The 72,089-nt window shown below is 41.7% G+C and overlaps 1 protein-coding gene and 1 non-coding gene across 2 annotated transcripts; both read left to right on the top strand.

Annotated features, from left to right (window-relative positions):
- The first annotated feature begins 24,779 nt into the window (after positions 1-24,779).
- Positions 24,780-66,761, top strand: LOC131258331 (uncharacterized). Its single transcript, XM_058259582.1, has 15 exons — positions 24,780-25,510; positions 26,371-26,547; positions 26,718-26,842; positions 26,936-27,074; positions 34,228-34,377; positions 34,476-34,529; positions 42,859-42,954; positions 43,037-43,096; positions 43,242-43,316; positions 43,404-43,457; positions 60,772-60,873; positions 60,971-61,576; positions 63,130-63,264; positions 63,653-63,760; positions 66,479-66,761. Exons 1-15 carry the CDS (start codon positions 25,094-25,096, stop codon positions 66,626-66,628), a joined length of 2,448 nt encoding a protein of 815 aa, XP_058115565.1. The 5' UTR covers positions 24,780-25,093; the 3' UTR covers positions 66,629-66,761.
- LOC131217760 (small nucleolar RNA R71) lies at positions 56,140-56,246 on the top strand. The gene has a single exon (XR_009157351.1). It is a non-coding gene; the product is annotated as a small nucleolar RNA R71 (small nucleolar RNA).
- Positions 66,762-72,089: the final 5,328 nt, after the last annotated feature.

Below are 72,089 nucleotides of genomic sequence, written 5' to 3'. Positions count from 1 at the left end.
TAAAGAAATATGTTCAATATCTACCACAGGAATCAGGTGCACAACACATTATCTTATTCACTCATTCACATAAGAAGTTAAGTAATAAAAATCAAGTAACTTGGAGGATACTAAATGGAAAGGATTAAGGCATCGTCTATAGTTAATGAATTTAAGTGGAAAGCTCAAAGGGTGAGTCCTCACCTTGGTCAATTCAAGACGACATCAACTTGAACCCCTTCAACATGCACGAACTCAATTCATCACCCACACCAACCCGCCTTGGACTTAAGTCGGCTCAAGCAAGGAGGATCTATGCATATGATATTTGATCCGTTACCAATTTAGGAACTAATACATAGTTAGACATGATTTGACATGAAATTTAAATGAAATTGACTCACCTAGCTGAGCTTGACCTGATTTAACTTGATTCAACCCCTAACGATCCCAACGACAACGATCGTGATGAAGCTTGTCGAGTTGACTCGGTAGCGACCTAGGCAACACTTCCACTCTCTCTTTCTCCCTTATCCGTCTTTTATTCCTCTTCTTTCCTACTCAACTAACAACTGGCCAACTCAACCCAAACTGGGTCAACTCAACTCCTCACCAATAAATTTGCCGAGTCGACCCGACAGTTCAATCGAGTTGACTCAATAGGAGCACAACCACACAATCTCTCTCTCCTTCCTTTCTCCTTTCCCTTTTCTTCTCCTTTTCTTTCTTTTCTTCTTTCTTTCACTCCTAGCTAGATCTGGACCAGGCCCATGCCTGACTCAACCCAGTCAGGCTCGGTCTTGACCGGACCGCAGCCTCCTCTCTCTCTTTTCTTCCCCTTTCCCTTCTTCCTTCCTTTCTCCCTTTCTTTTCTTCTGATTCTCCTCTTTTCTTCTTGCTAAAAACATCCAATAGTGGGTCTGGGCAACCCAACCCAAACCCAGCGAGTCGACTTTGCCTGACTCGACAACGGCAACCTCCTCACGATCTTCTTTCTCTCCTCTTTCTGTTTCTTCCTTCCCTTTTTTTTGTGTACCGACTAGCAAACCTGGATCCAAAATCAGCTCGAGTTGAGCTGGTGCAGCAGCAGCAGCAGCGGTGCTGTTAACGGCAGCGACAGTAGCAGCGTACCTCAACTTGCGTCTAACCAGGAGTGCGGTAGCACTCTTCCCTCCTCTCGTTTCTCTTTCTCTCCCCTGCCTTCCTCTCTTTTCTCTCTTCTTTCTCTCTCTCCCTTTCCTTGGAAGAGCACGAACCGAGTTGGGACTCAGCCCCACCGCTGTGGTACGGCAGGAAGAGAGCGACACTCTCGGCTCTATCTCCCTCTCGCGTTTTCTCTCTCTCTTTTTTTTTTTCTTTTTTTTTTCGGATAGTTGCCCTAAAATGGTGGGCTTTTATAAGCCGCTCTAATCCCCCATTTAGAGGTTCGAATGCTAATCATCGGATTAGCAATGGATTGCATTTTCACTTGAGTTAAATGCCTCAAGAAATGCTGACCATGTGGAATTCTTTGTGCCTGGCTATAAGGCGTTTATACGGATGGCTTTCTGGTACAACGGTCCACCTAATGGACATCTTAGATCAGCCAATGGGGCCCACTGAAAGCTGGTGAGTTTTTCGGTTGATTGAGGAAGGTGACGGCCATGATCATGGCGAAATTGGATCGGGCGGCTGATCTATAGATCTTATGCATTTGGATGGCCTAGATGGCTATATTGGAGCTTGTGGGGCCCACAATATGGATGGTGATTAACGTTCTTAGGTGTTTAGCTTTCAACAGCGGCGGTGGGAGGGAGCCTCAAGCAAAAGTGGAGGAAGCCCTACTTTAAAGAGATTGGACGATTGGGATAAGCTCATTCCAACGGCTAGGATGAAGGGAGAGTCCTTCACACGGATTCGTCCAGCTGGAAAAGCAAGAAAATGGATTTCTTCCCATTTTTAGAAATAAGTGTGTTTGTTAGCCTGATTTGTGGCTGAATTTGTATGCGCATGCGTGCAATCCAACGGGTGGAGGTTTGGGCGATTCGGTTAGAACTTCCCCCTCTTCAAGATGGACAGTTCAGATCATGAGACTGATCCATGATGGTGGGCCATGTTCGGAACAGAGGGACGGTCCTTCGTCCAATTCAAAAATGCGCCTAGCGCGGGAAAGGAGAGAGAAATCTCCCTTTTGGAAAAGGGTCGGGTCAACAAGGTTTGACTAGTTCTCCTGAACCAGTGCACGGCGAGTGCAAGCACCCTGCGTGAACATGCATCAAAGGTGGGGCCCATAGGGGTATTTGTGATCTGATCCGCACCGTTCATCTGTTTTGTCGGCCCGTGTTATGGCCCAGTCTAAGGAATAAAACAGATCCATGACTTAGGTGGGCCATATCATCTGAATTATGGCTAGTAAGTGCTAGTTACCATTGATTCGAGGTGGAATATGGTCCACACTCGATGATCAGAACTGCTTACCTAACTAGTGTGCCACCCAGGGCCACTATCTATTTTAGATTATATAATAAAATATATTTACATATTTATTTAGTATAATACATTAGTAATTATAGATAAGTATTTATTTAAAATCATGAATATTTATAATGTATTTTTTTTTGTGATTATATATGCACATATAGTATAACAAAACTACTATTAAGTGATATATATATTATATATAGTATAATACGATAAAAATTATAAAATGTAAGTGCTAATTAATATACATCAATTATATAATAATGTGTTGGTATACAATTTATTTTATATATACTTTAAATAATATAAAATAAATAATATACGTAATTTGAATAATTTAAGTAACATATGTATTATTACAAATAATTATAAAATTATTTTGTATTATAATATATATATATATACACACACACACACAATCATATTATATTTAAAATGAATTATTTGGTCTTCCTGGTAACACCTGAGTACTGAAAAGTATGGGGTGTTCTAATCTACCCCCCTTAAAGAAACTTTTGCCCCCAAAATTCAATATTTCTACCTTAGATGGGAGCAACAATGTCTCTATGCATTTACTAGTTTTCTACTACTTGTTTTTATCTGCGCAAGTGTTCACGATCAACTGTTAGGACTGGGGTTGTTACAGCCCCACCTCCACACGTGCAGCACTTGTGGAGTGGGTCCCACATGGATGGTTGGGATATAATACATACCTCATGTCAAACCACAAATCTTGCTGACATCAAAACGGCAGCATTTGCTGCGTGGGATACTCCTGCCAATTTGCTTCCATCCCACCATCCACAGATGAATGGTGAGGATAAAATACTTATATCAGGGTGGGTCCACATCAGTGTGGCCCACCAGAGTTTTGGATTAAATGATATTTTCTTTGTTTGCTACTGTTACTGGTGCAACCCTCCAACAGCAAATCCACATCGATGCAGATGGATGATAAGGTGCAATACATCCATTCAGGTGGGGTCCACATTAGTGTGGCCCACCAACCTTTTGAATCAAGGCTGATATTTTTGTTATCCCTTCATCAAGACTGTCCAAAAACAGACAGCCAATGAGGCAGCTGGACGGTTAGCCAGGTGGGTTTATTAATGGACAGCGGTGTGGTCCCACTTAAGTGGACAGTGTAGATAAAATTCATGCATCATGGTGGGCCGCAAAACAGGGGAGAGAGAGAGAGAGAGAGAGAGAGAGAGAGAGAGAGATGAGCGGTGATGAAGGGAGCTCCACCACTATGAGCTCCCTTCTATAATACAATGTATACATCAAGATGGGTTCCAAATCATGTGGGCCCTGAATAAAAAAATCAAGATCTAATGATATAAACACCCACCATTGGATCTTCTTCTTTAGCTCCTTAGAATCCTTGGCTCCTAAGCTCTCTCTTTGAAGGTGGATGATGAGAATTGAAGGGTTAGATGGTGAGATCTTGGGGTAGGAAGTGGGCCACACTTGGCTCTTCTCATGGAAAGCTTTGATGTTTCCTCTCCTTGAGTTGCTTAGGACTGAGGAGAGAAATGAGAGAAGAGAGGGTGTTGTAAGAGGAGGTGACATGAAGGGTATGGGTTGCCTTGACTTTTTGGTAAGAAAGGGATGGGATAAGTATGAGTGTTGTTGACTTTTGGGTGAGAGAGGGATGGGTTAGTACTTGACTTGTGATTGATTGATTGATGTGATGGGTTGTAGAGATTCTTTTCGGATTCGCAACGCGCTGTATTTTTCTCGAAATAAATATGGGCCCACAACTCCTGGCCTGGGTATTGTATCGGCACGCAAGACACGACATTAGAACCGCGACGACGGTGCGGTCGCAAGGGTACAAGTATCGGGTCGAGTCGACTTAGATATACAGGATGCGACTTAGGGTCGCGTGCAAATGCTGATTACAGGTCGCGGGTTGCCAAAATTCTACGGGGAGGATTGCAGGTGTCCAAGGAACGGTATGGGCTAGGATACAGGCTTTGCAGAGAGAGATTTCTATTTGAGATGGATACGTTGGGTGGTTCTTGGCTAACTAGAGGACGGACGCCGATCTCCATTTGAGAGAGAGAGAGACGTGAGACGAGATTGAAGAAAAGGAAGAGCAAAAGCCCTAATAACATGGAAGCGTGTACACTCCCTAGGTTATGAAAACATGATTTATGCCTACACTTAAGAACAGTTTAGAACTGTGTGCAATCAGGAATAGCTTAAAATTGTTCCTGAACCAAAACACTAGCCATTCTAAATAAAAAAAATTTGGTGTAGTGAAATTCCTTATATTCCAAGTTCCTAAAAGATTTATGCACTACCAAAAGGCGGCAAAAAATTCAAAAAAAAATCTTTTTGACAAAAAAAGTAAGTGCCATCCTCAAGCAAGATGTGCCACAAAAATACAAGGATGCTGGTATCCCAACCATCACTTGTGTGATTGGGAACCACCGGATTGAACATGCACTCCTTGACTTGGGGGCAAGTGTTAATTTGATCCCATACTCGGTCTAGAAACAGTTAGGTCTAGGTGAATTAAAACCCACCCGGACCATACTACAAATTGCTGATCGTTCGATTCGTCTACCGAGAGGAATGATTGAGGACGTGTTGGTCCAAGTCGAAAAATTCTACTATCCAATGGATTTTATTGTTTTAAATACTTAGCCTATCATAGATGTGAGCACTCATATTCCCATCATTCTTGGTCGCCCATTTCTAGCTACATCAAATGTCATCATCAATTGTAGGAATGAAGTAATGAATTTATCTTTTGAGAACATGACATTAGAGCTCAATATTTTTTTCAATATGACCAAACAATCAGAGGATATTGATGATACCTACGACATTAACATGATCAATTCTTTTGTGGAATATAAAGCACGCTTGACTCTATACTCTGACTATTTGGAGATGTGTTTGGCCCACTCCCCTAATTTAAATGATGACATGATTAGGGAGATGGATGCCTATAAAAGATGGCTACTCGTAAATACCTAATGTCATTAACCTATACCCCTGAATTCTAGATCACATAGTTTTCAAGATCCGTTTCATGTGAAATTTTATATCATGCTTATTTATCATAAATTAATTAAACACGTCGAATTTTGGCCTTTAGATCATTGTAAAAGTGGCTCAATTGACAAATCGGCCCCTTAACCATTGATTTTGATGTCCATCGAGTGAAGAAAGGTCATGGTTAGTCGTCGTAAGATATTTCCCTTTGTATGAATGACTTGGATTTTCCATTATATAGACCAAGTATGAAATATGAGAATCCCACCTTTGTAGGCTTTTACTTAGCCGCGAAGTTATCCGTTTTAGGCTTACCAACTCTTCCTAAATCTAGAATTTTCGATTGACCCACATTACACCGCAATCGTAACTTAAATTTAGACTACACTTTGGCTTTATATGACTATGATATCATATAAAATTTAGACTCTGATCAATGATCCCACACCGTTGAACAATGACTGCCTCGACTCCAATTCCTTCATTTTGGTGTAAAAGGTGAAATTTCATATTTAGGCTCTTTCCACCATTGATCAACCACCAAATTTACTCTAACTGTTTGCCTATCTTGACTACATATTTCTCCCAAATTTGGGCCCTTATCATTAAGTATGGACCGTTAATTGAGATTAAGTTCATTTTGGCACCCGTTAGGAGAATTTTCAAGATAGGTCAATTTAAATTTCATATCACCAAGAAAATCATATACCCTGGCTCTATTCGATAACCCCGACACACTGGACTAATTAGATTTAAAGAAGGATCACCATAAAAGGTCAAATTGGAGAAACCCAATCTAAGTGGGATGCAAAGCTGTCACCCCGATTCCGATATCTGACACCTGGGTGTATCCGATCCCGATATCTGACACCTGGGTGTATCCGACCCTGATAAAAGAAAATCTCTTTAAGCACCTCCATGAGATCCTGATCCTGAAATTTTAAAATCTCAACAGGGTAAGCTGCAAAGCCTAGTGAGTAATCTCAACATAGGTTTCAAAAATAACAATATATAATCTGAATAAAACATACTAAAAGATACAATACCTATTTAGGTAAAGCAACAAATGAGGAGATTAATGAACAAGATTTTTAATATAAATTCAAAGAAAAATGAATTAATGAAATCAACATATGTTAAAATCCACAATAATAAGTGCAGTTTATTCTTTTTAATACTAGGGTCAATTTACACCAGTTGGCCAATACTCTTGCCAATATAACACCTAGCCTGATAATGGGAACCTCTTGCATAACATGCTCACCCATCCAAATGACACTTGGTGAGGGACCCATTTGTACATTAGCTGGTCAAACTACTACCCTACCGAACCTGACAGTGGGAACCTTTTGCAATCCTGACATGCTCACTCACTCAAAGGGTACAATAGAGGTTCCAAGAGGTACCAGTTGAGATTCTAGGACTTTCAACCCAAGGGTCTTGATCGCCCCACCTATTTATGCTTTAGGGATTTTCAACCCAGAGGACTTGATCGCCCCACCTACTTTCTGGTGTTTCATAACTATTTTAATGATGCATGATTTTAATATTTCATTAATCAAATATTTCTAAAAATCTTCAATGACCACTATTCTTCGATCAATCCATAATACTTGATGTACATAATTTATCGAACTAAAAATAAAATTTTCAATCAATACAAATTGTCCATACATGATTAAAGTTCTACGAAAAATAAACATGTAACGTAATATAATAGATCTTGATTAAAGTTCTACATTTAAAAAAAAAAAAAAACATACAGCGTGCTTTATTACATCTAAGAATTTAGAAATTTATATATAAACTCAAGATTTTTGCAATAATTTTAACAACAAAGTCAAAATGTAAAAATAAAATTTTAATGTAGGATTAACAATAAGACAATATAAAACTCAAATTAAGGCATATTAAAATAATGACAACCGATGTAATAAAAAATTTTAAATAACATTTTTAGGAAGCATGGTAAGTAATTACATCAGATAAAAAAAAAATCTAAGATGGTAAAGATTAATTATAAGCACAAATGAACAGATAAATATATGTATATGTATGTATGTCTATATATATATATATATATATATATATATATATCAAGTGAGAGATACTCACCTTTATAAAAAAAACTTCTTTTTTTTTCTTTTTCTCTCTCCTCCTTTTCTTTCTTCCTTTTTCTCTGTTCTCTCTCTCTCTCACTTTCCAGCATGAATGACCAGCAAGCAACCTCTCTCTTTTATTTATTTTTTATTTTTTAATCTCTCTTTCTCTCTTTTCTCTCTCTTCTCTCTCTCTCTCCTCACTTCCTCACCTCACAACACATTCCACTTCCACGTTTCACAATTTCACAATGCATGATCTCCCTCATGCCTCCCTTTTTATAAGCTCCTTTGACACATGTGGCATGTGTGAAAGAGAGCCTTTAATCTCTTAACGTTTTTTTAAGTTTTGCTTTTGTTTTGTCATTCAAAGCACATGTTCCACATTGCTTTTATTCAATGCACATGTCATGCACTACACGTGTGCCATATGTATGCCACATGTGTGCACGTGATGCATGTGATGTATTTGATGCATGTGTGTGGTTGTGATGTATTTGATGCATGCATGCCACATGTGTGAAAGGTATGTGTGCATGATGTATGTGTGATAAGTGTGCATGAATGAAATGGTTGTACACGGTGTCTAGTATTTGATGCATGAATTAATCTATGGTTGTGATGTATTCAATGGTACATAAATGGATGATGTAGATGGATGGATGGATCAATGTATAATGGACGGATGGATGTATGGATAGATGGATGGACAAATGTACGGTTGGATGAGTTCATGTGTGATCGGGGAAGGGACTTCGTGATGTACCTGTGGATTAGTGGTGAGATGGACGGTCAGTTTAGATGGATGGACAAGTATTCCGATGATTTCAGCATATGGACGGTTTGATGGTTGTATCGTTGGATGGATTTATTAGTAAATGAATAGTTGGATTGGATATGTTCAAATCAATGGTTGAGATTGAACCAGTTGATCTTATAGATCGACGGTCATATCGGACTAATTGGGTACATTGATCAATGGTTAAAATTAGACAGTCAAGATTTATTTGGGTTATTACAGAAGCACACCCCCTCTCACCTGCCCACTCCTTTATAAAAAGTGTGTGCGTCACCCAATTTTCCAACCCCAAGGAAGAGAGAGAAATAGAAAGAGAAAGAGAAAGAGAAGATGGAGATGGAGAGAGAGACAGAGAGAGAGAGAGAGAGAGAGAGAAAGAGAAAGCTTAGACGTCATCATCCTCTTCTTTCTCCACACGGATGGTGTCTCCCTCTTGCTCAAGCGATGCCATGGTTCATGTAAAAGCTTTCCTACATTGAGATTTAAGGTTTAGATCTAAGGTTAAGGTGAGGGATTCCATTAAAGCTTACACTAATTTGAGTTGATATGATTTATCTTGTTTTTGCATACTTTCATATTACTGTGATTTTTCATGTAATTGATTGATTTACTATTATCAATTATTTATCCTTTTGAAAATTATGGTTAAGGTATGATTTTAATTATGCGTGATTTTTATGAATTCATGTGGGGTGATGGATAGAAGCCTTGCCCTTTGTCAATTTTGAGAGCGACGCATGCTTCCACTCTATATTGAGTTGGCCTTTTTGCTCATCTCCCCTTATTTTATTGAGTTAGAATATTTTCTACTCCTCTTTTATTGAGTTAGCCTATTTGCTACTCTTCTCTTTTATTGAGTTAGCTTATTACTACTCTTATCCTTTGTTAGGTTTGCTTTATGCTACCTCACTTTATGGCTTGGGCACGTGTATTGGAATTCTAAAGCTCTCATGGTTCGATTTACTTTCCATATTGATGCAAGTGATGTGTTAGAGGTATCACATCTAGTTATTCATGTTATGGGGAAATCCAACCCGGACAAGTTAGGGCGATTAGCGAAGGCTCGGAGCTCGGAAGGAAAACATCACTCCGGGTAGACCCTTAAGTTACAGAGGTTTGGCTGAACCGAGCTCTCCCTTAATGAGTCTGACTCCAAGCGGGAATCCTAAATTCGAAGACCCACACCTATGAATCAGCAGAGGAGAACTTACCTCCAACCCAGAGGCCGAGGACTGAGGCTAGGGATAAGCACATCCGACAAACTTCGATCCCGATGCCCCGACTACGAACTTCGACTACGGAAGCCTAGTTGCAGACTCGGATAGGATGAGCCCGAGTCTGGATGATAGCGTTCCGATTGTGGGCTCCGAGTACCGAGCTGGGAAACCAGCCCAACTATGGACGTGGCCGAAGATCATGCCCGAGGATACGCTCCATTAAGGCATGATGCGATACACGATCCAAAGATTGTGGAGAGCATCTCCATGATTGCCACATCCGCCTAATTGAGTAAATTATGCCGAGATTGACGGACACGATCCTTTCAACCCCTGGGTATAAATACCAAGGAACCCCATTGCAGCAGGTACGCAAGATCTCACACCCTCTCTCTACATTACTCAACTTAGACCTAGATTCCCTAGCCTGACTTAGGCATTGGAGGGTCCCCTATTTAAGTCAGGGTCTCCCTTGCTCACCTTTTTGTGCAGGACCAGGGTTCGTTCTGAGTTCTCAGCATTGAGTGAAGGGTGGTTCAGATTTTGACCTCAACATTTTTTGGCGCCATCTATGGGAATTCAAACAAAAAGTTAGAAAGCTTTACCAGAAATGATGAGAGGTAAGAAGAAGGTGACGATGGTGGAGCCCAAGCCAAGTAGACAACATCAATCACCTTCACTGTTGCATACTAAATCGGCTCCGATAGGACCGTCCTAACGGACTCGAAGCCGAGGAGAGAAATACAAAGCACTGCAAAATGAAATTCAGATGTTAAAGGATGAGATCGATCGATAAAAGGCGCAACAAAGTCAGTAGCCGCCTCTCAACCTGGTGGAGGCGACCCCAACACCTGAGGAACCACCGCAGCAAGTAAATTCTCGGGTCAGGGCGTCCTAAGATCAGTCTGCCCGAGCTCCTAACCCTACGTAGAACGCTGCATCTCAGAATCATTCTGCCCGAGTCCCTGATCCCACTTGGGACGCGGAACCATCCAACGTGTCCGTGACATCAGCTCTGGCCCCAACTGACCTCCGCCATCGGCTGGAGAGAAGAAGATATGATAGAATGCCCGAGGTGGCAGAGGCTCCCCAGGAAGCAGTGGCGGAGAACCAGAACCCTTGGGAAGCTCAACTTATAGAGCTCCGTAACTAGATCCAGATTCTACAACGGAACCAAACGGCCCCTACTCCGACCGCGGTATAAGCGATAACGGAAGAGACCGAGCCTCCCTTCACCTCGAAAATCATGAACGAGGTGATGCCCCAGAGGTTCAGGATTCCTCCAGTCATCCAGTATTCGGGATTTGGGGACCCATCAGACATATAGAATCATACCGCTCTTGGATGGAGATCGAGTCAACCACGTACACGATGATGTTCGGAGTTGGTATCGGTAACTCAAGCCAAAGTCGATCGGCTCCTTTGCAGAGCTCAGTAGATCATTCCTGACCTAGTTCATCTCTAGTAAGAAAAGTCGGAAGTTGACGACCCATCTATTCACCCTCAAGCAGGGGAACAAGGAGCCGCTGAAGGACTTCATCGCCCGCTTCAATGAAGAGGTGCTATTGGTGAACGACTACAACGACAAGATGATACTCTCAACCATGTTTAGCGGACTCAGAGAAGGGAAATTCGTCTTCTCAATTGGGAAGAATCCATCGACTACCTTGGCCGAGCTCATCAGTCGAGCCCAGAAATACACTAATGCCGAGGAATTCTTCAACTGTCGTAAAAATATCTAGGCCATCGAGCAATCATCCAAGGAGAAGAGGCTGAAGAATGAAGAGCCTCAGTCATCAAGTAAGAGGCCAGATGATAGGTCTTCTCGTGATCGCCGGCCAAGCAGGAGACCCGAGAGCAAGTTCAACTCCTACACTCCTCTCAACACATCTCCAGAGTAGATCTTGCTAGATATAAGGGACCAGAAACTCCTGCAATGGCCGGTTTGCATGAAGGCCGATGCAGATCAGCGAGATAAGCACAAGTAATGCCGCATCCATTGGGACCGCGGTCACAATACCAGCGACTGCGTGGATCTCAAAGATGAAATCGAGACCCTCATCCTTAAGGGCCATCTACGGTGATACACTAAGGAAGAGAAGTCAGCTCGAAGGGAAGACCGAAGGAAAGACCAGCCGAGTAAGACCATAGAAGAACCTGTAGAGATTTGCATGATATATGACGGTTCGTCTAGGGGGGCTACTTGAATAGGGCTCGCAAAGCCTATTCTCGGAGCTCGGACCCCGAGCATTACGTCCACTTGGCTGAACGGCCGAGGAAAGAACTCCGAGTGAGCCTCTGCAGCTTGACCTTCACAGATGATGATGCGCGCAGGATCCAGCATTCGCATGATGATGCCCTGGTGGTAGCTATGACTATAACTAACCACAAAGTTTACCGCATCTTGGTCGACACTGGGAGCTCGGCCGATATCATCTGCTCCGAGGCATTCGAGAGAATGAGGATCGACAGGTCACGTCTCCGACCTGTGAAGACCCCCTTACACGGCTTTACCGGAGATAAAGTGATCTCCGAGGGAGCCATCTCCCTCCCTGTACAGTAGGGGAGGGGTATCATCAGGTTACAATTCTGGTTGACTTCCTCGTCATGAACGTGTTGTCAGTGCACAATGTCATATGGGTCGGCCTTCCCTTAACACGATGAGGGCGGTCGTCTCCACTGATCATCTTATGATGAAATTCCCTGCAGAGGGAGGAGTCGGGTACGTCCGAAGAGATCAGCATGAATCCCAGACGTGTTTTTCTATGGCAATCAGAAAAGGCTCGATGGAGCAGGCCCTCACTGTGAATGTACTCGACCCCAGAGCCCCTACAGAAGACTCCTCCAAGGAGGACTTAGTGATCGTCCCTCTCGTGGAAGCTGACCCGAGAAAAACTGTTCAACTAAGATTGTCGCTGGATTCCGAGCACCGATCTCAGATGCTGGCTTTCTTGTAGCAGCATAAGGATGTCTTTGCATGGTCGTATGAAGATATGCCGGGCATCTCCCCCGATGTTATAGTCCACAGGCTAAATGTGGACCCAGATCAAAAACCGATAAAGCAGAAGAGGAGAGCGTTTGACCCCGAAAGGTACTCATCTATAGCAGATGAGGTGTTGAAGCTCCTCACTGTCAGATTCATCGAAGAAGTACACTACTCGGACTAGATCACAAACGTGGTCCTCGTGAAGAAAGCAAACTGGAAGTGGCGAGTCTACATAGACTACTTGGACCTGAACAAGGCTTACCCCAAGGATAGCTTCCCCTTACCTCAGATTGACTAGCTGGTGACGGTATGGCCGGACATGAACGGTTGTCCTTCCTAGTCGCCTATTCCGAGTACAATCAGATCGCGATGCACCTCCCAGATAGGCAGAAGACGACCTTCCTCACGGACAAAGGTCTCTACTGTTACCGGGTCATGCCTTTTGTCCTGAAGAATGCTGGGGTGACATATTAGATATTGGTGAACCAGATGTTCGCCAAGCAGATTGGTCGGACCATGGAGGTCTATGTTGCTAATATGCTCGTGAAAAGTGTTAAAGTGTCCGACCACATCGCGGACCTCAAAGAGACCTTCTCGATCCTTCGGGAATACCGTATGAAGCTGAATCCTACTAAATGTGCCTTCAGAGTAGGCTCAGGCAAATTCATCAGGTTTTAGGTCAGCCAGAGATGCATCGAAGCAAACCCCAAAAAAATCAAGGCACTGCTCGACATGAGCTCGCCTCGGACGACGAAGGAAATTTAATGCCTCACCGAACAGGTAGCAGTACTTGGTCGATTTATATCTCGAGCCACTAATAAATGCCTTCCCTTCTTCCAACAGCTGAAGGGACACGAGAAAGCCGAATGGACCTTAGACTGCAAGCAGGCCTTCCAACAGTTGAAGCAATACTTAGGCTCACCACCCCTGCTATCCAAGCCTGAAGAGGGCGAGCCCCTGTTCCTGTATCTGGCGGTCTCAGCCTCAGCCATCAGTTACGCACTTATCAGAGAGGTAGGGGGCAGACAACGTCCCATCTACTACGTGAGCAAAGTGATGGTACCCGCTGAGACCAGATATCCGAGTATGAAGAAGTTAGCACTTTTCCTGGTTGTCTTAGCTCGGAGGTTGCGTCCATACTTCCAGGCACATTCTATTGTTGTCCTGACTGCCTCTCCCCTCAGACAAGTCCTTTAGAAGCCCGAGGTGTTGGGTCGACTGACCAAGTGGGAGATAGAACTCGGAGAGTTCGACATCCAATATCGTCCGAGGACTGCAATCAAGGGTTAGGCAGTGGCCGACTTTATAACAGAGTTCACCTGTCCGATCACCGAGGTTGTGGATGCTGGCACGGAGGCTGTCTCCATGACCCCGCCAGCTCTCCTGCTTCTCAAGGACGCAGAGTCGGATAAAGAGAACAGACAGACTCTTTTTATGGACGTATCGTCCAATTCTAAGCGCACCGGGGTGGGGATCCTCCTAGTTACACCTGATTCAACCACTATCTAATACGCCATCAGACTCAGCTTTAAGACTTCCAACAATGAGGCAGAGTATGAGGCTCTGCTGGCTGGACTCTGACTGGTTGCTAGTCTGGGGGTTTAACTTCTCGAGGTGCGATGCGATTCTCAACTCGTTGTGAACCACATCTCCACCGAGTACGAAGCCAAGGAAACAAGGATGGTGGCTTATTTGGTAGAGGCCAGGAAGTTGATAGAGAAGTTTGGGAGTTGCACCATAAATCAAATTTCAAGGACGGAGAACTCTTGGGCTAACGCCCTCATAAAGCTAGCCTCGACCACGGAGGGGAAGATCCCCAGGATGGTTCCTGTGGAATTTCTGGATAGCCCAAGTATCGACCGAGCCGATCAGGAAATGGTCAATCCAGTAGAAACAACTCCGAGTTGGATGGACCTGATCTACAAGTATCTCACATCTGAGTCCCCTAAGACAGGCTAGAGGCCCAATGCCAGAAAATCAGAGCTGCAAGATACATAGTCCTGGACGGAACCCTATACAACAAGGGGCACTCATAGCCTCAGATGTCTCCAACCCGATGAAGCAGATTACGTGATCTGAGAGATCCATAAGGGAATCTGCGGAAATCACTCAGGTGGCCGAGCCTTGGCTCTGAAAATACTACATCAGGGGTACTTCCGGCCGACCATTCGAGAAGACTCCAAGAGTTATGTCCAGAGGTGCGACAAATGCCAGAGGTTCACTGCCATGCCGAGGTAGCCTGCGGAAGAGATGACCCTCATGAGTGGGCCGTGGCTGTTCGCTCAGTGGGGGATCGACATCATTGAACCTCTACCCCTGGGGAAGGGATAAGTCAAATTCGTTATTGTAGTGGTTGACTACTTCACCAAGTGGGCCGAGGCCGAACCAGTGGCGAAGATCACAGAACAGAAGGTGACCGACTTTGTCTGGAAAAATATTATCTGTCAGTTCAGAATCTCACATACCATTGTCTCTGATAATGAGAAGCAGTTTAATAATGACAGATTTAGAGGCATGTGTAAGGGGCTCAGCATCTCGAATGCATACTCCTCGCTTCGTCATCCACAGTCTAATGGGCAGGTGAAAGGCGTGAACAAGGTCATCAAGCACCACCTTAAGACGAAGTTAGAAAAAGCGAAGGGGAACTGGGCGGATGAGCCCACAGCCCAGTCGTCTACCAGGGAAACTCCTTTTTCACTATCTTATGGCTCGAAGGTGATCGTCCCGGTTGAGATTGGCCTCCACACAACTCGGGTCAGGAACTACTAGGAGGATCAGAATGTCGAGCAGATCGTGGCAAGCCTCGACCTACTTGAAGAAGCTAGAGATGTCATCAGACTTTGAATCACAGCTCGGCATCAGCAAGTTGCACGATTCTACAATTTCAGGGTTAAGATGAGGTGGTTTTGACCAGGTGACCTGGTCCTCCACCGCGTCTTCCAGAACACTGCAGAGATTAAAGTCGGGATGCTCTGACCGAACTGGGAAGGGCCTTATTGCGTGGTCACATCGACAATGCCCGGCTCTTACCATTTGGAAAACTTGGAAGGGCGTCCACTACCTCACTCCTGGAATGCCGAGCACTTGAAGATCTACTACCCATGAGGAAAAAGAAGCCGTTGGCCGCTTAAGGCCCTCAATAAAAGCAATGTATAGCTCAGATCTACGAGCTTTTTAAGGCTCTTAATAAAAGCGTTATTTCTTCTACATGGTTTGCCTGTTCAGCTTATCTACTGTACAAAGAACCATCTCTCATGAGTAGAGGTGAACTCTATGAAGCGATCCCTTAAATAAGGGGTCAGCTCATCAATCCGCCTAAATCTATAAAATTGTTAAGGGTCATCTCTCATGTGTAGAGATGAAATCCTCAGGTGAATCGATCACTTAAAGAAGGGGTCAGCTCATCATACAACAAAGATCTACAAAATGGCCAAGGGTTAACTCTCATGCGCGGAGAAGAAACCCTTAGGTGAGCCGACCCCTTAAGAGGTTAGCCCGCCGCTCAACAAAGGCTTAGCATCTACAGATCATCATTCAATAATCAGTATATAAAACCATGCCCCCAACCGAGGGTCAGATGGTTAAAAATCATCATCCATGAATATCCAACAAATCATCATCCACAAATATTCCATATCAAAAAGAAAAAGAGAGACTAATAATGTTTTATTCCCTCCAAGAAGAGTGGCCAGCTACTGAGCTGGGAGGTTAAGCGTCGGGGGCCTTTTCGACGGTAGCTAAGGCTTCCCCGGCCTCCTGCACATTAGTTGGAGCTACTTCATCCTCCTCGGTCTCATCCGCAACCAAAAAATTGAGGTTGATGCCAGGGTGCAGTTCTCGGACGTCGGCAAGGCAGGTGTCGTAAGCAGTGTTCTAAGCATGGAGATACAGTTTATCCAATTCTCCGAACCTTTCCAAAGATTCTTTGTACTCCGCCACTACCGCAACAGCTCGCAGGGTTGTTAAAACCCCGAGCTCCTCCCGCTGCTTGTCCAGCTCCGCTGTAGCCCAAGCCTCAAGGACAGCCCTTTGCGACGTCAGTCCCTCAGTGGCATCACACTTCGTCCCCTCGAGCTCACTCGAGAGCCGCTCATTGTCCGCCTCCACCTGCTCGAGGGAATCCTCTGTGCGCTCGACAACGCCTTGCAGATGCACAACCTCGGGCTCAGCTAAGTCCAAACAGGCTTGGAGCTGGTTGATCTCGCCCTTGAGCGTTAGTTCCCTCAACCGTCCCTCCTCCACGAGCCTTTTCAATTCCTCCTGCTCACTAGCCAAGGCCTTCAAGAGTTTCTCGAGCTTAACCTTGTCTACTTCAATTCGAACTATCTCCCTCAGTCTATCTTTGACTACTATGAACATCGACAACGCCTGATAGCAGACCGAGGCATAATCATTCATGAACGAGTCATAAGCACGGGTGAGGGTGTCGGCTATGGACGACTCGGGCACATGTCTAGCCACCCACCCGTTTAACAGTGGCATGTGGTAGCCGGGAGGAAAGGTCTCTGGAGGGGTAGGCTCGACTGTTCTCCCTACTCCGCTAGCCTCGGAGGCTTGAACTTCAACATCTGGCGTGGCCGTATACACGACCAAGGCATCAGTCCTATTGGCCAGGAAATCAACTTCGGCCGCAGTAAGACGAGCAATAGAGTGAGCAGGGGCCCCAGAGGCTCCCCCATGATGAGAGAATTCGGCATCGGGAGTCTCTCCGACAACCTCTCTCCCGATCCCAGGAGGGCTAGTAGGAATGGCCAGGGGAGCCTCGGAGGGTTGCCTCTCGAAATTGGGGGTCGGAATGGTAATGGGCTCAACTCTAGTGGGGGCTTCGGGGGTTTGTGCCTCCGAGGCTGGGATCAGAGCTAGTGTAGGCTCCGCTCCACCTGCGATAGACTCTGTAGTGGAAGCCTTCCTCTTCTTCCCCGTCACCTTCGTCCTCGGCTCAGCAACTAGGACCTCGCTCATGGGAGGACGCATTACGGTCGTCCTCCTCCTCTTGGAGCCAAATGCTTCGGCCATTACTGCAAAGAAAGGGGGAGTCAGTCCAAGCAAAATCTACAGAGAAATCCTCAGGTAACTGTTACACCCACCTCGCCTACCCAGAGTAAAAGGATGAGGTGGAAATCTACAGAAGCCTGATGACATGAGGTTTCCCCATTGATGAGGTCGTGCTAAATACATTGTTCCTCACCGAGCACCTGAGCTCTAGTCACCTGGGCCTGGTGGAAGGGAGTAAGATTAGGGAGCCCTTTCGGTTGAACTACAAGAAGAGGCAGAAGGCAAGTTAGAACACGAGAAGACGAGTCAGATGTAGAGAATACGACACAGAATAAAAGGTGCTCATCTTAGGTTGGAGAATTAGGTGGGGACTCAGACCCGCAGGTTGTTAAGCTCAGAGGCAGGTGTTTCCCATTCCCCCGAGGCCCAAAACCACTTGCCTTTCCAATCTTTGTTGGAGGTAGGGAGTCGGGTTATTAGGCCTAGGGTACATTGGGGTCTGGCTGAGAAGTAATACCAGGCCAGGTCAGACCTGTCATACTTAGCCATATACAAGTATAGGAACTCGTCCGGCGTCAGATGTTAATTCTTCACCTGATGCCAGAGGATGAAGGTAGAGACTAAGATCCGTCAAGCGTTTAGAACCAGCTGACTTAGGGCCACCTTTAGCTGTGTAGTTACCAGACGCACGAACGGATGACTGGAAAATTGAAGCCTGCATTGAAGAGTGCTGGTGAATATGGCAACCTCCCCCTCGGTGGGAGCACCTGGTTGATCCATGAGAGAGGGAGATCGGATAAGTACCGAGTCTGGAATCTGATCGTTGGCTTGGATCTAGGCCATTTGAGACTCGACTAGAATCGAACCCTGGGAACTGCTGCTCGAGACCTGCCCTGTGAAGGACTAGCCTTGGACCTTCCCGCCGGGTCCTGAGGCGCCCTCTTTGATTTCGCGCCTCGACTCTTGGCGTTCGGATCTACAGTCTTCTTGGCCGGTGGATGTAATGGTATGGCCTCCAAGGGGCCTTCGGAGTCTCCGACCTCTAATTCATAGTCTCCTGCTCGGAGTCCACTCCCGCTCCTCAGATCTCTTGAACTTCATCAGAATTACTCGACATGGTGAAAGAAAAAGCTAAAGAGGTGGAGGACTCACTGCGCTGAAGGCAATTTACTCCGGCAGGAACTCTCTCTACTCCGGCGACCTCTTCCAAGCAAAACCCCTCTCCGGTTGATAAGAAAAACCCCTTTCCGGCAGAAGGCGAGCAAAGAGAATGGAAAGCAGGAGAGCAAGAATAAAAGAGAAGGAGAATGTGAATGAGAGCAATGAAGGGTTTATATAACCCCTTCATCGCTCAGCATCATCATCGCGGGCAGCTGTCTTCGAAGCCAATGCGGCTCCGCACTGAACCCGGGGGACATATGGAAGGAGGCAATACGCTCGAGTCTGCGTTCCCAGGTCTGAGCCCCATCAGTATTAAATGCTATTTATGGCATAGGCTGCCATCGCCTTTCTATAGACGTGTGTCATCGTTTCCTCTAACCTATTGATTACGAATCATAACCGCCGCCACGCCTCTCTTGCCCAAAGGTCAAGAGTCGAAGGGTCGCAGACGTCGTACTGCACACAACCCCCAAAGCGTAATCGTCGCAGTGATTGCACTCTACTTATCCCGACCATCATCATGAGTGGAGGCGTAAAGGCATCCTTTCATTTCCCTAGGCATTTACTCTCCAGGTCTGAGGTCGGACCAAGAGAGTAGGGGGCTTCTGTTATGGGGAAATCCGACCCAGACAAATCAGGGTGATTAGCGAAGGCTCGAAACTTGGAATGAAAACATCACTCCGGGTAGACCCTTAAGTTACAGAGGTTTGGCTGAACTGAGCTCTCCCTTGATAAGTCATGACTCCAAGCGGGAATCCTCATCCGAAGACCCACACCTATGAATTAGCCGAGGAGAACTTACCTTCGACCCAGAGGCGGAGGACTGAGGCCAGGGATAAGCACATCTGACAAACTTCGATCCCAATGCCCCGACTATGAACTTCGACTACAGAAGCCTAGTTGCAGACTCGGATAAGATGAGCCCGAGTCTGGATGAAAGCATTCTGATTATGGGCTCCGAGTACCGAGTTAGGAAACCAGCCCAACTATGGACGTGGCCGAAGATCATGCCCGGGGATACGCTCCATTAAGGCATGATGCGATACACGATCCAAAGATTGTGGAGAGTATTTTCATGATCGCCACATCCGCCTAATTGAGTAAATCGTGCCGAGATTGACGAACACGATCCTTTCAACCGCTGGGTATAAATACCAAGGGACCCATTACAACAGGTACACAAGATCTCACACCCACTCTCTACATTACTCAACTTAGACCCAGATTCCCTATCCTGACCTAGGCATCGAAGGGTCTCCTATTTAAGCCAGGGTCTCCTTTGCTCACCATTTTGTGCAGGACTAGAGTTCATTTCGAGTTCTCAGCATTGAGTGGAGGGTGGTCTAGATTTTGAGCTCAACAATTCATATATTTTATCTTGGACATAATGCGCTTTGGGTAGTGACCCTCTTTGTGGACGCGTAATTCCATGATTTTGGATAGTGGTGCACAAATCAATGTAAATAATCCGCAATATATTTTACATCACTTTCGGGATTGGATGTCGCAAATAGTCGCTATATGATAAATCGTGTCACGTAATTCATCTGATCCATGTGTTGTGCCGTCTTGAGGTGTTCACGTAAATCCACGGTAGCGTTGGACATGCCGGTAAATCTTCGTAGTGTGAGAATGCAGGGCGAGCCGAGTTTCCTATGAATTATATTCCACGTTGTGATTATCACTACGTATGATGGACCGCACACACTTTGTTAGGTATGCATTCATATATATATTGGTTGCGCATACTGATACCACTCGTAGTAGTGGAGTACGAGACGTATCATAACTCTCACATTATTCTTATGAGTCTCTTGAATTATTGTTAATTTTAAAGGATAACAATCACTATGAGTAGGGCATTAACCCTCTCCAACCATACAAATGTTGCAGGTGAATTACATGTTAACAATGCGAACAATAATCATTATGTGGAAGATATGTTTGAATAAAGAAGAAGAATGACACTGAAATTTATTTGTTTATATGTTTTCCTGTGTTTACTTTAATATGATGTAATAAGCTCCCATTAAGAGGGTGTTTGAAGATTAGTTGGACGCTTTTTACTCTAATAATAAATACAATTGATTTTACTCTCGTGAATGTTTACCTTCGTGAATGTAACTGGATGTGATATAAATGAAAAAAAAGGTGCGATTTTGAAGCATCTAATTTTTACATTATTAACACCCAGAATTCTTGGGCACAAGTATATATTTGGGCCATGAAAATTCGAGATGTTACACGCCTGACTCGCGGAGGTACAATTTTTTATTCATTTTAGTATGAATGTTGATGCAGTTGCAGATGCAAATGCAGATGTGCAAGGACTGGGTATTCTTCTGGAATTTGTAAGATCTTGTTTTTTAAGTTGGGTCGCGACTAATATGCCTAGTTAGTCCTTAGAGGAGTCGGAATTCTTTAGACGATGGAGGGCGGATTTCCCAAGGGGACGGGAGATTGACTCTCACTTATTCTATTGGTTGCCTCAATTGAGGGCTTTCGTTAGAGGGGTTAGATGGTGTAATATTTGACCAAAGTCACCACTAACCATTCTTATAATTTTACAGTTAGTTACACCTCATAGAAATGCTTAAGATTGAGGACCTGAAGATCCTAAACCCTAAGCTGATTGTGAGTTTACGTTTCAAAGATTTTAAGTAAGGGACCATAGTTACAGAGAGGGAAGGTGTGAGGCACCCACTCTGCCTGTATAGACATACGGTCTTTACTTCACAAGATCTGACTAATTTATGAGGAATAAGGTTAGTCTCAAGTGCATAAATGTAATACCATGCAATAACAGTGATGACTGACCTATCCTAATTTCTGATAGGTAGGATCTGACTACATCGGCAAGCTGTAGAGCATACGTTCAAAATGATCAAGTGCCGAATGCAAAGTATGTATGTATGAGATGCCTGATGCTTATGATAAAACGATGGCTAACTGACTAAGGTTTCTTATGGACATGATCTGATAATGTCAGCAAGCCTTAGAGCATACGCTTGCCAATTCGATGCGAGAAAATGATGAAATGCACTGTAAAACTGATGTATATGAGGAACAAGGGGGTTGAGAAGGGAATGAACGTTGCACGATGCTAATGCACTGATTGAAGCTTGAAGGGTTGGATGAACGGTAGTGTTGCAAGGCTATATCGAGTGGCTCAAATTTAAACTTAGGTGACTAAGAAGGCTTGAACTCTGGCTAGGCTAGGCAAAAATAGGGCTGGGCTCTCTCTCTCACTCTCACTCTCCTTGGTGAATGAATGCTTCCTGATGGGTGTGTTTTCTGAAATGAGAAAGGGATGCCTCTGAGTCTTTTGGAAGCTTGAAATGAAAAGGGGAGGGCTATTTATAGCCTCCAACCCACTTTTCTTATAAATCCTGGTAATCTTAGGGACAAAAAGTGGTTGAAGGGTTGTGATTGGAGATTGCCACATGACTTCATCTCGTGGGTTAGATAAGGTAGTAAAAGGGTAATTTTGGGTAAAGAGATGAGTATAAGAATAAATATACTTCAACCACACACTTGGAGTTTGAAAAAGGAGAGTTCCACATGCTTGAGTGGCGCTGCCCCAAAGAGGGGGAGTATTACATGACTGGTGGAAGCCTGACTGCTGCTAGTCCCCACTTGGACTCCCTACTTTGGCAAGTAGCATCCTCCAAGCATGTGGAGGGTTTGCTGCGAAGGTTGTTGCTTTGAGGTTTTATATAGTTCTTCGACTGGACTTGAGTTCGGGCATAATTTTGGGCTTAACTAGGTGAGTTGACTTGTTTATAGAGTTGGATATGTTGATTGGGTGAGTTAACTCGCCAAGTTGACTCAAGGCTTCGGGGTTTTTTTTTTTTTGGAATCCTAGGGTTCAAGGTTTTAGGTTTCTAGGATTTAAAGTTAGGCTGACTAGATTGACTGAGTTGAATGTGCAGAGTTTAAGGTTTAGACTGGAGTTTCTAGGGTTTAGGCTTTTAGGGTTAGAATTTAGGATTGAGGTTTGGTTGTCCATCTATCATTTCAAACTCAATCAACTTATTAGTATAGGTAGAGTATCTATAAACATCTACCATTAAAAGCCTCTCGCAAGCCATAAAAGTTTGGATTAAAATAATATTTATTTATTTTTTCCCTCAACGAAGTCTATATAACCTAATCAACATATTTGATGTCAAATAAGCAGTACAGTTGGCCTTATGAGGTTTTTAACCATGGACATTCAATCAAGGTTGTTTTCCTATGGTGTGTCCAATTGAGATTTAAATCAGCCTCGTTTTTTGGCTTCAAGCCTAAAATCAACCAGAAAAATGAATGGTCGACGTGGATAAAACACATCATGGTGGGCCATATTCCACCTACCACTAGCCACCTGGCTAATGGCAACGTCACTAGCCAAATCGCGTCCCATTCAATCACCACGGTTTCTTGTGGTGTGATCCACTTGAGATTTGGATATATGTAACATATAGGAAACAGATTGGCTACTCCCCGTGCCACCAGCCCGGTGGCTGGTGGTCAGTGCTCTATGGGCCCCACCTTGATGTATGTGTTTCATCCATTCTGTTCATCCATTTTTACCGATCATTTTAAGGTTTGATCCCAAAAATGAGAGGGATATAAATCTCAGGTGGACCACACCACGGGGAAACAATAGTGATTGGATATCCACCATTAAAATCCTCTTAATGCCCACTGTACTGTTTATTTGACATCTAATCTGTTGATTAGGTCATCTGGGCCGAAAAAACAAAGATGAGCTTGATCCAAAACTTTTATGGTCCCCAAAAGGTTTTTAATGGTCGATGCTCATTTAACACTTTTTCTTGTAATGTGGTCCACTTGAGATTTAGATATACCTCGTTTTTTGTCTCATACCATAAAATGATCTGGAAAAACAGATGGACGGCATGGATGAAACACATACATCATGGTGGGGCCTATAGAGCACCGACCATCAACCATTGGCTGGTGGCTCCGTTTCCACATAGGAAACGGACGCGAATTGCGTACACCCCCCCGGGGGGATCTGTGGGGCCCACTGTGATGTAAGTGTTTTATCCACGCCGTTTATCAATTTTCTCATATCATTTTAAGGATATTTATAAAAATGAAGCTGGTCCACAACTCTAGTGGACCACACCATAGGAAGCTGCAGTGATAATGACACCCACCCTTGAAACCATTCTAAGGGTGGTTTCTAAGGGTCACCGTGATGTTCTTTTATCATCCAACCTATTCATAACGTCATGTAGACGTGGATGAAGTGAAAACACAAATATGGGCTTAATCTGAAACTTCTCCAGCTCCCAAGATGTTTTTAATAGTGGAAGGTCAATCCCCACTTTGTGGTCCACTTAAGCCCGGAAACTGCCTCAATTTTTTGTATCGTACCTTAAAATGATTTACGACATGAAAACACTTACATCACGGTGGGTCCCATAGAGCCCCGCCCAGATGGGTAGGACACAATCCGCGTCCAACGTATGGAAACGGATTGGCTACTCCCTTACCACCAGCCCGGTGGCTGGTGGTCAGTGCTCCGGCCTTACCATGATGTAAGTGTTTCATCTATTCCGTTCATCCATTTTTAAAGATCATTTCAGGGCTTGATCCCAAAAATTAGAGGTATATAAATCTCAGGTGGTCCACACCACATGAAAACAATAGTGATTTGATATCCACCATTAAAATCCTCCTAAGGCCCATTGTACTGTTTATTTGATATCCAATATGTTGATTAGGTCATACAGACCCAGATGAAGGGAAAAAAAAATCGGCTTGATCCAAAGCTTTTATGGCCCCCAAAATATTTTTAATGGTAGACACTCATTCAACACTGTTTCCTGTAATGTGGTCCACTTGAGAATGGGATATACCTCATTTTTGGTCTCATATTGCAAAATGATCTGTAAAAATAGATGGACAGCATGGATTAAGCACATACATCATTGTGGGGCCCACAGAACGCCGACCATCAGCCATTGGCTGGTGTGAAGGGGAGTAGCCAATCCGTTTCCCCAACATATACATCATCTGGGCCCACAAAGCTTTTCCAGCAGCACACACTACCGACATGGTGCTGTGTGCTCCGCTCCGCAATCCGAGTCTCTGAGTTATTCGTTCGTAGGGTTTTAGGTTGCGGAGACGGAAAGAGAGAGAGGGAGGATCGTTACGGCGAGAGAAGGGATTCTGGGGACAGAGAGAAACGCAGAGAGATTTTCGGTGAACTGCACAGCTACGGGGAGCCTCCCAAACGCCCCAATTCCCCAACTCCTCTCAATTACTTCCAATTCCAAGCTCCCAAACGACCCCACAGGGTTTTAGCAGAGAGAGAGAGAGAGAGAGAGAGAGAGAGAGAGAGAGAGAGAGAGAGAGAGAGAGAGAGAGAGCCATGTCTTTTCATCACGCCCAATCCCTCTCTCCGGAATCCATAGCAGCGTCGGGAAGAGGATCAGAGAAGCTGAGCCTGCCTGCCCTGCAATCCAAGATGAAATGCGATCCAGAAGGCTACGAGTCTGAGCTCCTCCTCCTCTACCGCCACTTCGACTCCTCCCTCCATCTCTTCCAACAGCAATCCTCCTTCAATCCCTCTTCCATCTCCACCAGCGGTGTTGGCGGGGACCCCACCATCGCCAAGGACCTCGGAGACATGGCCATGTTCTTGGCCCATGTCACCCCCTTCTACCCCAAACACTTTGGTGACTTCCCCAAAAAGATTGCTGACCTGCTTTCCTCTGCCGCACGTTCTCTTCCGTTCTCCCTCCGTTGCCACATCGCACAAGCCCTAATCCTCCTTGTCAACCGCAAGGTACTTAAATTTTTTTTTTTTTTTTTAATATTTATTTCAGAGCTTTGCTTCATCCACAGGAATGCTATTTGGGGTTCATGGAAGTGGTTTTACACTTTTGATGTGTTTGGATGCTCAATTGAAGTAAATTGCAGAATTAAAGTCAATATAGATGTGACACCAATTCAATTCATAATGAGAACCAAACAAAACATGGTTCCAATTAGTGTGTGTATCGTGTCCATATTTACATGTTACAATACATATTGTATTGGTCGATATGACCAATCTATCAGGCATGTTGGCGTTCATTTTATAAAGGAAAAAAATATTGAAAAAATATTGTTGTATCGTATACTCATATGTATTTTTTTTTTTTTGCAGTAAAAATCCTTATGTGTATTGATAACTAAGGTCAATATATTGTTTAAGGATTTAGTAAGCAACAAAATATGCATTTTTTTTAAATTTTTTTTTTTTTAAAAAACGTTGTGTGCATTTATTGATTTTTCACATCAGTGACGACCAATAGACCATACATTTCTTATAGGCTGATATTTTAAACCCTGAAACCAAATTGCATGTTTTTCAATTGGAACCGGAATCAATCCTAATTTCAGTTTTGGGGGATTGTTTTGGACCTTAACCAAACTCATTTTCATTCATGTATTGGTTACTGCACATCAAGTTAATATCAGTTGGAAAGAGCAAACTCCTGGGCTTGCAAAATAATGCTGGAGATTATACATTCATGATATGGTTACGATGCATCATCTGCAAGAGTTGTACTTTTTTTTTTTTTTTTGGTTTCATGATTTTTTATTATTATAGGGTTTTAGGTTTCTTGATCACCATCTATGACCCATATCTTTCTTTCACAGATTGTTGATGTCGGAGAAACTCTTGCGCTGTTTATGGAACTTCAAATCCTAGGGGACAGAACTTTAAGGAAGCTGGCCTTTTCACATGTTGTGCACAGTATTCGGCGTATGAACCAGAGACATAGAAATGAAGCTAAGAATCGTGCACTTCAGAATATCTTATTTGCAATGCTGCAGGTTGGCTTGTTAGATTCACTTCTCCTTTTATGTCTTAACTTGACATGTTACCATACATATATGTATCTTTTTGTGCTCATCTTTTCAGTCTTACTGTTGCTTTGTCCTTCAAATAAAATTATTTGGTCATGCTACTTTATCATTTATCCCTGCAATGCATGCTGCTTTAGGAAGAGGATGAATCGAGAGCGAAAAGGTCTTTTATTGTACTGTGTGATCTTCACCGCCGAAGGGTTTGGTTTGATGATAGGACAGCTAATGCGATTTGCACAGTGTGCTTTCATACGTCTTCCAGGTATACATGTCCACTTTCTATCTAACTAGACCCCTGACATGTAGTCATCAACCTTGATTAGCTCAAGAAAATATTAATATCTAAAATCTTCAGGATTATGGTTGCTGCTATATCTTTCCTACTTGGTTACGAGCGGATGGAAGAAGCCGAGGATAGTGAAGGCTCAAGCAGTGAAGATGAAACTACCATGCAAAAACCTCAAGTTGTTTTGAGTCGTGAGACTGTCTACAAGGTATTTTTCACAGTATATAGTTTTTTTTTTTGCCAGAAAGGATTGAAACTAGTACATTAGCAGGACCGTGTATCGAATTTCAGATTTAGTTCATTGTCTTTTTCCAAGTAATTGGGCTAAGGCTTAGATGATGATGATGATGATGATGATGATGTTCATTGTCTTTTCCCTTTAATTTCAGATTGAGTTACTTATTCATTCTTCTTCTACAAAAACAGTTCTTGCTTTATATCATGGCAGCATCCTATGTAGTTGATCCATGGCTTACCTTTGTTCCAATCGTTCTCTAGCATTTTTTTGTTCCCCCAAAAATTTGCTAGCCATGTCTTTGTGCTCCAGTCCTTTTCTTTATATTTTCTTTTTCATTAGTAGCATCTTGATGTGGATACCATATTTAAGGCCTAGACAAATGAGTCGGTCCCACCAATGAGAAACAAATTTCTGCTTGACATCCAAGTGATAAGAAGCACTGGTGGTGTTGAGAATGCAGAAAGGCAATGTTCAGTGATGATTGAGGTTCTTCGAAATTCTAGTTTCAACTGAATATTGCTGCAGGACTATGAGACCTACAAGAAAGAATGAAGATTAACTATTGTAATTGGGTTGAATACTAGTGGAAAACAATAATAAACTTCCCATTACTTTCCTTGGTCTAAGTATGGTGTTTACAATATTTAAACAATATATGGTATATGATACAAGTAAACATCCTCTTACATTTGGAACATCAGAAGAATTTGGAGTGTCTTTTTCTTTTGTTTGTGTGTGTGTTGTGGGGGAGGGCTAACACGGTTCTCTGTTTTTACTTACCTAATGTTTTCTCGTACTTCATTTATGTGGATTTGCCTATCACTATTGGGATATTGTTAAATGGTTAAGATGTCCCCAGTTTGCTGTTTAGTCTCCACATTCAGTTCATAATCTGTAGAATCTTTTTTCAAAGATGACCCTGTCACATGGTGTGACATATTGTCCAAAACCAGGTATGTATCGCTTGATACATACCAGTATTGTCTATGGGCGATACACCCTGGGCTGTGATACAACCCTAATATTGTTGGTGAATGATACTATATGGGAAAACCAATTTAAAAACAATGCACTTTCAACTCTCTCGAAGTGTCTCCAAATTCTTTTCATTTTCGTGATTACATTAGCTGTGAGCAGTGAAATAAAATTTTGAAAGTTATTGTTTCTAGATTTTATCGACCTAGAATCATTTTATCCACTATGATCAAAATCTTTCAAGTACAATGCATAAAGGGAAATACAAGATAATATCGGGACTCCAAAAGCTTGGCTGCACGCTCCTGCTCTTGCTCGGATAGTCCTAGCATCACCTGCACGCAACGATCGTGCATAAGCTTATAGAAAGCTTAGAGGATGGTGTAAGTGTGTGTGCAAGGTAGAAATGCAAGTATGCAATATCAGAGTAATGCGGAATATGCTGGCGAATCCATGAATACTATCAGTCGTATCAAGGCTATGCGATGCAAGATATGAATGCTATTGGCCATATCAAGGCTATGCGATGCAAGTCATGAATGCTGTCGGCCATATCAAGGCTATGCGATGAGAGGCATGAATGCTATCTGCCATACCGAGGCCATGCAATGCGAGATGCAACTCAAACATACCAATTCTCATTTGAATCCACATAATAATACAGCTCGTCACTGGAGCATCAAATATCAGTATAGTTCTCACTTTGGATAATCACCGGGGTCTAGTACACTCTACGCCAGCTTGTCGCTTCTATTCGAGCGCACAACTGGGTAAGCAGAAAAGACCTCACTATCCGTTTACCAATATCGGGCCCGACTCGTCAATAGCGGACCCATTCCTCAAGCTGGTCAAACTCAACCTAGTCATTGCCCCCTCACTCGGGCGGGTAAGATTACACCCCCTTCAACCGACCACGACACAGTGAGAGACGCGGCCTACTGGTATACAGCCCTCGTGTGCTCATGCATCCACTCAGTCTCTACGTTGGAGCATCCTCCTGGTACCATAAGGGTTCGAGGACTTTCACCCAAGGACATCATTGCGTCCTAGTGCTTAGAACCAAGTATTTCCGGTATCCAATCTTGCCATCCACGATATGCCTGTGGAGGCCATTACCCTGATGTCGCTAGGGTACACAGTAACCATATCACACAATGCAAGATGCACGAGTCATACAATCCAGTGCATCAATCCTGCGCGTACCGTGCGCTCATGTGGGACAACTCCGTCTATCAAGGAGTCCCAACAACCTGCCCAATGGCATAATGCTATGATCAGTTACTCCTCGTAACAAGCATGCAGATGATGCGTATGAGCATGTATCATGATGCTATGCTATCACATACTCATAATTGGTATTGATAATCAGCCTATATACAAGGCGAGGTCCATAGAAGGACAACAGATCTAAACCATAACATAAAGATCGGTCCTCAACAGTGGATATACCAAAATACCACAAATTTTTCCATCTATGACAAGAGGTGATGATGCGTCCTTCTCATAATAAAGATGGGCCTAGATGGCCTACTCATATCGAGAATGGGCCTAAGAACAAAGAGTGGGCTTCCAGGTTTGGGTACTCTACTAGTACCAATGGGGGCCCAATAATTTGGGATAACCCAAAAAGGTGAGATGGGTTCCGCTAATATCAATGGGGGCCCAAAGGTTTGGGTTAGCCCTCTAGGGGGTGATGAAAATGGGCCTAAGGATGGGCCTAGGGAGGATTACAATGTGGACCTTTAACCACCATTGCTCTTACAATGTGGACATTTAACCATCGTTGCTCCTAAGGCATGGTCCATTTAGAACCTATCCTATAATGGGGGCCCATAGGTAGAGCTGGGAAATTGTTACCCAATCCGGTGGATCCGACCCGGTCCGACCAGATCCGACCCGATCTGAACCGATCCGATGGCCTGGATCGGTGCGGATTGAACATGGTAGTTCAAATCCGAAAGTGTTTTGGATCGGGTTCGGATCCATGCCTACCCGGACCGATCCGATTCGATTGGATCCGATCCGACCCGATCCGGAGCAGATTACACGTGCATTTTCACGGTGGGCCCAACAGAGTTTACTCAGTACCAGATTTGCTGGTGTACCACACACCAGCTATATAGCTGCTGTAGGTACGTGTCGTGTGCGAAGAGAGTACCGGCGGATGGATTGGCTACTCCCCTGACACCAACCACGTGGCTGATGGTCGGTGCTCTGTGGGCCCCACCATGATGTATTGGTTTCATCCATTCCGTTCATCCATTTTATAGATCATTTTATGGCTTTACATAAAAAAATGATAGTGATATAAATCTCAGGTGGACCACACCACAAGAAAACAATAATGATTGGATATCCACCATTATAATCCTCATAAGGCCCACTGTACTGTTTATTTGACATCTAATTTGTTGATTAGGTCATAAGGACCCAGATGAAAGGAAACAATAAATATCAGCTTGATCAAAAACTTTTATGGCCTACAAAATGTTTTTAATGGTCAATGTTCATTCAACACTGTTTCCTATAATGTGGTCCACTTGAGATTTCAATATACCTCATTTTTTTTTCATAATATAAAATGATCTATAAAAATAGATGGAGGGCATGGATGAGACACACACATCATGGTGGGGCCCACAGAGCACCGACGACTGGTGGCAAGGGGAGTAGCCAGTCCGTTTCCAGTACAGTTGTACTGGCGTCTGGCCTCCTCAAGCTGCGGGCACTCCTCGAGCTCCGAGTTGTACGAACGGTTCAAAGGAGATCAAAGTTATATGGGTCCCACAGTGATGTATTTATCATATCTACACCGTTCATATATTTTTAGAGATAATTATAGAGCATTATTCAAAAAATGAATAATATCAAAAGATCATTTGGACCACACCACAAATAGTGGCAAAGAATGATTTTCACTGTTAAACCATTTGTGTGGTCCACTTGATAGTTATATCTGTCTTATTTTTCGTCTCAAGCCTTAAGACGAGCTTGCCAAATGGATGAACGGTTTTGATATAACACATACCCTATGATCAGACCTACATAACTCGCTAAGGTGGATTAAGAATTCACTCTGTGAAGGCTCTGCTTGCATGAAAGGCAAGTAGCTCGATTTTGTGCACTACACGTCAAAAGTTAAACAAAAACGTGTATATGGTACATTGAAAGTTCTTTCAGAGCTATGTGGGGCCCACCTTGATGTATATGTTTTATCTAAGCCATTCATTAATTTTTACATATTATTTTAGGCATTGAGCACAAAAAGTAGGTATATTAAAGGTTAAAGTAGACCACACCACATGAAACAATTTGGTTAAATTCATACTATCCGAATCCTACCCAACCCAATCTGACTCAGTTTTCCTGACCGAGTCGGACACGGTTCGAGTAACGGAAACCATGCATCGGATCGGTCCGAATCATGTGACCTGGATCCGGGCATGGATCGGATCGAGTTCGGGTCAAGCCTTTGGGATTTCGGATCGGATCGAGTTGGACCTAATCCGATCCGATTCGGACCGATGCCCAACTCTACCCATAGGCCTAATACTTGCTAGGAATGGATGATCATCATAAATGTTATCACATACATCATGGTGGAGTCACGCATCACAATTGAGCCTCATCACATAGGCCACATATACATCATAGTGGGCCTCGCTCATGGGCCTCATATACTTCACATTGGGCCTCATCTCATGGGCCTTACACACATCATATTGGGCCTCATACAAGGGCCTCATATACATCACATTGGGCCCCACTCATGGGCCTCATATATATCACATTGGGCCTCATCTCATGGGCCTTACATACATCATATTGGGCCTCATACACAATACAACTAGGCCTCATGAACAGCCCATGATTCTAGGCACAATGAGAGGATGGTGAGTGTGTGTAACACATACAACATAGTGGGCCTGATGGGACAGCCCATGGTTTGGTAAAAATGGATGGGCAACATGTACGTCATATACATCAAGGTGGGCCATATAGGTCAACCCCTATGGTCCAGAAAATCAGGTGGAGAGTGTGCTCACAACACACACATTAAGGTGGGCCTGATGCATCACCAAATGGGCCTCATGTGGCAGCCCATGGTCCAACCAAATTAAATGGGCGGCAAATAAGTACATCATGGTGGCCTTGAACATGCCAGATGGGCCCCACCAGATGGACAGCCTAGATATACAACACATCCATTTTGGTGGGCCGTCTGCCCCGAACGGCGAGGATGAAACACGTACAACATGGTGGGCCCACGTCCAGCCCATCTGGATGGCGTGGATGAAACTCTTACATCATGGCCGGTCCCATGATCTGGACGGTCTGGATGACCACATACAAATGGTGGGGCCCACGTCCAACAATGGACGATGTGGATATACATCATATGGGCCCCACGTGTCCCAGCCCTGGACGGTGTGGGAAAACACATACATCATGAGTGCCTCATGTCCAGGCCCCTGGACGGACGGCTTGGATATAAAATGCATACCTCACATGGGTCCCACTGTCCACGTGTGGACGGTGGATTGCATGGATGAAACACATACATCAGAGGTGGGTCCACACGTGTGGCCCACCTCAGCTTTGAATAAAGTTGATATTTGTGTTTACACTTCTCCCATCTAGGCATCCTGGACGTCCAACGGACGGACGGCCTAGATGGAATACATCATCAAGGCGGGCCCACTTCCTGCCCTGTACGGACGACATGGGTGAAATACTACAAGGTGGGTCCCTCGTGAGTGGCCCACCACAGTTAGAATCAACTAATATTTGGGTTTTCCATCCAAACAGCTAACAAATGGGCCTGGAAAAAGTTCTGGACAGCAGCATGGTGCTGCATGTTACAGCCCATAAGACTTTCTGGACGGTGGACATTTATCTCATGCATCAAGGTGGGGTCCACCTAGATGGGCCACACACATCTAGATCAAGCTCATATTTGTGATTTCCTTGTAGACAAAAACATGACAACAAGGTGGGGCAGCCTGCATCCAGATTTCTGGATAGCAGGGCCGTCCCACCCTGTTGGACGGTCTGGATGTGCTGGGCACATCAGGTGGGCCACACACGCATCATCATCATAAAAAAAGGAGAGAGAGAGAGAGAGAGAGAGAGAGAGAGAGAGAGATGTGGAGGGGCCCCGCCACCATGGGCCCCCTCTAATACATGCATCAATACATGCATCAAGATGGGTCCCAAACATATGGGCCCATAAACTCAATCAAGGGTGGAGATTTCCTTCCCACCATGAATTAGGGCCTGGGTGGCCATACCCTATTGCATAACATAGAAACTTCATGGTGGGATCCATGGAGAATGGTCCTACCATGGGTAGATACATGCATGATGTGATGGGCCTTAGGCCACATCTAGGGACCAAGATGGGATCCTCACCATTGATTGGTGGGTCCCACTTGCCCCACTCTAAAGAAAATAAAGATTCATGGAGAAAATGAAAGAAATAAGTCCTAGGAAGCATCCACCTAAACTTCTTCTTCCCTATGCTCCAATGCTCCTAGGAAGCTCTTTTAATAGTGGAGATGGCCTCTTGATGGTTGGATTGGTGGGGAAATTAGGTGGAAGAGGGCTGGACTTTGGGAGCTTGCTTGGACGTCCCAAGCTCTCTCTTGCAATGGAGGATGAAAATGAGGAGGAAAGAGGGAGGGAGGGAGATAAGAGGGAGAGAGAGGAAATGATTGTTGGCTCTCTTAACTAGGTAATGATAATAGGTGTAAGAAAGCGTGGCTAGCAAGCCATCATAGCTTGTAAGAGGCATGGGGCTATGGGTAGGGTAGGGTGATGTCACCCTCACTCCTAGGGTGACATCATCCTAATGATGGATTTCCTAGGAAAAAGCAACAACTGGAATAGGCGGTTGCAATGGCATAGGTCTCGGGTTGAGTTGCTCGGGTTTACAGGCTGTGACTTAAGGTCGCGCGTAAACGATATCTACAGGTCGCGGGTCGCTGGAATTCGACCGGGAGGACCGCGGGATCCTACGGAACGGAATGGTCACTAGGATACATGCTTGACAATTGGCCTTACTATATTTTGTTATTTAATTTGAGTCTTTCTAGTTCTCTTGGTAAAATGTTGTAGTAATATGATTAGCCTTACTCATTGCTTTTAGGCAAATCACAAAGGTACACTTGCTAGCAAGAAGAAAAAGCAAGCGAAGTTGCAGCGAGTTATTCGTAGCATGAAAAGGCAGCAACGTGCTTCATTAGAAAACAGCAGTTCAAGTTACTATTCACCACTTACACATCTGAAAGATGCTCAGGTTTGCCAGTTTCCACATTGCTGTTTTTTTTGTCTTTGATGTTTAAGCTTCATAGGATAAATGAAATATGAAATGACAGACTTACATCCTGGCTGCAGGGATTTGCTGAGAAGCTGTTCTCTCGTCTACAGACTTGCAATGAACGATTTGAGGTTAGATACTTGCCAAAAGAAAACACTGTTTCCTTCAGTACTTCCTGTCTTATATCTTTTCCTATTTTTGGCATTTCTTAGACTTGTTTGTTGAAGAGTTAATTGAGGTAATTATTTTCATAATGCTGTATGCAACTGGGGTATGTATTTTCATAATGCTGTATGCAATGTAACTTGGCTGTGGGCAAGTGTCTTGGTGTTGGACATGGATATATTACAGGCTGTTGGACACATGGCTTTTAAAAGTCAGATTTACTCACACATCCATTCATATAATCATCATCTTAGCCTTTCTCTATACACATCGGGATTGCCTTTTAAATGGTGGATTGGCTGAATCTTTTTCTGATTGATTGCTCACCGGACTTCAACCATCTCTTTTTACCCGGGCTGTTCGATTCAACCATGGTAGAGGCTCACATGCATGGCTTCAAAATTTTTAAGAGAACCAAATCCTCAATTACTTGGCTGGATGATGGATAATTAGTGTGATGTATGTTGATTGTCATAGAGCACTGTATTTCATCAATTCTGTGTTCCTTTTCTCCAGTCTTGTAGTAGCATTTAATATTGTTGTTTAAAATATTAATGCATAATATAGTATGCTATTCCTCATCACCATTCCAACTAGTGTGACAGCCAGTGTGGCTACTAGGGAAGAGCTTTTGAAAATCCTGATGGGGGTGCAAAACAATGGAGATACTTTTCAATTACTTGGGGCATCCCCTTTGGTGCAATTGTAAAGCACCATCTTGAGAGGTTGAAGAAGAACTTGACTGGGTGGAAAGGAAAGCTACTATCACTAGGTGGTAGAATCTCAACCTCATCAAAGGGATGTTCTAATCTTCTGGTGTATTTTATGTCTATATGCTGGGGGCAATGTTAAAAAGGGTGCAAAGGCTTCGTTGTAGCTTCTTGTGGGAGGGGAGAGGGAACAACCACCATTTTCATCTCATGAACTAGGAGCTCCAAATGATTCAAGACATTAGACATTCAAGTTCAAGTATTGAATGATATATTTGAAGGCTTCAATATTTCAAGATTCAAATCAAGACTTCAGCAGAGATTCAAGTTTAAGACTTCATTTGAAGATACAAGATTTTAAGATTCAAGATTTGAAGATTAAAGATTTCATTTAAATTCTTTTCTTACATTCACCTCTCAAGTCTTGTTTCAAACAAGAAACAAATGCATTTCGATTTGGGAGATTATCTTATTCAAACATGACAGGGAGAGTGTATCAAGAACAATCATCGTATTACTAATATTGAGTTCATTTACATCCTCTGATATCCCTTGATTCCGAGATAGATTATTTAGAGTACGACAAATTGATAGAATTTAAATAATTGATCAGAATATCAAATCCAGCAGCATTTCGTCTTGTGTTTTGGTCATCTCTTTAAGAGGAATATTGTGCGGATTCGATCGTCTAATTTCCCTTTTTGATGCTTGTACAGAAGGAAAATTGGAGCTTGAACAATTGGACAACATCTCGGCCCCTTCATCATTATTGTCTATATGACAGTTTGGTTGCGCGGGTGGAGCTTGAACAATTGGACAACATCTCAGCCCCTTCATCATTATTGTCTATATGACAGTTTGGTTGCGCGGACCTGCGCAAACCCTATCTTCCTTCCACTCCTACCTTCAGTCTTCTCTCAAGCTCTACTCTTCTTCAAAATCTTCAATTACCCCCAAATGAGAGGGAGAGGGGGTATATATAGGCCTTCACATGTGCGAACCCTCTCAATCTATGTGCCATGGGCCCCACTTTTCATAAGATTTCATAACTCATGAACAACCCTTCTGAAATCCATGGCTCGAACCCGTGCAACAAATATCATCGTTTGCGCGGTCCCGCGCAACCGATGTGGTTTGCACGGCCCCGCGCAACCACTACAACTCTGCACTATCTCTTTTTCTTCTTTTTGTGTTTCCTTGTCTTTTGATCTTTTATATCTTCATTCCTCTCTTTTTTCTTCATTCATTTTTTATGCCTCAACAAGTCTCTCTCTCTCTCTCTCTCACACACACACACACACACACACAATTGTTGTAAATTGTGACTCCACTACTATAGTGAGACTCCTCTCGCTTTCTCACTCATATAGTTAGTCTAATAATAATAGACTAATAGTAGACATCTGCATTAGTATTTAGTAATTAGTAATTTGGTAATTAGTAGTTACTAGTTAGTTAGTAGCTAATACCTAGTATTTAACTAGTAGCTAGCATATAGCTTATTTTTCTAATACACTTACCTAGTGTCATCATCATATCTTCTTCCCAATCTTCTTCTTTGAAACCGAAGTCAAATGACCCGGGTTGGAAGTACAGGCACCATCGAAGTACTGGTGAAAAGTCCCGGATCATGTGTGATTTGTGTGGATATGCAAGTTCTGGTGGTATTGGCTGGCATAAACTTCTTGTTCACACACCGGGATCAAATTCAAGAGCATGTCCCAAAATTACTTTAGAGATTCGTAAGAAAGTCATGGACTACATTGACAAGAATGCTTGAAAAAGACATGACATAACAATTATTCAAGAAGAATAGTTAGCACATCCCACACACATGTACACTATCATTTATAGACTAGTTGCTTAATTGGCATATCATTTATAGTCTATGTGATTTGACCCACTATTGGCTTCAAAGCCACGGTGTTAAATTGCCTTAGTTTAATTTGGTATATTAGTTTATGTAGGCAATTGTGTTTTCATTGGCATAATTTTTAAGTGGTCCTATTCACCCTATCTCTGGGACTTAGCCATTCATTCCTTAGCTCCACCAAGCTTTTGCATATTGTGGTAGACTATTCCACGCAATTTCAGAATCTAGTGGCCTTTTCAATGGTTTTAAAGTGTCCCCTTCCAGTCCTTCCATCTCACATATCCAATTTGCAGATGATACATTGCTATTCTGTGAAGCCATTGAAATGGTTGTTAGTAACATGAAGAAGGTCATCCATTGTTTCAAGGCTATTTCTAGCCTCAAGATAAACCTTTCTAAGAGTGAATTATTGGGCATTAATATCTTTGATGATCCTCTCTTCCTTTGTTGTAGTTTTCGGTTGCAAAGTAGGTTCCTTCCCCTCCAAGTATCTAGGGCTCCCCCTCTATATTGGGAAGCCGCTAATCACCCATGGGATGTTGTTATTGAAAGAATGGAAAGGAAACTTGCTCGTTGGAAGAGCAACTATCCATATCTTGGGGGGCATCTGACTTTGATCAAATTAGCTCTGTTGAACCCCCCTTGTTATTTCTTCTCTCCATTCTGATTGCCCAAATCCATTATTCTTAAAATAGAAAAGCTTAGTAGAAGGGACTTTCTTTGGAAAGGCAGCTCTCCTCACATAAGTTTCATGTGTTGAGCTAGTCCGAGGTGTGCAAACCTTACACCGAGGGAGGTGTTGGCATTAGGGCTTTGTCATATGCTAATTCAACCCTCAGAAAATGGTTTTGGTGTTTCGGAACAAAGACTGGGAGATGGTGGAGGGAAACCCTTATCATGAAATACAACATTGAGGAGGGAGGCTAGTTCACTAAATCCTCCCTTTATAGAGCCTCCACGAATTGGAGAGCCATTACGGGCCTTAAAAATATCTTCCTTGAAGGTGTCTTTTTCAATATAGGTGATGGCTCTCAGATTATATTCTTGGTGGATAGATGGATTTTAAATAGGCTTCTTTTATGTATCTAGCCCAGTTTGGCCAGAGTCTTTGCCAGGCTCTCAATTTTAGTTTATGAATGTTTCTTTTGTGGGTTTAGGGGCTTGGTGTCTTGCAAGAGTAAGAGACCGAGGCCCTCTTGGTGCTCCATCTTCTGCAAGGGATCCAACCAATCTCTGGGGTGGCCGACCGTTTATCATGGGAGATGGGAGCCTTGCTCTTTGGGGATGTTTTCACCAAGTCCTTCAAAATCATCTGTGGCCGCTCTTCGAATCAAGGAACGATCTTCCCTTCCTTCCTCTGGCCAGTCTCTGCCAACCTCTCAATTTCAGTCTCTGAATGTTTCTTTTGTGGGTTTAGGGGGCTTGGTGTCCTGTAAGAGTAAGAGATTGAGATCCTCTTGGAGCTCCATCCTCTGTAAGGGATCCAACCGGTCTTTGGGGTGGCCGACTGCTCATCATGGGAGCCTTGCTCTTCGGGGAGATTTTCTACCAAGTCCTCAAAAATCATTCGTGGCCGCTCTTCGAATCAAGGAACAATCATTCGTGACGGCTATTTTTGTGTCGAGACACTGACACTGCAAAATTTCTATGAAGGGCTGACTTATCAAGTCCTTGTCTTGTTTATGCTATCTTCATAATCCTCAAGACAGGTTAAAGTTGAGGAAAAACCTTGTGTATGTGTAACTCATACTGAGTACCTTTCTCTAGTGCCATTACCATTTTTATTTTCGAAGATTGCAAATTATATTAAAAGGGAGCTGAAGTAACCCAAAAGAAACAAAGCCATTGCCTTTTTTTAGGTTGTAAAATTTACTCTTTCGGTGATTAGTTGTCAAAAGATGGTAGTTTCTTAATTTTTGTTGGCATGTCATCCTACTTAGATAAAGGAAGATGTAATATTAGAAAAGTTGTGACTTGGATGAAAGGACTCATCCACCATGCATGTGCCATACATGCATGCTGATCCAATCTTCCCAATCATGAGCCCCAATGCAGATAGAACATTGATGCAGCCCCTAGTGTGGGCCCCATAATAAACTCACAGGAGTGGATGCCAGGGTTTATACAATCATATCAGGCCAAACAATTTAATCAATTGTTGAGTCAAACCGTAGTCCACAAGTCCATAGGGCGTTTAGTCTTTATTAAGTTAATTGATTAGTTTTTAGAGTTTGTTACTCAATGAATTGTTGGGAAAATTTCGTATTTTTGTCACTTATTTTGTGGGTCATTTATGAACTCCACTTGGGAATGATCCAATAGCTTGGGTTGATGTCAGGCAAGTAGCTAGCTGTTGAACTTTGCCAATTGATAATTAGATAGCTGGCCCCAAATAGTTGGTGCATGCTATAATGATGATGATTTAGTTGGTGCATGCTATAATGTCAGAACAATGAAATTGGTCCTATTTGAAGCTTTATTAAGGTTTCAAAAGATCCAAAGTAGTGTTTTTAGTATCTTGCGATATCATAGATATATCTCACGATGTGTTTGTTCTCTCAGCCGGGTGATACGAAACCCAACTTTAATATCCATTTTTCATGGCATCATTCAATTTATTGCACAATAGTGATATATCATGGATATCGTGATATTTCGCGATACATCCACACCCCCCTTTATAAATTCTTAGTGTATCATGCGATATATCGATATCGGGTGCGATATCTAAAGGGATAAAAGGAAACCAATACTGTTTTGTTTGGAAAATCCTAAAAAAATCGCAAAAATCCTTTTTAAAAAAAATTTATTTTTGCAAAATAAAAATAAAATAAAAATTCTTCATATTACCTTGTAAGGTGATTTCGACCAGTCTACTCTAGTTTGTGGGAAGAAAATCTTCGAAATTTCTCCGAAATTGCGATCATAAATTTTTAGGGTTGGATTATAAAAGGCGTGTTTTTTAGTTTTGATTTGTTTTATTTATTTATTTTTGTATGTTGCAAGTAGTGCCAAATGGTAAGAAATCGATGATTCTTCATATTTTGCATGAAAAATTAGAGAAGGTTCTTTGATTTCGAAATATGGAAGAGATGGTCCAAGTTGCGGAAAATTGGGGAAAAATCGAAAATTTCTCAAACTTTTCCAAATCGGTTGCAAATTTAGTGTCCAAACACGAAATCAAACATGTATATAATTTGATCTACACATTCTTGGTAATCTAGAGATTTTTTGAAAAAAAAAAAATTAAAAATGTTAAAAAAGTTTTTTTTTTTTTTTGCTTCGAAATCCACAGGGTGTATTTCTAGTTTTTCACTTCTTTTGCTTTTGAATGTAATACTTTGTTTCCATACATGTCTTCTTAGATTTATAAATTTTATGAATTGACTTTGTATATAGTTGAATCAGTTTTGTCAAACAACGGATGGATTAGGACCCTATACAAATGAAACCCATCATGTGCACTTGTTTTTTGTGATTTATTTATTTCTAAGTGTGTATGAGTGTTTTTCTAACAATCACTAAAGTTTCTTTAAAAAATTTGACAAATTTTCCAATATTTCCCCATGTTTTCCGACAACAATGATAAATTAGACAATACAACTGATATATCCTGTGCAATAACTGATATGTATCTGTATCCCCAAGGGTGCAATACATCATGTGATAATGATATGGAAAACATTGATCCAAAGGTTAACCGATTCCGACATGAACTTAGTTATTAGTTACTGACTTATGTATGGGGCCGTTTGGCAATGAGGACTTATTTGCTTAATTCTAAGCATTAAGCAAATAAGCTCTTATTTTTTGAAAATAGACTGTTTGGTAAAACTCTAATTTTATCACTTAATTTTTTAGAAACTAGCTAAAAGGCTCTTACAAAATAAGTGATGGAATGTCGCTTATTTTTAAGAGCTTATTTGGCTTAATTGGTAGACATTTTAAGCTAATTTTTGGACAAAGTTGTCCTTAAAACTTTCAAGGAATTCCCATTTTGCCCTCTTCTCTTTTCTTTACAATTGTCTCCAAAGTAGGTCAACATGAACTAGGGCTGAAAGTCGGGCGGGTTCAACCCGACCAACCCGTGACCGGCCCGACATTGGGTTGGGCTCGGGCATGATGTATATTGTGTTCGGTCTCGGGCTTGGGCTATATAAACACCAACTTGATAAAACTTGGGTCGGGCTTGGGTTGAGGTCTTGGGTTGCCCGACCCAACCCGAACCCGATCGATATATAAGTTACTTATAAATTATAATTGAGTGCGGATCGTCTGTGTTGAAGGCACAAGAAATTCCAGTGCTGTCGGATTTCATTAGTCTATGTCATTTCTGATGACTCAAGCTAATAAGATATGCCGGATTTCTCTCTCCCAAATAGATTGCGTGTTACACAACATGACTTTTAAAGCAGTAGTTGTCCTATATTTTAGCTTGTTTGTTTAGAAAAAATGAAGTTCTTTTCGATAAATAACTACATATATAATTAATAAAATCATACGTACAAAAAATAAGATATATATTGAAAATATAGTAGACTAATATGATAACGAAAATATTATCATGTATCCCCCTGACCAACCCGACCGAGCCCGCTTGGGTTGGGCTTGGGTTGAGAATTCCCAACCCGAGGTTGGGTTGGGTTGGGTTAGAGTTGAGGTATAGGAACCTTGGTTTGGGTTAGGGTTGAGCACCAACCCCACCCGACCCGCCCAACTTTCAGCCCTAACATGAATGAACCATATATAATGCACAGTCACATCGAAGGTGGGCCCCGCATGATGGATGGCTCGCATCAAAGTGTGACCCCACATGATGGATGATCCACATCAAGCGGGCCCCACTTTGATGGATGGTCCACATCAAAGGTTGGACCCACATGATGGATGGTGGACATTGACCACATGATGGAAGGTTGACATTAAAGGAGAGCTCACATGATGAATGATCCATGTTGAAGGTTGGGCCTCACATGATGGAAGGTCCACAACAAAGGTGGGACCTACATGATGGATGGTGGACATTAAATGTGGGTCCCACATGATGGATGACCCACATCAAAATGTGGCCTCTCATGGACTATCCACATCAAGTGGGCCCCACATGATGGATGGTCCACAACAAAGGTGGGCTCCACATGATGGACAATGGACATCAAAGGTGGGTCCCACATGATGGATGGTGGACATCAAAGGTAGGTCCCACATGATGGATGGCCTGGATCAAAATGTGGCCCCGCATGGACTATCCACATCAAGCTGGCCCCACATGATAGAGATGCCAAACGAGCTGTAAGTGTTGTATGGCTAGGAATGGATTCAGGGGCATTCTAGTCGTTATTAGTAATTTATTAAACTAGATGGATGGTTAGCATCATAATGAATGAATGGTAAATATTAGATCAGTGAATGAATGGGAGAGCAAGTAATTTCGGTTTCTTCAACTTGACCAGATTCTACTTTTTTGTTTGATTGAGTGAGTCAGTTTGTTGAATTTCCAAAAGCTTTTCTGAGAGGCACAATTGCTTGTGGGTAGTACTGATATGTAGCGTAGTTGATCATGAAATTAGTTTTTATTGTTCATCCTTTATAACAAACAGAAGTTCAGCTTTTCTCCTCTTAAATCACACATGCCTATTAAACTGGTTTATTTCTTTTATGTTTCATGCATCTCATAATATCTTTTCATGTCTTTGATGAACTTCGTTTCAGGTTAAGATGATGATATTGAAAGTAATTGCTCGAACTATTGGGCTTCACAGATTAATCTTGTTAAACTTTTATCCATTTGTTCAAAAATACGTTCAGGTATTCTGGGTTTCTCGTGCATTAGAGCTAAATGTGTTTACACGCCTCCAGTTATGACTCAAAAAAATTGGTATTTATGCAGCCTCATCAACGTGATGTCACAAATTTGCTTGCAGCAGCAGTCCAGGCCTGTCATGATATGGTTGTGCCTTTCTTTTTGTACTCCTTAAAACCATGTTTTCTATTGGTTGATTAAATATTAGGTTTCTTTTGTTTTGGTGGTTTGCTTTTTATCCTTCGCTGCATTTATTTTGACTACTCTAACTGTCCTCTTGTTATTTGATTAGGTGCCTCCTGATGCAGTTGAACCTCTATTCAGACAAATAGTAAACCAATTTGTACATGACCGTTCTCGTACGGAGGTGCTCCCAAATATCTTATTGTTTTTGCTGATCCTTACTAAAAGTTGGGCAACAGGGTAATCTTCTGTATTTGCATGTTTTTTCTAGGCAATTGCTGTTGGGCTGAATGTCGTCCGGGAGATTTGTCTGCGCATGCCTTTGGTAACTCTGCAGCCCATTTGACATCTTTGTTGCCTTTTTTAATTACTAGTATTTTTCTATGCTTAACTGTATGTAATCTCCTGTTTGACATATGGTGAACATTGATCATGTGGAATTAGGGTCTGGACTATCAACCTGCCTCTAATTTAGTTGAATATTGGCAAAAAAGAAAATAAATATACCATCTGTGATTGTGTGCTGCGATAATGTATACCACAAGGTTGCATACTTTCGACGGATACCTTAGGATTTATAATTGGGCTTGGCAAGGTTGAGGTTTGTTTAGGCCCAACCCACAAGGCTCAAAACCTATGCCTGAACCCAGCCCAGGACTACAGGCTGGAAGGTTGTCGGCTGAGTGAAACCTGCCACCTGACTGCAACATGTAACTGGAGAATCAGGCTTGTCCTGGTGTGACTTGCATCTGAGTAGCATGCTTGTAACCTGATTCGGGCAAGAGGAAGAACTTTGATAATTTAGGGAAGATTTGTTAGTACTTTGCCAAACCACGTCTTGTGTTTCAAGATCCTTAACGTGTTCCTTTGTGCTCCTCACCCTTTCACTACTAGTAGCTCATTTTTCCATCACCCACGGCAAAGTTGTCTGCTTCTTAGTCGTCTTGGAACTTGCTCTGATATTGTCATGCATAGGTCACCTGCTAGCCCTCCCCATCATCTCTATAGGGAACCTGCTATGATACCAGTACGAACATAGCCTCTTTGATTGTGTTTATGTGGTCATGGGACGATAGGCCAACGTCTAACAATAACCCATACCATGTTTGTTAATTCAAAATAGAGGAAAAAGTTTCTGTTAACTTTATGATGTAGGGACATGTGATGACCTAATCCTAGATGCATGTATAATCAGGTTAAAGAATGTTCAAATAAATACACGAATCAATTAACCCTTTCCAAGCAAAGGGATTGGGTAAATTTCAACACAAAGATGAGGCCATTCCGTCAGGATCACACCCCTTAGCATAAAATTGCATAAACAGTAAAAAGGGAGAACCTAGGGATATGAGGATATCCCAAATCTAGCATAAGTCAATCCACAGTCAAGTTTGGATCTGATTCCACTGACTAACCATCTATCTTTTCCATTCAAACTAGAAAGGGGATATCCAGAGAGCAACGAAAGGGGTGAAGAATGAAAGGTTCGAGATGAAGAAAGTACATGTCCTTTTGTCGTCAAAAGAAAATGAGGATGATTCTTACCTTTTCCTATACCTCGAAGATTTAGAAAGAAGGAAAACTGAAAATGGGGGTGGAATCCTCAACACCCAAGGGTCAATCCTGAAACCTTAATCTCTTGAATAAAGAGGAAGAAAAGAGACGAATTTCTATTAATTCAATAATAATGAAAATAGGGTTTTTCACAATGTATATATAAGCTATGGAAAAAGTAAAAGTGCACTAACGCCCCTGAAAACAAGAAAAATAACAAAAAAGATGAAAAAATAAAGAAAGCGCAATAAAGCCCTTAAAATAAGAAAAAAGAACAAAAACGTTTAAAACTAAAACACCCGTATGGTAGGGTGTGAAATCCGACCCATGGATCTATAGTCAGGGTGCGGTCATGCCGCTCCTGCACTCATAGTGCGCCAGAAAATGGGTCCGATGGATCCAACGTCCATCCACATCAACTCATCCGCCCCGGCACTCTGTCGGTGACGCCTCCTCCTATGGTACACTCTAAAGGGTGCACCATTGATGTCTGAATTACTTTTAAGTGCTTAGTTTTCTTCTTTGGTGGATCTAATTATAAGGATGAGGTGTGGTCTAATGTGGTTCTCATGGATGGATGCCATGTTTTGTCGGGGAGACTAGGGTTGTGGGACCTAGATATGATGCGTTTAACTTGGGCTAACACTTATTCCTTCATCAAAGATGATATTGATGTCACAATTTTTTTTTTTTGGAAAACATGGTGTCCCCACCTCTTTTTTGAAGTGAGACTAATCCTTGCGGATACATGCAATCACCCACAACCATGTGTATCGGGTAAAGGATATTGACATCACATTGTACTCAATGAAACATCTTCTAACAACCAAATCTGATAAAGAGGAGCCAAAAATCCTTCAATGCTGAAAAGTTTGAAGAAGAAAGTAAGGTGACCGGCATCATTTATATCATGGTTGTTAAAGAAGCAGCAAAATAATCAGATGTTCTATCTCCCATGCATAAGCTTACTAGTGAATATCAAGACCTGGTGCTTGAAGAACTCTTAGGCCCTGTTGGACTTCCTCCTTTGAGGAACATTTAGCATCATATCGACTTGCCACTGGGTTCAAACATGCTGGATCATTCGCATTGCCAAATGAGTGTAGCCAAACAAGCCGAACTCATGCTGATTGAATGGCCTGACATAGATAAGTTCAATAGAAAGAAAAAGAAGGAACAAGTTGAATAAGTGTTGAAAATGAAGATTACTGACAATCAACGCGGCCAATCCAAGCAGTACCTGGTAAAAAATGAAAGAAAGTCCTATTCCAAATGTACATGGATCACGGGTGACAAATTAAAAAGATTGGGTCCGAACCTCTATTAGTATGAAGCTTCCAACTCACAGGATTCGAGTTCATTCCAACCCAGGGCAAATGATGTAGGCCCACAACCTACCATAGGGCCCAACATGATGTAAGCTCAAGGCCCACGGTAAAGCCAACATGTGCCAATTTTGAATTATTTAGGACCTAAATATCAAGAACTACTATTTACAACACGTGAAAGATATGGGGGTTGATGCAAATATGTGATTGAAGATATGATGGCTGATTGTTAGGATTTTGAAGATTTTTTAGGGTTATTTTCTAGATTTGCCTTCAGGTAGATTAGATTGATTTGAAATCAATTATGGTTAGGGGGATTCTCATTAAATATTTATTTTAGGGTGTTGTAGCACTTTTTCCACATCTCCCATGTCTTTGCTTCAAGGTTGCACTTGTCTTCTTCTATCACATCCTCTCTTAACTACTTCATTTAAGTTCCACAATCCTATTCTTTGTCAACTTTTACTCACCTCTTTTCCAGCTTTCGGTGTACATGTCTAAGATCGCTAGCCTTCATTGTATACTTAGGGTTTCACAAGGTATAGCAATGGTTCTGAATATTGGTTTTGGAGAGTGTACTAGCTGAGCTGAAAAAATGATAGTAACGCTTGAGGAGATTCGGGTCTCGTCTCTGAAGTTCTGCCTATGTGATACACATATTGTCTGACTTTGGTTTGCCCTTCCACTTGACAAGGTACTCCTAGTAACCTTCATGTCATGTGGAAACTGCTTCTTTGTCTAAGATATCCTCTATTTCCTCTTTTCTCATAGGTATGGATGGTACGGGTGGTAAAGGTTGAGAAGAGAGATCAGGTAATGGCCATGGTTTATGGGACAGGTCAAGGGCATCATCATCAAAGTTCATGTAAGGGTTAGGGGAAGGTCAATGAAATGGTACAAGATCTTCCACATTAAATGTGGAACTGATACCCATGTTAGGTGGAAGATCTATCAAGTAAGCATTCGAACCCATTTTTTTCAAGATTTTATATGGTCCCGCGTTACGGGCTTGTAATTTTTTTTTAATTTTTTATGGTTCTTTGTGAAAACCTTTTTTGGATGTATTCTAATCATGATTTCATCACCCACAACAAACTCTTTAAACCTATGGTGTGAGTCAGCAATCAGTTTGTATGTTTCATTACTTATATAGATTCTTTTTCTAATCTCCACATACAAGTCCTGCATATGTCGTATAAATGCATGTGCAGTCTCTGAAGGCCTATGGAACATGGACATGGGTATGCAATCTATAGGGTCCTAGGCTCATCTACTTGTCTTTCTAGATCCCCTTCCTCCCCAGGAATCATTTGATCATGACGAAGGTTTGGTAGAGTCAATGCATGAATGTCCCGCATGGGTGTAAGCTCATCCGGTATGTCCTCTGGAATAACAACACTAGACTCCTCTAATACTGGACTCACCTCAGGTGGTAACTCTACGCTACCCTCAAGTGTAACCTCAGGTGGCATCTTCATAATAACCTTAGGTGTGACCTTACTTGCCACGTGGGCATACATCGTCAAATCAATTTGTCTCTCTTTCATACTCTTTGGCATGAACTATAATAAGAGACTCAAGTTGGAGTTTCATCACATCTTCAGGACCACGTTTCTTGACATCCTCCTTTTCCGAGGTGCTTTTGGCCAGGAGAGGCTTCAAGACAATCTTTTTGCCTTTATATAGAAACGAACACATGTTCGAGTGATCGAATAGTGTTGTGTCCCTGCCATATAACCAAGGCCTGCCCAAAATGATGTGGCTTATATCCATAGGCAAAACATCACACCACAGTGTCCGTATAAGAACCAAACTGGATGAGAATGTGATAACGCTGAGAAACTGGAATCGAAGACGCATCAACCCATGAGGCTCGATAGGGTTGAGGGTGACCAACGACTAGCATATACCTAAGCAGCCCACGGTGTCGGCAGATACCACATTGATGCAACTGCCACTATCAATGATCACCTTGCAGTTTTTGTTATCACACTTGGCATAAGTGTAGAAAATTGAATTCCTATGCCAATCATCACCTTCTACAATTTGGCTTAAAGCGTGACTAACAATTGCAAGTGGCACAGTCTCAACTCCTTTAATTTGATATCCGACTTGCGATTGGATATCTTCCCCAATGTCGAGGTTTGCCTGAAGGGAGGCTTCAAGCTGATTGAGACGTGCATTGGTCACGATCAATTGAATTGCGGTGGTCCTATTGTGCGCTTCAATAGCCGTCAGACAGTTGTTAATAGCGTTAAGGGCATCAGCAATTTGTTCTGGATTTATAGTGGGATGTAAGCCAAAACCACATCCAGAACCAGTGGGCATACACAAGGTAACTCTTAGGGGAAAACCTAGATCCTAGGGTAATGTTATGACAAAGATAAAACCAACCTAGAGATCAAATTGGACATACTAGATACACTAATATGAAAATTCAGTAAGTTGTCAACCTGAAATACTACCCTGAAAATTCAGTAGAATGCTAATATGAGAGTACCAAGCTGAAAATTCAGCAATAGTGTAATATGAAAATTACGAACTGAAAATTCAGCAAGGTAACAACTTGAGATTATTACGCTGAAAATTTAGCAATGGTATAAGTGGAAAACATAGCTGAAAATTCAGCAATGGGACACTCCAAACTAGAAAAAAAAAAATAATCTGCAATATGATCCTAGATTCTATATGCAATGTATGCTCTAATTACCCTACATGTAACTTCTACACTAAATGTGACTCTTAACCTAAGTGCAACACAAAAATCCTATGCTAAACCTAAGGCTTTGATACCAAATTTGATGCAGGACACATGATATAAACCTAGTATGCAACATGAATATTTTGAAAGAGTCCATAAAGTAATTCAATTAACAAAAGATGCTAATCCACCATGTAATTAAGAGTAAATAATAGGAAATAAAATTTGATTTAACCTAAATCACATGCCCACCTGATAAGAATTCACATAAATCAATTAAAACGACGCCCAATGGAAGGATAGAACTTCTAATTTAGCATCGGCACATTCCACGCTTAAGGGACTGACTTGTAGGTTCTATGATTGGGGTTAAGAAGGGAAAAATATGAAATTTGGAAAATTAGGGTTCATGGGAATATGAAATTTTGGAATTAGGGTTTTTTAGAATTTGGGGAGAAGATGAAATTAGGAATAAATTGGGTGAATTGGTTAAGGTTTAGGTATTGGTAGAAGGGAATTAAGGTTTTGGATGAAGGGAAGTTAGGGATTTTGGGGTTTTCAATGGTTAATTTCGGCTGGGGTTGAAGTTGGATGATGAAAAGTTGAAGAAAAAGATGATTTGGATGGTTTTGGATAGGAAGGGAAGAAGAGATGAAGTTTTTGGGAAAATACCTCTTTTGAATAGAAAGAAAGAGAGAAGGAAGATAATAGGTAGGAGCCTCACACTTCCGTTGAATGGGGAATGAAATCAACCTCACCCAAGCTCCAAATCACATAAAGAAGAGAAAGCACAGAGCTTTTTTTTTCTTCAAAATAATAACATTAGGGCTTCACACACCCATCTTTCTCTTTTATAGTCTTAGAAAAGACCTTTTACAAAAAGACTCTCAGATAAGATTCTCAACATAAAGACACTTAATAAATAAAAAGTTGTTCCTAACTCCCTAGTTTCAACACAAATATAAGATATACCAAAACTAACAAGCATGTAAACAATCTAAACAACTAAACTATTTTGTGGCCCATGGGGGTCCACGATCAAGATGTTCAATGATGATGATCCAACGGTCCGATCATCATGTCCACCCAATCCAACAGTCTGATGTGTCCAACAAGCTCCTATATGTAGCCCACATGCATCTTCCCAGTGTGGGGTCTTCAAAGATGCATGAACATGCACGTGGGGTCTTTAATGTGGCTAAGAATGTGAATTGGGCCAAGTGGGCCCCATGGAATGGTCGTCTAGCCATAAGGAGACTGGCTCAGCCCTCCTCTGGTATCGTGCTTGGATGTCCTCATCACATTTGACAAGGAGAGCTTCGTTTATCTGTCTTAATCTTCAAATTCCTACATCCACTTATGGCTTGCACGCCTTTTCCCATTTTAAAAGGTGGAGTTTTTGCTTCACCTTTGCTCCTTGCCAAAGGAAATTTCTTCTTATCGTTCCAACCTCTCGATCACTGAGACTGGGCACTTGAACTGACATATAGTACACGGTAAAGTTGACATTGCCACTTTTGTTAATGTCAGTCTGCCCCCGGAGAGAAGTGTCTTCCTTTCCATGCTGACAGCTTTCTCTCTATTCTTTTGATAACCTTATCCCATAGGTGTTTTGCCAGTTTACCCATGATGTTTTATTTAAATCAACACGATTTAAATGATATTTAAACTCGCAAGTATACGAATCAGATGCAGATACGGTACGAATTACGAGATCGTTCCCACGAGGACTGGTCGTCACAATTCGAATCTATGACTCTCCTTAACTAATCCAACAGATAATGGAATGAACTACTAAGCACAATTTTAGGGAAAAAAAAAAAACAATTAAGAACAGGGAAGAAAATTCAATCAGAAAGAGAGCACTAGGACTTTCGAATCCACCCCTAATTATCCTAACCCTTGTTTTGTCTGTTGATTCACCTTGATCTAGATTGATACCACTTAAATAGAGAAAGCACAATCTGTGTCCTTAATCGGGCATACAGACTGTCTAATTCCTTTAAGCAATGCCATGAATGACATATCCCATATCCTTGGTCGGGCATAAGGGATGTACAATTCATTAAAGCATCCTGTTTCTTCCTCTATAGGAAACCTGTTCTTGCTCAGACACAAGCACCTATAATAAGCATCCAAATAACATCCATATATATACTTTGGTCAAGTTCATAGATGGAGAAGTATAGAATTTAAACCCATAAAGCCCACTTAAAGAAAGAAACAAATTAATTGAAATTCAAAGTAAATCAACCAATACAAGAGCTAATCAAACTAGGGGCTTCATCTCAGCCCTAGCTGAGAGATTAGTGACCCATAAAATCCATAAAAAATATTAAATAAAATTCATAAAAAACGTCAAACCAAACAATCTCTCTTTCTCTTCTTTCTTCTCTTTCTTCTCTTTCTTCTCTCCCTTGCTCCAGATCTGGAATCCCCTCGTTCTCAATGCCTTTCTCACGTCCAAAACTCCTCTTTTATAGCTGTTGGAGGGCTGGAGTCGGTGGCAGAGTTGTAGCAGGACACGGAGTGCAATTTTTCGCAACCGTGATCGGTGGGCCCCACAGAGGTATTTTCTGGAAAATCCACCCCGTCCATTAGATTCAGGACGAAATTTCAGTTAAGAATGGGTGGTTTTGAATGTCCATTGACGCGGCCCAGAGAAGAAATCACAACAAAATCAGTTTTGAACGTCACAAGACGGCCTGTTTGTGGCCTCTGTATCACGCACGTGTGCACGCATGAGAGAAGAATATCAGCATGGTTTTGAAGCTCTCGAACCACTCTACAAGATGGACGGATCAGATCTTCCGTACGGTTAACGGGTGGGGTCCACAAACAGCCGCAAAAACAGACAGCGACCGTCCGTTACGCGGACGCGAAACCCGCTGCTGTTGTGATGGTGGGGTCCACATACTTGGTATTCTAGAAATCCACTCCGTTCATTGGATGGAGAATGAAAAAAAACGGTTGGGAATGCCCAATTTCGAGTTATTTTTGTGGTGGCCCACAGAGTTTTGAACTCACCGTCCGTTTTACCATTGAACGGTTGAAAAACTAGTATTCATTGTACTTTCCATTTCCGTCACCTTGGCGTGGATTATGGCTGCCCCAGGAAGCGGATGGACGGTTTGGATTGTCCATTTGGACAATAGGTGGGACCCACAACCGACGACCGCAGCCGGTGAAAACGTGCAGTGTGCACACTCCTCATACACAGGGCCCACCGTGATGTTTACGAGAAATCTACACCATCCATCCTCTTTATCATGGTAATTTAGCCGTCAATACCAAGGTTGAGGCAGTTCCAAATATCAGGTGGGCCCCAAATTGGAGATTAATAGGCTGATCTGTCCGTTGGACCACTTCCCGAGATCTTCAATGGCTGAAATTTAATATGTACGGTTAATTTACGGCCCTCATCCCATGTATGAAGTTTCGAACTGATCGGATAGCGGGAACCATGTGATCTTGCATTCTGGACCCTTTTCGGGCCCCTTTGGCTTGCGTTCCTCAGATCCCAGGCGTGTAAAATCTTCATTATTGGTACTCTGGAGTCTTTGGATCATGAAATCCATGCCTTTAACATCAATTTTCAATTAACGCTCCTGACTTCATCCTGTAACAAAAATACAATTAAAATACTCCATTAAGCATTATCATATACGTAAAATCTGGTAATGATTAGGGTCTAATATGCAATATTCGACCCTGATCACAACCCCCAACCAGCATTTTGCTAGTCCCGAGCAAAACATGCGAAAAATAATTTTAGAAATAAAAGACGATTCCTGTAAACTCAAGTGACTTGTGAATAGATAGCTGAGATGTGAAAATTCTAAGATTCATGAATGGTAAGTAGAATTTTCTCCTGAAATCAAGCTCACAGTAAACTTCATAATCAAGTTCAACATATTAATCCATTAATTAGAACATTCCTAAACATTGAGTTCCACAGGTGTATAGTATAATCTCAGCTTACAATCATTAAGAGTTCCAATAATCAATTTCATGCTAAAACTGGTAATTAACAACAGAATTCCTGACAACCAACACTAGCATTTTAGATTAACCTTTCAGCCTTCATTTTTTTTTAAATTTATTTATGAACAGTACGCCAAGGAAGGGAATCAAATCCTCATCTATAGGGAGCAAACCTATGGTGAAAACTCGTCGCCATACTTTTCATTTTTTTTTATTTATTTATATGTCAACTATGGACAATCAAATCTACACCTATAGGGAGCAAACCTATGGTGAAGAGTTAGCCTTTTAATTCTTCTTTTTACCAAGTTAATCATTCAGTTATCGAACCAAAACCTAATGTGTAAGCGAGATGTGATATGTGAAATCATGGCTCAATCAATGTTTTACAACTTCTAATCATGGGTTAACAATTCAAAATTGACTGTGAAATCATGCAGATGGCCGAATCCAAGAGTCATAAGTTAACAACATCACAAATCTTATAATGTTAAAATCACAACTATCCTTCAAAATCACTTTGAATTCAATAGAAATTTCAAAAAAATTTTTAAAATTTCCACAAATTTTTGCTCAAGACCAAGAAAATACTGATTAGGTACCCTAATCGCTAATTTCCACAAATTTTTGCTCAAGACCAAGAAAATACTGATTAGGTACCCTAATCGCCCACCCCCAACCTAAAATCTACATTGTCCTCAATGTAAAAGAAATAAACAAGCAATGCACATGGGACAACGAGAATAAAAGAGGAGTGATGAAAAGATAATACCTGGATGGAGAATCAAGAAGCTTTCTCAAAATTTGTGAAAAATTTCAACGTAAAAGCGAGTTAGCACAAGAGAGAAATCAACATAAACAAAAATAAAAAAAAGAAAAACAAAAGAAGATCCTACCTATACCACTTTCGCAGGTGCTCTCGATTGCATTTAGCGCATGCAACAAGCCTTTAAACCCCTAGGTTACCCCTAGTGGACGAGTTGTAGTCTCGTGAGGGTTTGCAGTAATGTTACCCACAAACATTGAAGTAACTAACTAAGAAAAATGAAAATGAATGAAATAAAAAGCAATACAATAAAGCAAAAGGCTGGGTTGCCTCCCATGAGCGCTAAATTTAACGTCTTCAGCCAGACAAGAACGGACCATGAATGAAATAATCTTTATAACCAGGGTCCGCCAAAGAAATTACCTCAACACTTTCATTAACCGATCCCAGACAAGTGATGTGAGTTCCCATGAACTGTGCTATCTGAAATAAGGCAACTGACACTGTCGTCAAATAATTTAAGGACTTCTGCTCGAACGACTTCTTCTATGTTAGGATCACGCTTCCTTTGCATGTTATGCGATATTACCACAGCATGATCCTTCCATACAGTGGGGCATACTCCCTGGATTTTTTCTATCTTCCGTTCAATTGCTGCCTTATATGCTCTAAGAACATTAAGCAGCCTGCTCGCCTTTGTCTTCTCAGAGTTACAAACTGTGCTGTCAGGAAGAGTCTCAGAGGGATGAAGAGGTTCCACTTTCGCTCTCCATTTTTCAGTCTCCAATATAGGAGTAGAGTCGAGCAATGCATTGACTTCATGGATGGGACTATCAATGTCAAAATCCATGCCCGATTGTGCTAAGCATGTCTCAAGAGGATCTTCAAAAGATGTACGGAAGGAGTCCTGCACAAGGCTCTCGATCATGTCCACTTCAAATATGTCATCCAAATCTGAGGATTGTTGTCCTGCATTAAAAACATTGAGTTTAATATTCATGTTACCAAAGGACAATTTCATAACTCCATTCCTGCAATTGATAATAGCACTAGATGTGGCCAAAAATGGACGACCCAAAATGACTGGGATCTGACTATGAAGATTCTGGACAGGCTGAGTGTCTATAACTATGAAATCCACTGGAAAATAAAATTTATCAACCTGGATTAACACATCTTCAATAACACCCCGGGGCACCTTGACAGATCTATCAGCTAGTTGTAATGCTACCTTAGTCGGTTTCAACTCACCAAGTCCTAGCTGCTCATAAACCGAATATGGTAACAAATTGACGCTTGCCCCTAAATCAAGCAATGCCTTCCCGATCTTATGATCTCCTATGCCGCAAGAAATGGTGGGAGCTCCTGGATCCCTAAATTTAGGAGGGGTGTTATGTTGAATCATGGAGCTGAGCTGCTCTGCAAGGAAGACTTTCTTATGAACATTCTGCTTACGCTTTTGAGTGCATAAATCTTTAAGAAACTTAGCGTAAGCAGGGACCTGCTTGATAGCGTCAAGCAACGGGATGTTGACTTGCACTTTTTGAAACACATCCAAGATTTCATCAAAGTTATTTCTTTTCTTTATTGGTGCCAGACGTTGAGGAAAGGGTGCTTTGGGCACATAAGGTGGCACATTAGTGGCTCTTGGAGAGTCAGAGAGCTTTTGGACTTTGGATGCATTGGTATGGCTCTCTGCTTCATCTTGATCTTCTGTTTTAGAATTTGATTCATCCCCAGGCATCTCTATTCTGTTATCAATCTGCTTGCCTGACCTAAGGGTAGTGATCGATTTGGCCTGTTCATGATATTGCCCTTGGTTGGAATTAGAGCCAATCTCATACTGTCCCTTTGGATTAGCCTCAGGTTGGCTAGGGAACTTGCCCTTCTCTCTCTCACTCAATGTGGCAGCTAGTTGACCCATTTGTACTTCCAGCTTGGCAATGGATTGTGCATTTGCATGTAAGCTTTGCTGGTTGGCTAGTAAGGTTTGTTGGGTGTCTTTTTGGAATTGGAGAGAACTCTGCATAAAAAGATGGAGTGTATCCTCAAGAGATGGTTTCCTTGATTGTGTAGGCAGTTGTTGATATTGCGGAAACTGTTGAAGTTGTTGACTGCCAACTTGGAGGTGCGGTTGCATGGGAGGATTTCCAGATGGTACTCCTTGTTGTGGTCCTTTTGTCCAAGAAAAATTTGGATGTCTAGCCCACCCTGGGTTGTATGTGTTCGAGTAAGGATCATTCCCAGATTTTTGAAAAGTGTTCATAGCATGAACTTGTTCAGAGAGAAGTTCTGGGAATGCTGCACCAGATGGACAAGACTGCATAGGATGGGCAGGACTAGAACATGTGGCATATGCCTCGACTTGAGCTGTTTGTGGTGGTCCATTATTTAATACCAGAGCATCAACTTTCTTTGTCAGGTTATCAAGCTTGGCGCTCAGCTCTGGCATGACTCCTATCTCATATATACCACCTCTCTTTTGTGGTTGGGGACTTTTGTCACCTCTATTTGAATAATCCCATTTTGGGAATTTTCGCACAAGGTTTCAAAGAAGTTCCACGCTTCGACATCACTTTTGGTCATGAATGACCCTCCACTGGTGGCATCAACCATGCGACGGTTCTGTGGTGTCAGACCGTCATAGAAGTATTGAACTTGTTGCCACTTCTCAAAACCATGGTGAGGACATTTAAGAAGCAAGTCCTTCCATCTTTCCCAACATTCATGAAAGTGCTCGCCCTCTTTTTGTGTGAAGTTAGTAATTTCTCTACGGAGGGCATTGGTTTTGTGAACGGGAAGAACTTGTTTAAGAACTTCTTAGACAGTTGGTCCCATGTAGTGATAGATCCAACTTCTAGAGAATTCAACCATGCTTTCGCCTTATCCTTCAAAGAAAAAGGAAACGGGCGTAGGTAGATCGAATCGTCTGAGAAGTTTTGGAACTTAAAGGTGGAGCAAATGTTTAAGAATTCTTTCACATGATGATATGGGTCCTCCTTGTCCAATCCATAAAAGGATGACAACAATTGTATGACTCCAGGTTTAAGTTCAAAGTGTCCTGCCGTAGTGGTTGGCAACACTATGCATGAAGGCGCATTAAATTGGACAGGAGCTGAATAATCTTTGAGAGCCTTAACTTCAGTCTCATTCGCCATTTCAACAGGATTATTTCTCAATCTTTCACGAATTGTTCTTTCAATCTCAGGATCAAACGGTGCTAGTTCTATATTCAGAGATCTACGTCCTAGCATAAACTATGTTATTGCAATGTAAGAAAGAAAACTAAACTAAGAAGCAACCTAAGAGAAATAAAACTAGACCTAGAAACTATGAGATTCTAAAACAAGTTAAAACTATGTAAATAAGAATGGGAAGAAAGAACCCGGAAAAGGAGATGATTGATGTCTGAAGAATAGGGAGCTCCTCCTTCACTTCCAATTTGGAGATCTATGTTAGAATCTAACTTAGAAATTTATGTCAGGATCCTACAAAACAGGAAATAGGTTAGTTTCTAAAATCAAGAAAAGAACTCTTAAGTTAGAAAAAATCCTAGGCTATGAATTATGATAAGAGAGAATCCCAAATTCAATTTGGAACGAAACAGACAGCGCCAAAACTTGATGTTTTATTTAAACCAACACGATTTAAATGATATTTAAACTCGCAAGTATACGAATCGGATGTAGATATGGTGCGTATTACGAGATCGTTCCCACGAGGACTGGTTGTCACAATTCAAAATTATGACTCTCCGTAACTAATCCAACAGATAATGGAATGAACTACTAAGCACAATTTTAGGGAAAAAAAAACAATTAAGAACAGGGAAGAAAATTCAATCAGAAAGAGAGCACTAGGACTTTCGAATCCACCCCTAATTATCCTAACCCTTGTTTTGTCTGTTGATTCACCTTGATCTAGATTGATACCACTTAAATAGAGAAAGCACAATCTGTGTCCTTAATCGGGCATACAGACTATCTAATTCCTTTAAGCAATGCCATGAATGACATATCCCATATCCTTGGTCGGGCATAAGGGATGTACAATTCATTAAAGCATCCTGTTTCTTCCTCTATAGGAAACCTGTTCTTGCTCAGACACAAGCACCTATAATAAGCATCCAAATAACATCCATATATATACTTTGGTCAAGTTCATAGATGGAGAAGTATAGAATTTAAACCCATAAAGCCCACTTAAAGAAAGAAACAAATTAATTGAAATTCAAAGTAAATCAACCAATACAAGAGCTAATCAAACTAGGGGCTTCATCTCAGCCCTAGCTGAGAGATTAGTGACCCATAAAATCCATAAAAAATATTAAATAAAATTCATAAAAAACGTCAAACCAAACAATCTCTCTTTCTCTTCTTTCTTCTCTTTCTTCTCTTTCTTCTCTCCCTTGCTCCAGATCTGGAATCCCCTCGTTCTCAATGCCTTTCTCACGTCCAAAACTCCTCTTTTATAGCTGTTGGAGGGCTGGAGTCGGTGGCAGAGTTGTAGCAGGACACGGAGTGCAATTTTTCGCAACCGTGATCGGTGGGCCCCACAGAGGTATTTTCTGGAAAATCCACCCCGTCCATTAGATTCAGGACGAAATTTCAGTTAAGAATGGGTGGTTTTGAATGTCCATTGACGCGGCCCAGAGAAGAAATCACAACAAAATCAGTTTTGAACGTCACAAGACGGCCTGTTTGTGGCCTCTGTATCACGCACGTGTGCACGCATGAGAGAAGAATATCAGCATGGTTTTGAAGCTCTCGAACCACTCTACAAGATGGACGGATCGGATCGGCCATACGGGTGACGTACAAACCTGCTGCTGTTGTGATGGTGGGGTCCACATACTTGGTATTCTAGAAATCCACTCCGTTCATTGGATGGAGAATGAAAAAAACGGTTGGGAATGCCCAATTTCGAGTTATTTTTGTGGTGGCCCACAGAGTTTTGAACTCACCGTCCGTTTTACCATTGAACGGTTGAAAAACTAGTATTCATTGTACTTTCCATTTCCGTCACCTTGGCGTGGATTATGGCTGCCCCAGGAAGCGGATGGACGGTTTGGATTGTCCATTTGGACAATAGGTGGGACCCACAACCGACGACCGCAGGTCGTGTTTGCGGACGCTGGAACGGCGGGCGCTGTTTTGAAGACGCAGGAGAGAGAGCGCGGGTCAGCGGCTCGCTGAGCGCAGCCGGTGAAAACATGCAGTGTGCACACTCCTCATACACAGGGCCCACCGTGATGTTTACGAGAAATCTACACCATCCATCCTCTTTATCATGGTAATTTAGCCGTCAATACCAAGGTTGAGGCAGTTCCAAATATCAGGTGGGCCCCAAATTGGAGATTAATAGGCTGATCTGTCCGTTGGACCACTTCCCGAGATCTTCAATGGCTGAAATTTAATATGTACGGTTAATTTACGGCCCTCATCCCATGTATGAAGTTTCGAACTGATCGGATAGCGGGAACCATGTGATCTTGCATTCTGGACCCTTTTCGGGCCCCTTTGGCTTGCGTTCCTCAGATCCCAGGCGTGTAAAATCTTCATTATTGGTTCTCTGGAGTCTTTGGATCATGAAATCCATGCCTTTAACATCAATTTTCAATTAACGCTCCTGACTTCATCCTGTAACAAAAATACAATTAAAATACTCCATTAAGCATTATCATATACGTAAAATCTGGTAATGATTAGGGTCTAATATGCAATATTCGACCCTGATCAACCCACATAGTGGAAGTCCTAGGTACATGGAAGGAAGAGAGCCGGCTTGACACCCAAAAATTCTCGCGAGAGTTTCTACTTCATCAATTGTTGTGGGCATGCCAAACAATTCACTTTTTGCTATGTTAACCTTTAGACCCGATACCACCGCGGACCATCTCATCGGCTTCCTCAGATTATCCACCTTACCAAATTCAGCCTCGCAAAACAAAATTGTCATCTGCATTTTGAAAAAGGGATTGTGGCATTCCAGCTTCCACTTTAAAGCCTCTAATTAACCCCACTTCCTGACCTTGGTCCAGCTCATTATCCTGTGAATACCACAAATAATTCCAAGAATCCAAGAGTCAGCAGGATCCAGTCACCCAAACACAATTTCTGAAATCCAGGATTTTGAAAATCCGTTCTGCCAAACAGAACTGAAAATCCATGATTTCAAATCCAGGATTTCAATTCCATGCTCCCAAACAAGCCCTAAGAAAGGAGGAGATGGTAGTTACAGCAGTTGGGGAGGACCTTAAAATCCTGAATTTTGCAAGTTAGGGTTCTCCCTTGGAATTGAAGAAGGGTGAAAATCCTGGATTTTGTACCACCTTAGAATTGAAATCCAGGATTTTCATGGGTGCCAAATGACCCCAGTTTTACAAATCCTGGATTTCAGTTCCCAACTGCCCAAAATCCAGGATTTTGGTGGGGTGCCAAATGACCCCCTAAAGGTGATTATTTCTGGGCATTGAGTGAAATTTGACATGGGATTCTCAGAAATACACCCTACATGAAAATTTGTGCAGTTCTATGTGCTAAGATTTAGATATTGGTATGGCATTCTTTCCCAAGCTTTGAAGAGCTGTGATGTGTATGTACCCTTGACACTAAAGAGGAGTTCCATTCTTGAGTATCTTCTAAGTTCCTTTTAAATTGTTTTTTTCTTCCCCATAATTTCTGCTTACTATCATCCTCTTCATCCTTTTCTGCCAATTTACTATTCACACCTGTAACTCCCTCAAATATTTCTTCCTGTTTCACTTTTAGCATCCAAATTTTGGAAGATCATTTTCTTGGTTGTGGTTATCTTTGAGTTCTAGATACATTGTAATTCATGTGCAGTAGGCTAACAGATGTAAATCCATTGAGATATAGGCACCTTCAAATTACCAATTCATGCCTTTTCAACTGGACACCATGAGAAAATGATCCCTCTGTAAGCAACAACTGTAATTAAGCACTCAAAATGAATCTTGAGTTGTGGTATATTCTGTTGTATGTCAGTGTGCCATGCCGATAAATTTATGCATATATGAGCAGCTAAGATACATGTATGGTGTGAACACATGCTTAGTTGCATGAATCTTACCCAGCTGCTGTTTCTGTTTTGCTTCACATTTCGGATTCATGCTCTCTCCTAGCTGTTTATACTTGCTAACATTTGGAAACAGACACTTCCTTGCTACCCCACCCTCATCTGCTGCAGCTTGCTTTCATGCTTTGTGTATGTGTACAACTGTGTACAACATGTGCAGTTTTACAATTGATTTTCTCATCAGTATCTTTTTTCTCCTGACAACCAGCTAATGACTGAAGATTTGCTTCAAGACCTCGTCCTGTATAAGAAGTCACATGAGAAAGCGGTTTCAACTGCAGCTCGGTCATTGATTACTTTATTCAGAGAGGTATATTACATGCCTCAATATTCCAGTTTTTACCTTGTCATGTCTGGTCATGGACTGATCTATCATGAATTAAAAAAAGCATTGAATTTTCATGCAGATATGCCCTTCACTATTGGTTAAGAAAGATCGTGGGCGACCTACCGATCCTAAAGCAAGGCCAAAGGCATTTGGAGAAGTGATTGTTTCCAGCGATGTGGCTGGTGTTGAGTTGCTTCAACATGATGATGAATCTTCATTCAGCAGTTCTGATGAAGAGGAGAATGCTGCTGCTTCTGGTGATGAGCAAAACCATTCATTTGCTGTTGGACCTGACTGTGTTGGCGAAGCTCCTTGTGAGGGCAAGGACAAGATGGAAGATGAGAATGATAAGCTAGAAGATGACGAAGATGAGGATTCTGACCTGGTAGAAGAAGATGAGGAAAAAGAAGACCATTCTGATGATAGTGATGACGACGACAACGATAACGATGATGATGATGATGATGATGATGATGGTGTTGAAGAGGAAGAAGAAGAGGAAGGAGGAGAAGAATGTAAAGCTCGTAAAAGGAAGCTTCTTGACCATGATGAGCACCTGATTGCTGCAGATGCAAGTCTTCGAGCTCTAAAGAGATTAGCAGGAGTCAAGATGGCACATGTCTCGTCAGGCTCAACTGATGGTATTCTTTCAAATGAAGATTTCCAACGGATTAAGGAGCTGAAGGTATATTAACCATCTGTTTGTCCCGGGTTCCCTTTTCCAATCTTGTTGTGCTCGATTTGTCCAGCATAACACAAGAAAATTGTTTTGGTTCGGCTTAAGTCTGGTTAGGAATATCTTAAGCCCAAGCCATAAATTCTAAGGGCCCGTTTGGCCGGGTGGATTGGAAGGGATTTAACGGCATTAGGGTGGATAGCATGGATTTCAAGGCAATGATGGTGTTGTCAGTGGATTGTTTTAAGATCCATGGGATTGCAATATCCCGGGATTGCTATATCGAGTCTGTTTGGCACACCCACCCAATCCTGGTATTAAACCTTCCCATCCCTTCCAATCCCTCGAACCAAACACGTCCCAGGCAAATTTGAACGGATTAGGGTGGATTGGATGGGATTTAAAGGTAATGATGGTGTTGTCAGTGGATTGTCTTAAGATCAATGGGATTGCTATATCCCGGGATCAGATTACCCAGTATGTTTGGCACGCCCGGCCTATCCCGGGATTTAACTTCCAATCCCTTCCAATACCATCCAATCCCTTCCAATCCGCCTGGCCAAACGAGCCCTAAAAGAGATACAATTCTGAACCTCTAAGACAGGGATAATGGAAACTTGAGTTCTCAACTGAGGTTAGATTGGCTATCTATGCCTTATGATGTAGGCAGATTTCTAGTTAGAAATCAGAGTTTCAACAACAGCCTTAAAACTTCAGGGCAATCTCCCAAATCCTACTTTTGTGTTACAAAATATGCAAAACAGAGTTCTGATCGCACATAATGGCTTTATAATGAATTCACCAAACCTATCCCTAAGCAAACTATGGAACTAGCCCCAAATCATAGTTCTAAAACCCGGTGGCTCTCTTTGATGAGATTTCGAGCAGAGTCTGTTGGAAACAAGCGTAACTTGGTTGTGACTCAACAACACATCGGGTTGGCTTGAAAAATCAGTCAACTCGGTAAGACTCAACTGAGTCACTGACCCAGTAACTGGATTACTTTAGAAAAGAAAAATGCATGCGATGGGAGTCAAACTCATGACCTCACCAGAGAGCCAGAACATTCTACTAGCCCACCAAATAGTGTGAACCTGTTCTGGTTGGATATTTTATTTACTTTACCTGTTCATGGAGATTTCTAAAATTTTCCGTCATGTTAAATATGTAAAATTTTATTTTATATTTTCAAGTCGAATCAAGTAAAGACTCAGGTTAGTCTTTGAGTTGACCTGACGCAGCTAGACATCGAGTTGAGCTGAGTTTTCGAGTTTTTAAACATGACCTAAGAAGCATAGATTCACTGCATAGCTCTAAAATTTTTACACTATATTCCAATAAAAAAAATAGATCTGTTATTGGCCTTTTTGCACGTGTTGCATCACTTTGACCAGAACAATTGAAAAACTCTATACCACAAGCATCAGAGCCTAAATTAGTATAAAATCATGCTTGAAAAACTAGATTAAAATTGACTCGAAGTCCCAAACTTGTGTAGTAAATTAGGGGATGCTTACCTCCAAGTTTCTTCTAATTGACTTTTTTTCTGTGATCACTATCAGGCAAAGAAAGAAGCACGATTGGCTTTAGCTCAGCAAGGTCTACTAAAGAAGGGTCCAGATTCGAAAGTATCAACTGTTAAAATTCCCAGTTCCGAGCAGCTAAGTTTAAAGCGTGTGGATCCTGCTAAACTTGAGGTGAGATTTACCTGTCTTCACAGGCCCTTGGTACTATTATTGGTCTAGTTCTTATTGTCCAAGTGGCAAGTGACTCTGCGCATCTAAAGCAAGAAGATCAGGCCTTAAATATGGGAAGAAGCAAGAAGCAAGAAGCAAGAAACAGTAAGAGAAACACAAAGAAGCTCATGGGAAATGGCACCAGGGGAAAATGAATATTTCATTTCAAAACTCTGTTTCCTTGGGAATTTCTTCCCTCTTATGTTTCCCATCCATGTTTTTCATTCGTTCTTTCTTTCTTTCTTTCTTTCTTTCTTTGGGGAATGTGAATAACCAAACCTATGTTTCCTTTTCTTGAAACTTGTTTCACTGGAACTATATTCTAAGATTCACATGCTTCATTTTGTAGATAAACATAAGAAAAAAGCTAAGTAAGGAGGAGAGGTTGGCATTGATAAGAGCAGGACGGGAGGACAGAGGAAAGTATCAAGCTCGGGCTGCCGTGAAACAGAAAAAGGTGCATATGCTTTCATCATTTGCTAGGTTTCAGAATTCTAGTACGATCTTTTTCAATTAGATTTTCATGCAAGCCTGTGCACTTCAGCACACCAATTTTTGGAAAGGAATTTAAGTGAGCATGCCCCTGAAGGTGTAATAATACTTCTTCAGACACCGAAAATCTCAGTGCCATTCACTGGTACTCAGATAGTGCTGAATGATGTTTTGCACAACTTCCCAAACAAGGTCTTACTTTTTCAGGCTGAAGCTCAATATAAACAGGTGTTTTGCACAACTTCCCGAATGAGGCCTTACATTTTCAGGCTGGAGCTCAATATAAATGGGTGTTTTGCACAACTTCCCAAACAAGGCCTAACTTTTTCAGGCAGGAGCTCAATATAAATGGGTGACTTGGGTAGGAGAAATATATGCATTTTATATAAAACATGAATACTGAATTAAGCTACCGATGGGTGACTCAGGTAGGAGAAATATGCATTTTAGACAACATGAATACTGAATTAAGCTACGGTGGAGTATGGCAAGGACATTGCTGCATGGAAGGACTGAGCATAAGGGCCTGTTTATTTTTTCAACGTATCATGTAAATAGTGTAAATTAGTCATCATTACTTACACCTGTAATTATGGCTCGAAATCCAAGGCTGATGTTGACAACTCCCGTGTTTGGTCGCAAAACAGAGGTGAGAAAACATATTGGGCAAAAACAGTGGGTCCCAACGTGATGTATGTCATATCCATGCCGTCCATCTGTTCCACCAGCTCATTTTAGGGCACGAGCCCAAAAATAAGGCAGATCCAAAGCTTATGTGAACCAGACCACAGTAAACAGTGGGAATTGGATACCTACCATTGATGACTTATTAGGGGCGACAAAAGTTTTGGTTCAAGCTAATATTTGGGGTTTTTCCATGTCTCTATGACCTTATGAACAGGTTGGATGACAAATAAACATCACTGTGGGCCCTAGGAAGGTTTCATCTTTCAACATTGGAGGTCTGTTAGGACCACTGTTTCCTGTGGCGTGGTCCACTTGAGCTCTGGATCTGCCTCATTTTTTGACTAATGCCATAAAATGAGCTGGCAGATCGGATGGACGGCATGGATAAGACATACATCCTGGTGGGACCCACAGTTTTTATCACTAAAACACCTAGAATTCGGAGGGCAAAAAAAAAGTTTACGAGGATTGCATTTCCTCCAAGAAAACGACTGAAGAAAGTAATGTTTACATGTATTTGCAGTGTAAATGGGAAAAACAAACAGCCCCTAAATAAATGCATGTTCTGACGTTTGGCTTTTCTCCCACCTCCCAGATGGCATTGGCATGCATGTAAAACTATCAGATCTCTCTCATTCTGTTTCCATGTGGTTCTGGCCCTCTCGGCTTCCTGGATTTTCTCCTTTTTCTCTTCATTTAGCACTGCCTGTCTGTGATGAAATCTTCAGAGCAGATTGATGGGAGGATTTCCCTCCTGCACTTCAGAGTGACTTCTATTTGGATCTCATCCCCTAACAGCTCTTGATAAAGGGCTTCTCATGAACTAGGCACTCTACTTTTTCTTGCAGGAGTTGGGGTTTGGCTCCCCTTTCTCTAATGAGGCCTTCCATGTTTGCTGTTTTCCTGGGCTTCCTTTAATATTTGACATGAACCTGCATTTCTCCCCTCCCTAGCTGCTGGCTTCTATGGGGGCATCTCCCTCCCCCATCTTTTTTCTTTGTATCCTTTCAATAGATGTCAGTGGCTACTGAGGCCATTTCTGAAAATCCAAGTGATTCTAATCATGCCTCAAAAACCAAAAGCTTCAACTGCATCTTGTCATTTCCAATAAGTTATAAAATTTGGTTTCTTTTCAGCCTGCAATTGTCCAGAGTATTTTAACTTCGTCCCTATGAAAGTTACCTGTATTCTGATATTCTGGTAAAATACAGCATTCTGAGTGGTTTAGAAATCCGTATAGATGCTGAGCAGTTTTCAAATGGGCATTATTTCTGTGAAGTTTAGGTAATTTAAATTCGAATTAGTGAACTGAAATTAGATTAACATTGAAATTAGATTAACTTGCTCAAGCAGCCAAAAATCCCACTTTTGACTCAAGAACACGTTAAAATGGATTCTGATTCTGATGTCTAAACGTTGATTATGACATATTGCATGAAGCTGTGGATGGGGTTGACAATGGTCCAGCCTAGGGCCTCAGCCTAGCCCTGGCCCTAAACTGGCCTAAGCCCTAATGGTCTAAAAAGGCCCCAGCCTGGTCCTCTCGCTAGAGGGCTGGGCTGCCTAGGGCTGGCCAGGGCTGACCCTTTAAGTTGAAGATAAGTTACATGCATGGTACGTGTACAGTTAGTGAGTGGCATAGAATTGGTACCTGTGTATCATCCATCCCTATACTGTAGTATCAATGTTCTTTATATTACTATCTACACTAGTATACGAACTCTCTAGTCTGCATATTAATACCTATGTGCTTGGGAAACGAGCTGAGCCAAGGTACTCATCATTGGCCCTGGCCCAGCCCAGCCTGAACAGGAGGCCTAGCCCAGTCCTCAGGCCAAGTTTAGTGGCCCAGGTCCTAGCCCTTCCAAGGTCAGGTCACCTAGACTGGGACAGGCAGCCCGGTCCATTGTCACCCCTAGCTGTGGAATGCTGTAGATGCACATAGGCATTTCCTATTGTATGCTTAATAACATTTTATGAGTTGCATGCTGCGCAGACTGGTGGACTGAGCAACCGACAGAAGGAGCACAAAAAGGCAATGCCTCTTGCTGCAAAAAGGGCCAGGGTAGCAAGGTCCCGTCAAGAGAAAAAGAAGCAACAACGGCGGGGTGGGAAGCAGTTTATGGGCAAGAAAGCATGGAAGTGATCTCGAGTTCTGGCCGGTTTAGGCTCACCAATTTTGCATTTGATTCATTCAAAACATGAAGTTGTGTGGAATGATTGTAAGCAAAATGATAATCTGTTTTGATGTTTTTTTTTAAATTAAAAAAAAAATAAAATTGATTCTTGAGATCCTTTCAAATAAATAAATAAAATAAAAATTGCAATGGTGGTAAATTTCATCCAAAGAGAAGAAAGCAGAAAACAGACACGGGACCAATAACTGTTAAGCCCCCATGTAAGTGGACTTGTCTAATTGGACTGTCTTGACCCAATCTGGTTCGATATGACAGACGAGTCACCCCCAAATCGAGCAAGGCATGACTTGCCTCAAGAAAAAGTGAGTTGGTCTGAGCCGCCAAGTCTTTTTGATCATGTATGTAATCCAAAGATACAATCATTTTACATTTCATAACATCTCGACTCAGCCAGCTCTTGATTTACCTCTCTACAGCCAGCCAAATTCTGCATCACTCGCGTATGATTGTTTATCTGCTCACACAGCCCAATGAGGTAGTAAGGGTGTTGTCTGTAAATTGAAGATAGGTGCTCTGTGCTTGTCATACTGGAAATGGTCCTGTCGATGGTCCAGACTAACAGGTTCATTGTTGAACCTTCACAAAGAATCTCTCTAGTAGGACAGTCTTTACCATGCAATAAATGGCTAGGAAAATGAGCAGTCCATATTTATTATACAGAGGTATGAGAAAATGAATGGTCCATATTGATTATAAGAGGGTTGAGATACTGACATTGATTGATTATACGGAGGTCCGAGAAAATGAATGGTCCAGGTCCATGTTGATTATGATAGAGAAGGTCTAGTTATTGACATTGATTGTTATGATGGTTTCTACCTTCTATTTGTTGGACATAGGTCAGTGGGGCCGCTGGTGGGCAATCACTAGTAGGGCTGAAAGTCGGGTGGGTTGAACCTGACCGACCTGACATTGGGTTGGGCTTGGGCAGTATGTATGGGTTTGGACTCCGGCTTGGGCTATACAAACAGCAACCCGATAAAGCTTGGGTTGGGTTTGGGTTGAGGTCCTGGGTTTTCCGACCCAATCCATACCTACTTATAAATTATAATTGAGTGCAAATCATCTATGTTGAAGGCATAGAAAATTCCTATGCTGTCTGTTCTCATTAGTCCATGTCATTTTTGATGACTCAAGCTAACAAGATACGCTGGATTTCTCTCCCAAATAGACTACGTGCTACACAACACAATTTTTCAAGGAGTAGTTGTTGTGTATTTTAGCTTGTTTATTTAGAAAAAAAATAAAGTTCTTTACAATAAATAATTACATATAAAATTAATAAAATCATAGGTACAAAAAATAAGACGTATTGAAATATAATAAACTAATATAATAATGAAAATATTAGCATGTATCGACCCGACTAGCCCAACCAATTCGATCGAACTTGCTTGGGTTGGGCTTGCGTTGAGAATTCCTAACCTGAGGTTGAGTTGGGTTGGATTAGGGTTGATGTATAGGAACCTTGGGTTGGGATAGGTTGGATTAGGGTTGATGTATAGGAACCTTGGCTTGGGATAGGGTTAAGCACCAACCTGCCCGACTTTCAGCCCTAATCACTAGTGGGTGGGTCTCAAGAGGTTTAGCCTCTCTTTTATAATCATTTTTCTTTATTTCGTTTGAAGTTGAATTCCAAATTCAACTTTAAATGAAGATTTAAACGAGGAGATAATGATAAGACCGGATAATTTCTAATGTCATCCAAACTCCCCATCCTTCCCTATAAATAGGAAGAGGTTCTCTCGTGAATAAAATCATCAAGAGCAACAAGAGTAAAATGAGAAAAATGAGAGATTGATATTTGTCCATTTAGCTAATCCTTTGAACGATCTAAGTCATATATCATAATCCGAGGCCATCTATAGCGTAAAATTAATTAGACCCGTCTGCTCCAGTAATGGTCAAGTGGACCTCTAGATTTGGACCATTCATCCTTGACTTTGCGGAGGTCCCATATTGTGTAGATTGTCAGATCTTGAGGGCTCACTCTTCCGCACACTTTTGGTGTTATCGGAGCAGCTCTATGGCAGATCTCCGATTTATTATTTTAATCACGAAAGGTCGGTGGCCCTTTTTGTTATATTATGTATTTTATTTTAATTATACATCGATCAATTATATATTTACTTATTAATTATTATTGTTATTTATTTTCTTCTTGAGGTATGGGGATTAAATAATGATGATAATAATAATAAGAGTAATATCAAATGTATGATATCTGGATTTACATCCTATTGGCTCTAGAGAGTTAAAAAAAAGGGATCAATCTCGATGATTAATAAAATCTAGAAATTAGATATTTGATTAAGCCTAAATATAATGATGTACCATAAATTGATTTGAGATATAAATCAATGATAAGGGAGAAATTGAGGATTGAACAAAAAGAAACCTTTTTAATAGGCACCACAACTCTTATAATATGGTAATCATAAGGGACTGATGACAGTAAGTGTTTATCATGTTCCTCTGACAAATAAGTAGTTGGAATGTGCATCAATCTGCACTGTTATGATTGTGAGGTCTTTTTTTTTTTTTTTTTTAATGGATGATAGCCCATAAAAATGCCAATTTGACTATCTTAGCTTATCCAACTGATGGGTTTGAAATGGACGGCTAAAAGGTAAATAACAGTAATTCAAATTTAATTATTTTTTTGGGTGACGTTTTTAGGTCCTGTGTTTTGAATGGTAAGGATTGGGGTATATATTTGCTACTGTAGATGAGTTACCACAAATTAGTTCATAACTAGTGAAGGCTTGAAGTCCCATTTAGTGAAATCAATGGATAACAATTTTGTCCAAGTAATTGTCGTCTAAAGCCTCCTTAGTTAGGTGGGCTCAAATATGGACTTAGGCCCATTATTCTTATAGTAGCATTTTTTTTGTGAAACTGTCTGAATCTAACTTTTGTAACAAAAATAAAGAGATAATCATTAGCAATCTATGACTGGTTGGAAAGCCCATATGGACCCCATATTAATATACAAATTCAAATGGACCGGAGCTGAAGCCCTATTCACTTTCTTTTAAGATTAAGTGTATCTTATTAAGGGTTTTTTAATCAACCATATGAGGGTTGATTTAAGCCAAGTATTAGGAAGTGACTTGGAGTTATTTAGCAAGATCTAACTGATAGTGTGGTCTGTTTTTATAATTAACAGTTAAGATTCTATACTATGTTTAAAGACTTTTGTGGCCATTTGATATGAGAGGTTGAAATGAATGCAATTCAGTCAGGTTCGGCTAAGGCCTTTGTAGCAGAGACCCAAAAGTGAAAAGCTAATAGGAAATTATGCAAAGCTCGCACGAAAATGAAAAATAATGACCAAGAACAGAAGTCTGTAACACCTCTTCCAAATCTCAAGATGGGGAATGGAAAGAAGCAACAGAAAAAGTCATACATAACCTGCTTCGTTTGTGAAAACTCTGGCCATTATGCCTGACAGTGTGCCCATAAAAAGACGGTAATTCCTAAGTCACTATATACTTTGTATGTAGGCATTTATTCTGAAATCCTTTCCATTGATACTCTATCTAATGAGTGTATCTTAGATTCAGGTGCAACAAAGCACATGACACAAGATCGTCGAGGACTCGAGGAATTCTAACCTATAGCCACGGGGAGTTACAAGGTGTACATGAGAAATAATGTTACTGGAGACGTACTAGGGATTGTCATTTACCATTTCTGTACGCGTATTGGGTGAACAATAATCCTCCGTAATACTCTTTATGCATCGGGCATGCGTCAGAATATAATTGTTGTTTCTAAGTTAATTGATGGTTTTAATATTCGTTTTTCTGGGACACGAGTTTCTTTAAGACTCAATAACCTTATCTTTACATGGAAAAATTTAATTTCAGATTTATTTATTCTTGACATAAATAGTGATAATGCACATCTTGCTTTATCTATTGTGTCGAATGAAACTGTAGTATTTAAATATCTAAAATGACACGCGGGGTTAGGTCACATCAGAAAGGATCGATGACAATACTAGCACGTTCTTGTCTATTGGATTCATTATACAAAGTTGATTTGTCATTTTGTGTATACTGTGTATTCGGAAAAACTTCGAAGAAACCATTCCTTAAAGCAGCTAAGTCCAAGGGCCTATTAGAGATAATCCATTCAGATATCTATGGACCCTTGAATGTACATGCTAGAAATGGATGTCAATACTTTGTCACTTTTATTTACGATTAATTGCGTTATGGATATGTGTATCTCATCTCACACAAATTCGATGATTTCGATTGTTTTTTTAAATATAAATCTGAAGTGCAAAAATTAGCTTGAGAAAAAGATTAAAATACTTCGATCTGATAAATGTGGCAAATACACACACACACACACACACACACACACACACACACTTCGATCCGATTAAAATACTTCGATTCGATAAATCGCAGGACAATACCAACGTTTTCACAATATAATTTGAACGTTTCATATATATATATATGAAACGTTCAAATTATATTGTGAAAACGATGGTATTGCCCTGCAGTACACAATGACTTACACTTTACATCAAAATGTTATTAAAGAGAGAAGGAATATGATACTATTGAACATGGTTGGATCGATGATGGCACAAGCCAATCTCTCTATCACATTCTAGAGAGACGCTGCTAATAGCTGTCTACGTCTTTAATAGAGTCCCATCCAAATCCATTTCTACTACCCTATATGAGATGTGGTCTAGAAAAATTCATTCTCTAGCCAACCTACGCCCTTGGGGATCTTTGGGATATGTTTTGCTACCTACTCCACATTGAAGTAAACTTGATAGTAAAACTATTGAATGCGTGTTCATTAGGTACCTCATGCATTCAAAGGAATACGTTTTACTTATGAGGACAGTGGAGGATGGATTGAGATAGAATCTTGGGATGTGACATTCGTAGAAGATACCTTAGCCGAAAGAAGCAAAAGGTTGCAATAAAACTTTTTGAAATTCCTGATATATCTCAGGAGAGTGGGAGTTCTGCTTCTCAAAATGAAGATGCTCCCATAGTTCGTCAGGACATTGAGAGAACATCTCAACAAGATCCTGAGCTACGTCGAAGTGAAAGAAGATTGATTCCTTGAAGATACTTCAATATTGAGGGGAAGTCATTCTCTCGCGTTGCGATTTATGATGATGAACCTAATTCATATCAAGATGCATTATTGTCTTCTAACTTGGTCGATTGGGTAACTATTATGGACGAAGAGATCGCTTCCATGGAGAACTCAATGAAATTAACTGAGAACTTCATGAAATTGACCGAGAACACTCGGACAAATTGATCGAGAACTCAGTGAAATTGACCGAGAACTTCGTGAAATTGATCGAGAAATTCATGAAATTGGCCGAAAACTTTCTGAAATTGACCGAGAGCTTAGTGAAAT

Source organism: Magnolia sinica, chromosome 10 (genome assembly GCF_029962835.1).
Source record: "Magnolia sinica isolate HGM2019 chromosome 10, MsV1, whole genome shotgun sequence".
Lineage (NCBI taxonomy): Eukaryota > Viridiplantae > Streptophyta > Magnoliopsida > Magnoliales > Magnoliaceae > Magnolia > Magnolia sinica.
This window is presented reverse-complemented; position numbering and strand designations above follow the sequence as displayed.

Coding starts and splice junctions, on each gene's coding strand:
- LOC131258331 (XM_058259582.1), top strand. CDS start 25,094: ATGTCTTTTCATCACGCCCAATCCCTCTCTCCGGAATCCATAGCAGCG. Junction 26,843..26,935: donor TGCTTTCATACGTCTTCCAG/GTATACATGTCC, acceptor TAAAATCTTCAG/GATTATGGTTGCTGCTATAT. Junction 34,530..42,858: donor CTTGCAATGAACGATTTGAG/GTTAGATACTTG, acceptor ACTTCGTTTCAG/GTTAAGATGATGATATTGAA.